Source organism: Thalia democratica, chromosome 4, assembly GCF_965202585.1.
Source record: "Thalia democratica chromosome 4, ktThaDemo2.hap1.1, whole genome shotgun sequence".
Lineage (NCBI taxonomy): Eukaryota > Metazoa > Chordata > Thaliacea > Salpida > Salpidae > Thalia > Thalia democratica.
The window spans coordinates 54,211,450-54,283,538 of NC_139168.1; positions in this window are offsets into that span (position 1 = coordinate 54,211,450).

Consider the following 72,089-nt stretch of genomic DNA (forward strand, 5'->3'; position numbering starts at 1 on the left):
AATGTTTATTGCAAGTATTTCTTCTTAAACAGCCGATTTTGACGTCAAAAGGAGTTTTAACACTTTAAATCATTTAATACTTTAAACTTAAGACGTTTATTAATTTACCTTTACGAAATATAACAAGAATATTTTAATTAAAAAATGGATAAAACGCAAATAATGTACGATAAACATAGTTTATTGCAAGTATTTCGTTTTAAACAGCCGATTTTGACGTTAAAAGAAGTTTAAATATTTTAAAACTTGTATTCCTAACCAAAGAAGTTTATTAAATTACATTTACGAAATATTACAAGAATATTATAACCAATAATGAAAATAACTTAAGTAATGTGTGATAAACAATGTTTATTGCAAGTATTTCGTCTTAAGTAGCCGATTTAGACGTCAAAATGAGTTTTAATACTTTGAAACTAATATTCCTTACCGAAGATGGTGATTTAATTAGCTGTATTGTTGTTATTACAACAATATTAGAACGAATAATCAAAAAATTTAGATAGTGTACAGTAAAATTGGGTTTATTACAAGTACTTTGTTTAAAACAACCTATTATAACGTCTATAGTACTTTTAATTTGTTTAAAGTAAGATTACTAATCAAAGACCTTTATTAAATTACCTCTACAAAATTTTACAACATTATAATAACCAAAAATCGATAATAGCTTAAATAATGTAAGATAACCAATGTTTATTGCAAGTATTTTGTTTTAAACAGCAGATTTTGACGTTAAATCGAGTTTTAATACTATAAAACTAATATTTTTACCGAAGGCGTTTATTAATTTTCCTCTACGGCATATTACAAAATTAATATAACCAAAAATAACTAACATAATGTACAATAAACAATGTTTATTGCAATTATTTCGTCTTAAACAGCCCATTTTGACGTCAAAGAAGTTAAAATACTTTAAAACAAATATTTTTAACCGAAAACGTTTATCAAATCTCTTTCACGAAATATTACAGAAATTTTATAATGAAAAATTGGAATAACTCAAATAATGTACGATAAACAATGTTTATTGCAAGTATTCCGTCTTAAACAGCCAATTTTGACGTCAAAAGGAGTTTCAATACTTTAAAAGTAATATTTTTAACTGAATACTATTATTAAATTATCTTTATGAAATATTACAAGAATATTATAATTAATAATCGTAATTAATTAAATAATGTACGAAAAACAATTTTTATTGCAAGTATTTGTCTTAAACAGCCGATTTTTACGTCAAAAGCATTTTAATACCAAAAAACTAAAATTTCTAAACGAAAACTATAACTAAAATACCTTTACGAAATATTATAAGAATATTAATACAAAAAATCGAAACAACTTAAATAATGTAAGAAAAACCCTGTTTATTGCAAGTATTTCGTCTTAAACAGCCGATTTGGACGTCAAAGGGAGTTATAATACATTAAAAGTAATATTTTTAACCGAATAAGTTTATTAAATTACCTTAACGAAATATTACAAAGAATAATATAATAAAAAAATTTAAATAACTTAAATAATGTACGATAAACAATGTTAATTGCAAGTTCTTCGTCTTATACAGCCGATTTTGACGTTATAAGGAGTTTTTACACTTTAAAACAATGTTCCTAACCGAATACTGTTATTATATTACCTTTAAGAAATATTAAAAAGAATATTATTCGTAAAATCGAAATAAATCAAATAATGTACAATAAACAATAGTTATTGCAAGTATTTCGTCTTATACAGCCGATTTTAACGTCAAAAGGAGTTTTTATACTTTAAAACTATGTTTCTAACCGATGACTATTATAAACTTATCTTTACGTAATATTACAAAAAATATAATTATAAAAAATCGAAATAACTTAAATTATGAACGATAAACTATGTTTATTGCAAGCATTTCGTCTTAAACAGCCGAAATTGACGTCAAAAGGAGTTTTAAAATATTAAAAGTAGTATTTTTAACCGAATAAGTTTATTAAATTACCTTTACGAAATATTACAAAAATATTTTAACCGAAAATCGTAATAACTCAAATAATTACGATAAACAATGTTTATTGCATTTATTCTGTCATAAACAGCCGAAATTGACGTTAAAAGGAGTTTTAATATATTAAAAGTAATGTTTTTAACCGAATAAGTTTATTTATTTACTTTTACGAAATATTACAAGAATATTCTAACCAAAAATCGATATAAACTCAAATAATGTACGATAAACAATGTTTGTTGCAAGTATTTATTCATAAACAGCCGATTTTGACGTCAAAAGTAGTTGAAATAGTTTACAACGAATATTTTTAACCAAAAACGTTGATTAAACTACTTTTACGAAATATTATAGTAATATTATTACCAAAAATTAAAATAACTCAAATAATGTACGATAAACAATGTTTATTGCAAGTATTTCGTATTAACAGCCCATTTTAACGTAAAATGGAGTTTTAATACTTTAAAAGTAATATTTTTAACCAATTAAGTTTATTTAATTACCATTACGAAATATCTAAAGAATATTCTAAACAAAAATCGATAATAACTAAAATAATGTACGATAAACAATGTTTATTGCTAGTTTTTCTTCTTAAACAGCCGATTTTGACGTCATAAGAAATTTAAATAATTTAAAACTAATATTTTAAACCGAAGACTTTTTTTGAATTACTTTTGCAAAATATTATAATAATATTATTATCAAAAATCGAAATAACTCAAATAATTTACATTGTTTAAACAGCCGATTTTTACGTCAAAAGAAGTTTAAATAATTTAAAACTAATATTTTCAACTGAATAAGTTTATTAAATTACCTTACGAAATATTAAAAGAATATTATGATCAAAAATCGATATAACTAAAATAATGTACGATAAACAATGTTTATTGCAAGTATTTCGTCTTAAAAAGCCGATTTTAAGGTTAAAAGCAGTTTTAATAGTTTGAAACTAAGTTCCTACCCGAAAACTATTATTAAATTACCTTACGAAATATTACAAATAATATTTATACAAAAAATCGAAATTACTTAGATAATGTACGATTACCAATATTTAGTGCAAGTATTTCGTATTAAACAGCCGATTTTGACATCAAAATAAGTTTTAATACTTTAAAACTAATATTTTTAACCGAACACGTTTATTTAATTACTTTTACGAAATATAATAATAATATTATTACCAAAAATCGAAACAACTTAAATAATGTACGATAAACAACGTTTATTGCAAGTATTTCGTCTTAAACAGCCGATTTTAAAGTTAAAAGCAGTTTTAATACTTTAAAACTGTGTTCCTAACCGAAAACTATTATTAAATTACCTTTACTAAATATTACAAAGAATAATAATACAAAAAATCGAAATAACTTAAATAATGTACGATCACCAATATTTATTGCAAGTATTTCGTATTAAACAGTCGATTTTATCGTAAAAAGAAGTTTTTTTACTTTAAAATATATTTCTATCCGAAAACTTTTATTAAAATACCTTTACGAAATATTACAAAGAATATTATTACAAAAAATTGATAATAACTCCAATAATGTACGATAAACAATGTTTATTGCAAGTATTTATTCTTAAACAGCCGATTTTGCCTTCAAAAGTAGTTTAAATAATTTATAACTAATATTTTATCCGAAGACGCTTTTTAAATTACTTTTACAAAATATTATTATTATTAAAAATTGAAATATCAAATAATGTACGATAAACAATGTTTATTGCAAATATTTCGTCTTAAACAGCCGATTTTGACGTCAAAAGGAGTTTTAATACTTTAAAAGTAATATTCCTAACCGAAGAGGTTCGTTCAATTAGCTGTATGATATATTACAACAATATTAATGCCAATAATAAAAATAATTCAAATATTCTACAATAAAAAATGGTTTACTACAAGTAATTTGTTTAAAACAGCCTCTTGTAACGTCTAGAGTACTTTTAATTTGTTTGAAATTAGATTACTGACCAAAGACGTTTATTAAACAAGCTATACGAAATATTACAAGAATATTATAACTCAAAATCGATAATAACTCAAATTATGTACCATAAACCATGTTTATTGCAAGTATTTCGTGTTAAACCGCCCATTTTGACGTCAAATGCAGTTTTAATACTATAAAAGTAATAATTTTAACCTAATAAGTTTATTAAATTACCTTTACAAAATATTATAAAAATATTTTAACCAAAAATCTATAATAATAACTCAAATAATGTACGATAAACAATGTTTATTTCAAATATTTCTTCGTAAACAGCAGATTATGACGTCAAAAGGAGTTTTAATACTTTAAAACTAATATTTTTAACCGTAGACGTTTATAAAAATATTTTTAAGTTATATTACAAGATTATTATAATCAAAATCAAAATTACTCAAATAATATACAATAAACAATATTTATTGCAAGTATTTCGTAACAAACAGCTGATTTTGACGTCAAAAGGAGTTTTTAATACTTTAAAACTAATAATCCTAACCAAAAAAGTTTATTTAATTAGCTGTATGATATATTACAACAATATTAATACCAATAATTAAAAAAATTCAAATAGTGTACATTAAAATAAGGTATATTACAAGTACTTTGTTTAAAACTGCCTATTATAACGTCTATAGTACTTTTAATTTGTTTAAAGTAAGATTACTAACCAAAGACGTTTATTAATTAACCTTTACGAAATATCACAAGAATATTATAACCAAAATTCGATAATAACTCAAATAATGTACGATAACCAATGTTTATTGCGAGTATTTCGTTTTAAACAGCCGATTTCGACGTTAAAAGGAGTTTTAACTCTTTAAAACTAATATTTTTATCCGTAGACGTTTATTAATTTTGCTTTACAAATTATTACAAGAATATTTTAATTTAAGAAATCGATAAAACGCAAATATTGTATGATAAAGATAGTTTATTGCAATTATTTCGTCTTAAATAGCCGATTTTGACGTTAAAAAGAGTTTTAATACTTTAAATGTAATATTTTCAACCGAATACGTTTATTAAATTGCCTTTACAAAATATTAGTAGAATATTATAACTAAACGTCGAAATAACTCAAATAATGAACGATAAACAATGTTAATTGCAAGTACCTTGTCTTAACAACCGATTTAGACGTAAAAAAGAGTTTTAAAACTTAAAACTATTATTCCTATCCGATTACTATTATTAAAATACCTTTACGAAATATTACAAAGAATATAATTACAAAAAATCGAAATAATTCAAATAATGCACGATAAACAAAATTTATTGCAAGTATTTCGTGTTAAACAGCCGATTTCGACATCAAAGAGAGTTTTTATACTTTAAAAGTAATATTTTTAACCGAATCAGTTCATTAAATTACCTTTACCTAATATTATAAGAATATTCTAACCAAAAATCGATGATAACTTAAATAATGTACGATAAACAATGTTTATTGCAATTATTTCTTCTTAAACAACCGAATTTGACGTCAAAAGTAGTTTAAATAATTTAGAACTAATATTTTTAACCGAACACGTTTATTTAATTAATTTTACGAAATATAACGAGAATATTATTACAAAAAATCGAAACAACTTAAATAATGTACGATAAACAAAGTTTATTGCAAGTTTTCGTCTTAAACAGCCGATTTTTACGTCAAATAAAATTTTAATACTTTAAAACTAAAATTTCAACTGAATAATATTATTAAAATACCTTTACGAAATATTACAAGAATATTATTACAAAAATTCGAATTAACGAAAATAATGAACGATAAACAATGTTTATTGCAAGTATTTTGTATTAAACAGCCGATTTTGACGTCAAAGGGAGTTATAATTTATCAAAAGGAATATTTTTAACCGAATAAGTTTATTAAATTACCTTAACGAAATATTACAAAGAATAATATAATAAAAAAATCTAAATAACTTAAATAATGTACGATAAACAATGTTTATTGCAATTATATCTTCTTAAACAACCGATTTTGACGTCAAAAGTAGTTTAAATAATTTAAAACTAATATTTTTAACCGAAGACGTTTATTAAATTACTTTTACGAAATATTATAATATTAATATTACCAAAAATTGAAATAACTCAAATAATGTACGATAAACGATGTTTATTGCAAGTATTTCGTCTTAAACAGCCGATTTTTACGTTAAAAGGAGTTTTAATACTTTAATACCAATTTTCCTAACCGAACACTGTTATTAAAATACCTTTACGAAATATTTCGAGAATATTATTAAAAAAAATCGAAATTACTCAAAAAATGTACGATAAACCATGTTTATTGCAAGATTTCGTCTTAAACAGCCCATTTTGACGTCAAATGGAGTATTAATACTTTAAAAGTAATATTTTTAACCGAATAAGTTTATTTAATTACTTTAACGAAATATTACAAGAATATTCTAACCAAAAATCATTAATTACTCAAATAATGTACGATAAACAATATTTATTGCAAGTGATTCTTCTTAAACAGCCGATTTTAACGTCAAAAGGAGTTTTTAATACTTTAAAACTAATAATTCTAACCGAAAAGATTTATTTAATTAGCTGTATGATATATTACAACAATATTAATACCAATAATTAAAAAAATTCAAATAGTGTACATTAAAATAAGGTATATTACAAGTACTTTGTTTAAAACTGCCTATTATAACGTCTAGAGTACTTTTAATTTGTTTAAAGTAAGATTACTAACCAAAGACGTTTATTTATTAACATTTACGAAATATTACAAGAATATTATAACCAAAATTCGATAATAACTCAAATAATGTACGATAACCAATGTTTATTGCGAGTATTTCGTTTTAAACAGCCGATTTCGACGTTAAAAGGAGTTTTAACTCTTTAAAACTAATATTTTTAACCGTAGACGTTTATTAATTTAGCTTTACAAAATATTACAAGAATATTTTAATTTAAGAAATCGATAAAACGCAAATATTGTACGATAAACATAGTTTATTGCAATTATTTCGTCTTAAATAGCCGATTTTGACGTTAAAAATAGTTTTAATACTTTAAATGTAATATTTTTAACCGAATACGTTTATTAAATTGCCTTTACAAAATATTAGTAGAATATTATAACTAAACGTCGAAATAACTCAAATAATGAACGATAAACAATGTTTATTGCAAGTACTTCGTCTTAAACAACCGATTTAGACGTAAAAAAGAGTTTTAAAACTTAAAACTGTTATTCCTATCCGATTACTATTATTAAAATACCTTTACGAAATATTACAAAGAATATAATTACAAAAAATTGAAATAACTCAAATAATGCACAATAAACAAAATTTATTGCAAGTATTTCGTGTTAAACAGCCGATTTCGACATCAAAGAGAGTTTTTATACTTTAAACGTAATATTTTTAACCGAATTAGTTCATTAAATTACCTTTACGTAATATTAAAAGAATATTCTAACCAAAAATCGATAATAACTTAAATAATGTACGATAAACAATGTTTATTGCAAGTATTTCGTCTTATACAACCGAATTTGACGTCAAAAGTAGTTTAAATAATTTAGAACTAATATTTTTAACCGAACACGTTTGTTTATTTAATTTTACGAAATATAACGAGAATATTATTACAAAAAATCGAAACAACTTAAATAATGTACGATAAACAAAGTTTATTACAAGTTTACGTCTTAAACAGCCGATTTTTACGTCAAATAAAATTATAATACTTTAAAACTAAAATTTCAACCTAATTCTATTATTAAAATACCTTTACGAAATATTACAAGAATATTATTACAAAAATTCGAATAAACTAAAATAATGAACGATAAACAATGTTTATTGCAAGTATTTTGTCTTAAACAGCCGATTTTGACGACAAAGGGAGTTATAATTTATTAAAAGGAATATTTTTACCGAATAAGTTTATTAAATTACCTTACGAAATATTAAAAGAATATTATAACCAAAAATCGATAATAACTCAAATAATGTACGATAAACAATGTTTATTGCAATTATATCTTCTTAAACAGCCGATTTTGACGTCAAAAGTAGTTTAAATAATTTAAAACTAATATTTTTAACCGAAGACGTTTATTAAATTACTTTTACGAAATATTATAATATTAATATTACCAAAAATTGAAAAAACTCAAATAATGTACGATAAACGATGTTTATTGCAAGTATTTCTTCTTAAACAGCCGATTTTGACGTTAAAAGAAGTTTTAATATATTATTACTAATTTTCCTAACCGAACACTGTTATTAAAATACCTTTACGAAATATTTCGAGAATATTATTAAAAAAAATCGAAATTACTTAAAAAATGTACGATAAACCATGTTTATTGCAAGTATTTCGTCTTAAACAGCCCATTTTGACGTCAAATGGAGTATTAATACTTTAAAAGTAATATTTTTATCCGAATAAGTTTATTTAATTACTTTTACGAAATATTAGAAGAATATTCTAACCAAAAATCATTAATTACTCAAATAATGTACGATAAACAATGTTTATCGCAAGTATTTCTTCTTAAACAGCCGATTTTAACGTCAAAAGGAGTTTTAACACTTTAAATAGAATACTTTAAACTTTAGACAATTATTAATTTACCTTTACGAAATATTACAAGATTATTTTAATTAAAAAATGTATAAAACGCAAATAATGTACGATAAAGATAGTTTATTGCAAGTATTTCGTTTTAAACAGCCGATTTTGACGTTAAAAGAAGTTTAAATATTTTAAAACTTGTATTCCTAACCAAAAAAGTTTATTAAATTACATTTACGAAATATTACAAGATATTATAAACAATAATAAAAATAACTTAAGTAATGTGCGATAAACAATGTTTATTGCAAAAATTTCGTCTTTAGTAGCGTATTTTGAAGTCAAAAGGAGTTTTAATACTTTAAAACTAATATTCCTAACCGAAGATGGTGATTTAATTAGCTGTATGATATATTACAACAATATTGGAACGAATAATCAAAAAAATTTAGATAGTGTACAGTAAAATTGGGTTTATTACAAGTACTTTGTTTAAAACAACCTAATATAACGTCTATAGTACTTTTAATTTGTTTAAAGTAAGATTACTAATCAAAGACCTTTATTAAATTACCTCTACGAAATTTTTCAAGATTATTATAACCAAAAATCGATAATAGCTTAAATAATGTAAGATAACCAATGTTTATTGCAACTATTTCGTTTGAAACAGCAGATTTTGACGTTAAAATGAGTTTTCATATTATAAAACTAATATTTTTACCGAAGACGTTTATTAATTTACCTTTACGGCATATTACAAAATTAATATAATCAAAATTCGAAATAACTCACATAATGTATGATAAACATCGTTTATTGCAAGTATTTCGTCTTAAACAGCCAATTTTGACTTCAAAGAAGTTAAAATACTTTAAAACAAATATTTTTAACCGAAGACGTTTATCAAATTATTTTCACAAAATATTACAGAAACTTTATAATCAAAAATTGGAATAACTCAAATAATGTACGATAAACAATGTTTATTGCAAGTATTTCGTCTTAAACAGCCGATTTTAAGGTTAAAAAGAGTTTTAATTCTATGAAACTATGTTCCTAACCGAACACTACTATTAAATTACCTTTATGATATATTACAAAGAATAATAATACAAAAATCCAAAATAACTTAAATAATGTACGATAACAAATATTTATTGCAAGTATTATATTACCTTTAAGAAATATTAAAAAGAATATTATTCGTAAAATCGAAATAACTCAAATAATGTACAATAAACAATATTTATTGCAAGTATTTCGTCTTATACAGCTGATTTTGACGTCAAAGGCAGTTTTAATACTTTAAAAATAATATTTTTAACCAAATAAGTTTATTAAATTATTTTTACAAATCATTACAAAAATATATTAACCTAAAATTGAAATAACTCAAATAATGTACGATAAACAATGTTTATTGCAAGTATTTCGTATTAAATGGCCGATTTTTACATCAAAAGGAGTTTTAATACTTTAAAACTAAAACTCCTAACCGAATATTATTATTAAAACACCTTTATGAAATATTTCAAGAATATTATTACATAAAATCGAAATAACTTAATAATGTACGATAAACCATGTTTATTGCAAGTATTTCGTCTTAAACAGCTGATTTTGATGTCAAAGGCAGTTTTAGAACTTTAAAAGTAATATTTCTAACCGAATAAGTTTATTAAATTACCTTTACGAAATATTACAAGAATATTATAATTAAAAATCGAAAATAAATCAAATAATGTACGATAACCAATGTTTATTGCAAGTACTTTGTTTTAAACAGCCGTTTTTGACGTCAAAAGAAGTTTTAACTCATTAAAACTAATACTTTGAACTGAAGAGGTTTATTAATTTACCTTTACGAAATATTACAATAATCTTTTAATTAAAAAATTGATGTAACGCAAATAATGTACGATAAACATGGTTTATTGCAAGTATTTCGTCTTAAATAGCCGGATTTGACGTTAAAAGGAATTTAAATATTTTAAAACTAATATTGCTAACTAAACAGGTTTATTAAAATACATTTACAAAATATTACAAGAATATTATAACCAATAATCGAAATAATTTGATAATGTACGTAAAACAATGTTAATTGCAAGAATTTTGTCTAAAGTAGTCGATTTTGAAGTCAAAAGAAGTTTTAATACTTTAAAACTAATATTCCTGATCGAACATTATTATTAAATTACCTTTACGAAATATTACAAAGATTATTCATATCAAAAATCGAAATAACTTAAATAATGTACGATAACCAATATTTATTGCAAGTATTTCGTCTTAAACAGCCGATTTTACGTCAAATCATTTTTTATACTTTAAAACTATGTTCCTAACCTAACACTATTATTAAATTACCTTAACGAAATATTACAAATAATATCATTACAAAAAATCGATTTGACTTAAAAAATGTACGATAAACAATATTTATTGTAAATATTTGTCTTATACAGCCGATATTGACGTCAAAGGGAGTTTTAATACTTTAAAATGATATTTTTAACCGAATAAGTTTATTATATTACCCTTACGAAATATTACAAGAATATTATAACTTAACCTCGAAATAACTCAAATAATGAACGATAAACAATGTTTATTGCAAGTATTTTGTCTTAAAAAGCCAATTTTTACGTCAAAAGGAGTTTTAATACATTAGAAAAAATATTTCTGACCGAATACTATTATTATAATACCTTTACAAAATATTACAAGAATATCATAACCAAAAATCGAAATAATTCAAATAATGTACTATAAACTATGTTCATTGCAAGAATTTCGTCTTAAAAAGACGATTTTTACGTCTAAAGGAGTTTTAATACTTTAAAACTAATATTCCTAACCGAATACTATTATTAAAATACCTTTACCAAATATTACAAGAATATTATTACAATAAATCGAAATTACTTAAATAATATACGATAAACCATGTTAATTGCAAGTATTTCGTCTTAAACAGCCCATTTTGACGTTAAATGGAGTTTTATAATATTAAAAGTAATATTTTTAACCGAATAATTTTATTAAATTAACTTCACAAAATATCACAAGATTATTCTAACCAAAAAACGATAATAACTCAAATAATGTACGATAGACGATGTTTATTGCATGTATTTCGTCTTAAACCGCCCATTTTGACGTCAAATGGAGTTTTAATACTTTAAAAGTAATATTTTTAACCGAATAAATTTATTTAATTACTTTTACGAAATAATATAAGAATATTCTAACCAAAAATCTATAATAATAACTCAAATAATGTACGATAAACAATTTTTATTTTAAATATTTCTTCGTAAACAGCCGATTTTCACGTCAAAAGAAGTTTAAATAAATTAAAACTAATATTTTTAACCGAAGACGTTAATTTAATTACAATTATGAATTACTATAATAATATTATTACCAAAAATTAAATTTACTCAAATAATGTACGATAAACAATATTTATCGAAAGTATTTCATTTTAAACAGCCGATTTTGAGGCAAAAGGAGTTTTAATATTTTAAAAGTAATATTTTTAACCGAAGACGTTTCTAAAATTACTTTTAAGTTATATTACAACAGTATTATATTCAAAAATCAAAATAACTTAAATAATATACGATAAACAATATTTATTGTAATAATTTCGTAAAAAACAGCTGATTTTTTTGTCAAAAGGAGTTTTTAATACTTTAAAACTAATAATCCTAACCGAAAAGGTTCATTTAATTAGCTATATGATTTATTACAACAATATTAATACCAACAATCAAAAAATTCAATCAGTCTACCATAAAATAGAGTATATTACAAGTACTTTGTTTAAAACTGCCTATTATAACGTCTTTAGTACTTTTGATATGTTTAAAGTTAGTATACTAACAAATGACGTTTTTAAAATTAGCTCTAAAGGTATTACAAGAATGGTCGAGACAAAAATAGATAATAACTAAAATAATGCACGGTAACCATTGTTTATTGCAAGTATTTGTCTTAAACAGCTGATTTTGACGTCAAAAGGAGTTTTAATACTTTAAAACTAATTTTACTTAGCGATAATGTTTATTAATTTATCTTTATGAAATATTACTAGAATTTAATAACAAAAATCTAAATTGCATAAATAATGTACGATAAACAATATTTATTGCAAGTATTTCGTCTTAAACAGCCGATTTTGACGTCAAAAGGAATTTTAATACTTTAAAACTAGTATTTAAACCGAAGACGTGTATCACATTACCTTTATGAAATACTACAAGAATATTATAACCAAAAATCAAAATAACTAAAACAATGTACGTTAAACAATGTTTATTGCAAGTATTTCTTCTTAAACAGCCGATTTTAACGTCAAAAGGAGTTTTAATACTTTAAATGTAATATTTTTAACCAAGACATTAATTTAATTACCTTTACGAAATATTACAAGATTATTATAACTAAACGTCGAAATAACTCAAATAATGAACGATAAACAATGTTTATTGCAAGTACTTCGTCTTAAACAACCGATTTAGACGTAAAAAAGAGTTTTAAAACTTTAAAACTATTATTCCTATCCGATTATTATTATTAAAATACCTTTACGAAATATTTCAAAGAATATAATTACAAAAAATCCAAATAACTCAAATAATGCACGATAAACAAAATTTATTGCAAGTATTTCGTCTAAAACAGCTGATTTCGACATCAAAGAGAGTTTTTATACTTTAAAAGTAATATTTTTAACCAAATTAGTTCATTAAATTACCTTTACGTAATATTAAAAGAATATTCTAACCAAAAATCGATAATAACTCAAATAATGTACGATAAACAATGTTTATTGCAAGTATTTCTTCTTAAACAACCGAATTTGACGTCAAAAGTAGTTTAAATAATTTAAAACTAATATTTTTAACCGAACACGTTTATTTAATTAATTTTACGAAATATAACGAGAATATTATTACAAAAAATCGAAACAACTTAAATAATGTACGATAAACAAAGTTTATTGCAAATATTTGTCTTAAACAGCCGATTTTGACGTCAAATCGAGTTATAATTTATTAAAAGGAATATTTTTAACCGAATAAGTTTAGTAAATTACCTTACGAAATATTAAAAGAATATTATAACCAAAAATCGATAATACCTCAAATAATGTACGATAAACAATGTTTATTGCAATTATTTCTTCTTAAACAGCCGATTTTGACGTCAAAAGTAGTTTAAATAATTAAAAACCAATATTTTTAACCGAAGACGTTTATTAAATTACTTTTACGAAATATTATAATATTAATAATACCAAAAATTGAAATAACTCAAATAATGTACGATAAACGATGTTTTTTGCAAGTATTTCGTCTTAAACAGCCGATTTTGACGTTAAAAGGAGTTTTAATACTTTAATATTAATTTTAATAACTGAACACTGTTATTAAAATACCTTCACGAAATATTTCGAGAATACTATTAAAAAAAAATCGAAATTACTCAAAAAATGTACGTTTTACCATGTTTATTGCAATAATTTCGTCTTAAACAGCCCATTTTGACGACAAATGGAGTATAAATACTTTAAAAGTAATATTTTTAACCGAATATGTTTATTTAATTACTTTTACGAAATATTACAAGAATATTCTGACCAAAAATCAATAATTACTCAAATAATGTACGATAAACAATGTTTATTGCAAGTATTTCTTCTTAAACAGCCGATTTTGACGTCAAAAGGAGTTTTAACACTTTAAGTCTAATACTTTAAACTTAAGACGTTTATTAATTTACCTTTACGAAATATAACAAGAATATTTTAATTAAAAAATGGATAAAACGCAAATAATGTACGATAAACTTAGTTTATTGCAAGTATTTCGTTTTAAACAGCCGATTTTGACGTTAAAAGAAGTTTAAATATTTTAAAACTTGTATTCCTAACCAAAGAAGTTTATTAAATTACATTTACGAAATATTACAAGAATATTTAACCAATAATGAAAATAACTTAAATAATGTACGATAAACAATGTTTATTGCAATTATATCTTCTTAAACAACCGATTTTGACGTCAAAAGTAGTTTAAATAATTTAAAACTAATATTTTTAACCGAAGACGTTTATTAAATTACTTTTACGAAATATTATAATATTAATATTACTAAAAATTGAAATAACTCAAATAATGTACGATAAACGATGTTTATTGCAAGTATTTCGTCTTAAACAGCCGATTTTTACGTTAAAAGGAGTTTTAATACTTTAATACCAATTTTCCTAACCGAACACTGTTATTAAAATACCTTTACGAAATATTTCGAGAATATTATTAAAAAAAATCGAAATTACTCAAAAAATGTACGATAAACCATGTTTATTGCAAGATTTCGTCTTAAACAGCCCATTTTGACGTCAAATGGAGTATTAATACTTTAAAAGTAATATTTTTAACCGAATAAGTTTATTTAATTACTTTAACGAAATATTACAAGAATATTCTAACCAAAAATCATTAATTACTCAAATAATGTACGATAAACAATATTTATTGCAAGTGATTCTTCTTAAACAGCCGATTTTAACGTCAAAAGGAGTTTTTAATACTTTAAAACTAATAATCCTAACCGAAAAGATTTATTTAATTAGCTGTATGATATATTACAACAATATTAATACCAATAATTAAAAAAATTCAAATAGTGTACATTAAAATAAGGTATATTACAAGTACTTTGTTTAAAACTGCCTATTATAACGTCTAGAGTACTTTTAATTTGTTTAAAGTAAGATTACTAACCAAAGACGTTTATTTATTAACATTTACGAAATATTACAAGAATATTATAACCAAAATTCGATAATAACTCAAATAATGTACGATAACCAATGTTTATTGCGAGTATTTCGTTTTAAACAGCCGATTTCGACGTTAAAAGGAGTTTTAACTCTTTAAAACTAATATTTTTTAACGTAGACGTTTATTAATTTAGCTTTACAAAATATTACAAGAATATTTTAATTTAAGAAATCGATAAAACGCAAATATTGTACGATAAACATAGTTTATTGCAATTATTTCGTCTTAAATAGCCGATTTTGACGTTAAAAATAGTTTTAATACTTTAAATGTAATATTTTTAACCGAATACGTTTATTAAATTGCCTTTACAAAATATTAGTAGAATATTATAACTAAACGTCGAAATAACTCAAATAATGAACGATAAACAATGTTTATTGCAAGTACTTCGTCTTAAACAACCGATTTAGACGTAAAAAAGAGTTTTAAAACTTAAAACTGTTATTCCTATCCGATTACTATTATCAAAATACCTTTACGAAATATTACAAAGAATATAATTACAAAAAATTGAAATAACTCAAATAATGCACAATAAACAAAATTTATTGCAAGTATTTCGTGTTAAACAGCCGATTTCGACATCAAAGAGAGTTTTTATACTTTAAACGTAATATTTTTAACCGAATTAGTTCATTAAATTACCTTTACGTAATATTAAATGAATATTCTAACCAAAAATCGATAATAACTTAAATAATGTACGATAAACAATGTTTATTGCAAGTATTTCGTCTTATACAACCGAATTTGACGTCAAAAGTAGTTTAAATAATTTAGAACTAATATTTTTAACCGAACACGTTTGTTTATTTAATTTTACGAAATATAACGAGAATATTATTAAAAAAAATCGAAACAACTTAAATAATGTACGATAAACAAAGTTTATTACAAGTTTACGTCTTAAACAGCCGATTTTTACGTCAAATAAAATTTTAATACTTTAAAACTAAAATTTCAACCTAATTCTATTATTAAAATACCTTTACGAAATATTACAAGAATATTATTACAAAAATTCGAATAAACTAAAATAATGAACGATAAACAATGTTTATTGCAAGTATTTTGTCTTAAACAGCCGATTTTGACGACAAAGGGAGTTATAATTTATTAAAAGGAATATTTTTACCGAATAAGTTTATTAAATTACCTTACGAAATATTAAAAGAATAATATAACCAAAAATCGATAATAACTCAAATAATGTACGATAAACAATGTTTATTGCAATTATATCTTCTTAAACAGCCGATTTTGACGTCAAAAGTAGTTTAAATAATTTAAAACTAATATTTTTAACCGAAGACGTTTATTAAATTACTTTTACGAAATATTATAATATTAATATTACCAAAAATTGAAATAACTCAAATAATGTACGATAAACGATGTTTATTGCAAGTATTTCGTCTTAAACAGCCGATTTTGACGTTAAAAGAAGTTTTAATATATTATTACTAATTTTCCTAACCGAACACTGTTATTAAAATACCTTTACGAAATATTTCGAGAATATTATTAAAAAAAATCGAAATTACTTAAAAAATGTACGATAAACCATGTTTATTGCAAGTATTTCGTCTTAAACAGCCCATTTTGACGTCAAATGGAGTATTAATACTTTAAAAGTAATATTTTTAACCGAATAAGTTTATTTAATTACTTTTACGAAATATTAGAAGAATATTCTAACCAAAAATCATTAATTACTCAAATAATGTACGATAAACAATGTTTATCGCAAGTATTTCTTCTTAAACAGCCGATTTTAACGTCAAAAGGAGTTTTAACACTTTAAATAGAATACTTTAAACTTTAGACAATTATTAATTTACCTTTACGAAATATTACAAGATTATTTTAATTAAAAAATGTATAAAACGCAAATAATGTACGATAAAGATAGTTTATTGCAAGTATTTCGTTTTAAACAGCCGATTTTGACGTTAAAAGAAGTTTAAATATTTAAAAACTTGTATTCCTAACCAAAAAAGTTTATTAAATTACATTTACGAAATATTACAAGATATTATAAACAATAATAAAAATAACTTAAGTAATGTGCGATAAACAATGTTTATTGCAAAAATTTCGTCTTTAGTAGCGGATTTTGAAGTCAAAAGGAGTTTTAATACTTTAAAACTAATATTCCTAACCGAAGATGGTGATTTAATTAGCTGTATGATATATTACAACAATATTGGAACGAATAATCAAAAAAATTTAGATAGTGTACAGTAAAATTGGGTTTATTACAAGTACTTTGTTTAAAACAACCTAATATAACGTCTATAGTACTTTTAATTTGTTTAAAGTAAGATTACTAATCAAAGACCTTTATTAAATTACCTCTACGAAATTTTACAAGATTATTATAACCAAAAATCGATAATAGCTTAAATAATGTAAGATAACCAATGTTTATTGCAACTATTTCGTTTGAAACAGCAGATTTTGACGTTAAAATGAGTTTTCATATTATAAAACTAATATTTTTACCGAAGACGTTTATTAATTTACCTTTACGGCATATTACAAAATTAATATAATCAAAATTCGAAATAACTCACATAATGTATGATAAACATCGTTTATTGCAAGTATTTCGTCTTAAACAGCCAATTTTGACTTCAAAGAAGTTAAAATACTTTAAAACAAATATTTTTAACCGAAGACGTTTATCAAATTATTTTCACAAAATATTACAGAAACTTTATAATCAAAAATTGGAATAACTCAAATAATGTACGATAAACAATGTTTATTGCAAGTATTTCGTCTTAAACAGCCGATTTTAAGGTTAAAAAGAGTTTTAATTCTATGAAACTATGTTCCTAACCGAACACTACTATTAAATTACCTTTATGATATATTACAAAGAATAATAATACAAAAATCCAAAATAACTTAAATAATGTACGATAACAAATATTTATTGCAAGTATTATATTACCTTTAAGAAATATTAAAAAGAATATTATTCGTAAAATCGAAATAACTCAAATAATGTACAATAAACAATATTTATTGCAAGTATTTCGTCTTATACAGCCGATTTTGACGTCAAAGGCAGTTTTAATACTTTAAAAATAATATTTTTAACCAAATAAGTTTATTAAATTATTTTTACAAATCATTACAAAAATATATTAACCAAAAATTGAAATAACTCAAATAATGTACGATAAACAATGTTTATTGCAAGTATTTCGTATTAAATGGCCGATTTTTACATCAAAAGGAGTTTTAATACTTTAAAACTAAAACTCCTAACCGAATATTATTATTAAAACACCTTTATGAAATATTTCAAGAATATTATTACATAAAATCGAAATAACTTAATAATGTACGATAAACCATGTTTATTGCAAGTATTTCGTCTTAAACAGCTGATTTTGATGTCAAAGGCAGTTTTAGAACTTTAAAAGTAATATTTCTAACCGAATAAGTTTATTAAATTACCTTTACGAAATATTACAAGAATATTATAATTAAAAATCGAAAATAAATCAAATAATGTACGATAACCAATGTTTATTGCAAGTACTTTGTTTTAAACAGCCGTTTTTGACGTCAAAAGAAGTTTTAACTCATTAAAACTAATACTTTGAACTGAAGAGGTTTATTAATTTACCTTTACGAAATATTACAATAATCTTTTAATTAAAAAATTGATGTAACGCAAATAATGTACGATAAACATGGTTTATTGCAAGTATTTCGTCTTAAATAGCCGGATTTGACGTTAAAAGGAATTTAAATATTTTAAAACTAATATTGCTAACTAAACAGGTTTATTAAAATACATTTACAAAATATTACAAGAATATTATAACCAATAATCGAAATAATTTGATAATGTACGTAAAACAATGTTAATTGCAAGAATTTTGTCTAAAGTAGTCGATTTTGAAGTCAAAAGAAGTTTTAATACTTTAAAACTAATATTCCTGATCGAAAATTATTATTAAATTACCTTTACGAAATATTACAAAGATTATTCATACCAAAAATCGAAATAACTTAAATAATGTACGATAACCAATATTTATTGCAAGTATTTCGTCTTAAACAGCCGATTTTACGTCAAATCATTTTTTATACTTTAAAACTATGTTCCTAACCTAACACTATTATTAAATTACCTTAACGAAATATTACAAATAATATCATTACAAAAAATCGATTTGACTTAAAAAATGTACGATAAACAATATTTATTGTAAATATTTGTCTTATACAGCCGATATTGACGTCAAAGGGAGTTTTAATACTTTAAAATGATATTTTTAACCGAATAAGTTTATTATATTACCCTTACGAAATATTACAAGAATATTATAACTTAACCTCGAAATAACTCAAATAATGAACGATAAACAATGTTTATTGCAAGTATTTTGTCTTAAAAAGCCAATTTTTACGTCAAAAGGAGTTTTAATACATTAGAAAAAATATTTCTGACCGAATACTATTATTATAATACCTTTACAAAATATTACAAGAATATTATTACAAAAAATCGAAATTACTTAAATAATGTACGATAAACCATGTTTATTGCAAGTATTTCGTCTTAAACAGCCCGTTTTGACGTCAAATGGAGTTCTAATACTTTAAAACTATGTTCCTGACCGAACACTATTATTAAATTACCTTTACCTAATATTACAAGAATACTATAACCGAAAATCGAAATAACTTAAATAATGTACGATAAACAATGTTTATTGCAAGTATTTCGCTTTAGCAGCTGATTTTGACGTCAAAATTAGTTTTAATACTTTAAAAGTATTATTTTTAACCGAATAAGTAAATTAAATTACCTTTACGAAATATTACAAGAATATTCTAACCAAAAATCGATAATAACTCAAAAAATGTTCGATAACCAATATTTATTGCAAGTATTTCATCTTATTTGCGATTTTGACGTCAAAGGGAGTTTTAATACTTTAAAAGTAATATTATTAACTGATAAAGTTTATTAAATTATCATTACAAAATATTACAAGAATATCATAACCAAAAATCGAAATAATTCAAATAATGTACTATAAACTATGTTCATTGCAAGAATTTCGTCTTAAAAAGACGATTTTTACGTCTAAAGGAGTTTTAATACTTTAAAACTAATATTCCTAACCGAATACTATTATTAAAATACCTTTACCAAATATTACAAGAATATTATTACAATAAATCGAAATTACTTATATAATATACGATAAACCATGTTAATTGCAAGTATTTCGTCTTAAACAGCCCATTTTGACGTTAAATGGAGTTTTATAATATTAAAAGTAATATTTTTAACCGAATAAATTTATTAAATTAACTTCACAAAATATCACAAGATTATTCTAACCAAAAAACGATAATAACTCAAATAATGTACGATAGACGATGTTTATTGCATGTATTTCGTCTTAAACCGCCCATTTTGACGTCAAATGGAGTTTTAATACTTTAAAAGTAATATTTTTAACCGAATAAATTTATTTAATTACTTTTACGAAATAATATAAGAATATTCTAACCAAAAATCTATAATAATAACTCAAATAATGTACGATAAACAATTTTTATTTTAAATATTTCTTCGTAAACAGCCGATTTTCACGTCAAAAGAAGTTTAAATAAATTAAAACTAATATTTTTAACCGAAGACGTTAATTTAATTACAATTATGAATTACTATAATAATATTATTACCAAAAATTAAATTTACTCAAATAATGTACGATAAACAATATTTATCGAAAGTATTTCATTTTAAACAGCCGATTTTGAGGCAAAAGGAGTTTTAATATTTTAAAAGTAATATTTTTAACCGAAGACGTTTCTAAAATTACTTTTAAGTTATATTACAACAGTATTATATTCAAAAATCAAAATAACTTAAATAATATACGATAAACAATATTTATTGTAATAATTTCGTAAAAAACAGCTGATTTTTTTGTCAAAAGGAGTTTTTAATACTTTAAAACTAATAATCCTAACCGAAAAGGTTCATTTAATTAGCTATATGATTTATTACAACAATATTAATACCAACAATCAAAAAATTCAATCAGTCTACCATAAAATAGAGTATATTACAAGTACTTTGTTTAAAACTGCCTATTATAACGTCTTTAGTACTTTTGATATGTTTAAAGTTAGTATACTAACAAATGACGTTTTTAAAATTAGCTCTAAAGGTATTACAAGAATGGTCGAGACAAAAATAGATAATAACTAAAATAATGCACGGTAACCATTGTTTATTGCAAGTATTTGTCTTAAACAGCTGATTTTGACGTCAAAAGGAGTTTTAATACTTTAAAACTAATTTTACTTAGCGATAATGTTTATTAATTTATCTTTATGAAATATTACTAGAATTTAATAACAAAAATCTAAATTGCATAAATAATGTACGATAAACAATATTTTGCAAGTATTTCGTCTTAAACAGCCGATTTTGACGTCAAAAGGAATTTTAATACTTTAAAACTAGTATTTAAACCGAAGACGTGTATCACATTACCTTTATGAAATACTACAAGAATATTATAACCAAAAATCAAAATAACTAAAACAATGTACGTTAAACAATGTTTATTGCAAGTATTTCTTCTTAAACAGCCCATTTTGACGTCAAATGGAGTATTAATACTTTAAAAGTAATATTTTTAACCGAATAAGTTTATTTAATTACTTTTACGAAATATTAGAAGAATATTCTAACCAAAAATCATTAATTACTCAAATAATGTACGATAAACAATGTTTATCGCAAGTATTTCTTCTTAAACAGCCGATTTTAACGTCAAAAGGAGTTTTAACACTTTAAATAGAATACTTTAAACTTTAGACAATTATTAATTTACCTTTACGAAATATTACAAGATTATTTTAATTAAAAAATGTATAAAACGCAAATAATGTACGATAAAGATAGTTTATTGCAAGTATTTCGTTTTAAACAGCCGATTTTGACGTTAAAAGAAGTTTAAATATTTAAAAACTTGTATTCCTAACCAAAAAAGTTTATTAAATTACATTTACGAAATATTACAAGATATTATAAACAATAATAAAAATAACTTAAGTAATGTGCGATAAACAATGTTTATTGCAAAAATTTCGTCTTTAGTAGCGGATTTTGAAGTCAAAAGGAGTTTTAATACTTTAAAACTAATATTCCTAACCGAAGATGGTGATTTAATTAGCTGTATGATATATTACAACAATATTGGAACGAATAATCAAAAAAATTTAGATAGTGTACAGTAAAATTGGGTTTATTACAAGTACTTTGTTTAAAACAACCTAATATAACGTCTATAGTACTTTTAATTTGTTTAAAGTAAGATTACTAATCAAAGACCTTTATTAAATTACCTCTACGAAATTTTACAAGATTATTATAACCAAAAATCGATAATAGCTTAAATAATGTAAGATAACCAATGTTTATTGCAACTATTTCGTTTGAAACAGCAGATTTTGACGTTAAAATGAGTTTTCATATTATAAAACTAATATTTTTACCGAAGACGTTTATTAATTTACCTTTACGGCATATTACAAAATTAATATAATCAAAATTCGAAATAACTCACATAATGTATGATAAACATCGTTTATTGCAAGTATTTTGTCTTAAACAGCCAATTTTGACTTCAAAGAAGTTAAAATACTTTAAAACAAATATTTTTAACCGAAGACGTTTATCAAATTATTTTCACAAAATATTACAGAAACTTTATAATCAAAAATTGGAATAACTCAAATAATGTACGATAAACAATGTTTATTGCAAGTATTTCGTCTTAAACAGCCGATTTTAAGGTTAAAAAGAGTTTTAATTCTATGAAACTATGTTCCTAACCGAACACTACTATTAAATTACCTTTATGATATATTACAAAGAATAATAATACAAAAATCCAAAATAACTTAAATAATGTACGATAACAAATATTTATTGCAAGTATTATATTACCTTTAAGAAATATTAAAAAGAATATTATTCGTAAAATCGAAATAACTCAAATAATGTACAATAAACAATATTTATTGCAAGTATTTCGTCTTATACAGCCGATTTTGACGTCAAAGGCAGTTTTAATACTTTAAAAATAATATTTTTAACCAAATAAGTTTATTAAATTATTTTTACAAATCATTACAAAAATATATTAACCAAAAATTGAAATAACTCAAATAATGTACGATAAACAATGTTTATTGCAAGTATTTCGTATTAAATGGCCGATTTTTACATCAAAAGAAGTTTTAATACTTTAAAACTAAAACTCCTAACCGAATATTATTATTAAAACACCTTTATGAAATATTTCAAGAATATTATTACATAAAATCGAAATAACTTAATAATGTACGATAAACCATGTTTATTGCAAGTATTTCGTCTTAAACAGCTGATTTTGATGTCAAAGGCAGTTTTAGAACTTTAAAAGTAATATTTCTAACCGAATAAGTTTATTAAATTACCTTTACGAAATATTACAAGAATATTATAATTAAAAATCGAAAATAAATCAAATAATGTACGATAACCAATGTTTATTGCAAGTACTTTGTTTTAAACAGCCGTTTTTGACGTCAAAAGAAGTTTTAACTCATTAAAACTAATACTTTGAACTGAAGAGGTTTATTAATTTACCTTTACGAAATATTACAATAATCTTTTAATTAAAAAATTGATGTAACGCAAATAATGTACGATAAACATGGTTTATTGCAAGTATTTCGTCTTAAATAGCCGGATTTGACGTTAAAAGGAATTTAAATATTTTAAAACTAATATTGCTAACTAAACAGGTTTATTAAAATACATTTACAAAATATTACAAGAATATTATAACCAATAATCGAAATAATTTGATAATGTACGTAAAACAATGTTAATTGCAAGAATTTTGTCTAAAGTAGTCGATTTTGAAGTCAAAAGAAGTTTTAATACTTTAAAACTAATATTCCTGATCGAACATTATTATTAAATTACCTTTACGAAATATTACAAAGATTATTCATACCAAAAATCGAAATAACTTAAAAAATGTACGATAACCAATATTTATTGCAAGTATTTCGTCTTAAACAGCCGATTTTACGTCAAATCATTTTTTATACTTTAAAACTATGTTCCTAACCTAACACTATTATTAAATTACCTTAACGAAATATTACAAATAATATCATTACAAAAAATCGATTTGACTTAAAAAATGTACGATAAACAATATTTATTGTAAATATTTGTCTTATACAGCCGATATTGACGTCAAAGGGAGTTTTAATACTTTAAAATGATATTTTTAACCGAATAAGTTTATTATATTACCCTTACGAAATATTACAAGAATATTATAACTTAACCTCGAAATAACTCAAATAATGAACGATAAACAATGTTTATTGCAAGTATTTTGTCTTAAAAAGCCAATTTTTACGTCAAAAGGAGTTTTAATACATTAGAAAAAATATTTCTGACCGAATACTATTATTATAATACCTTTACAAAATATTACAAGAATATTATTACAAAAATCGAAATTACTTAAATAATGTACGATAAACCATGTTTATTGCAAGTATTTCGTCTTAAACAGCCCGTTTTGACGTCAAATGGAGTTCTAATACTTTAAAACTATGTTCCTGACCGAACACTATTATTAAATTACCTTTACCTAATATTACAAGAATACTATAACCGAAAATCGAAATAACTTAAATAATGTACGATAAACAATGTTTATTGCAAGTATTTCGCTTTAGCAGCTGATTTTGACGTCAAAATTAGTTTTAATACTTTAAAAGTATTATTTTTAACCGAATAAGTAAATTAAATTACCTTTACGAAATATTACAAGAATATTCTAACCAAAAATCGATAATAACTCAAAAAATGTTCGATAACCAATATTTATTGCAAGTATTTCATCTTATTTGCGATTTTGACGTCAAAGGGAGTTTTAATACTTTAAAAGTAATATTATTAACTGATAAAGTTTATTAAATTATCATTACAAAATATTACAAGAATATCATAACCAAAAATCGAAATAATTCAAATAATGTACTATAAACTATGTTCATTGCAAGAATTTCGTCTTAAAAAGACGATTTTTACGTCTAAAGGAGTTTTAATACTTTAAAACTAATATTCCTAACCGAATACTATTATTAAAATACCTTTACCAAATATTACAAGAATATTATTACAATAAATCGAAATTACTTATATAATATACGATAAACCATGTTAATTGCAAGTATTTCGTCTTAAACAGCCCATTTTGACGTTAAATGGAGTTTTATAATATTAAAAGTAATATTTTTAACCGAATAAGTTTATTAAATTAACTTCACAAAATATCACAAGATTATTCTAACCAAAAAACGATAATAACTCAAATAATGTACGATAGACGATGTTTATTGCATGTATTTCGTCTTAAACCGCCCATTTTGACGTCAAATGGAGTTTTAATACTTTAAAAGTAATATTTTTAACCGAATAAATTTATTTAATTACTTTTACGAAATAATATAAGAATATTCTAACCAAAAATCTATAATAATAACTCAAATAATGTACGATAAACAATTTTTATTTTAAATATTTCTTCGTAAACAGCCGATTTTCACGTCAAAAGAAGTTTAAATAAATTAAAACTAATATTTTTAACCGAAGACGTTAATTTAATTACAATTATGAATTACTATAATAATATTATTACCAAAAATTAAATTTACTCAAATAATGTACGATAAACAATATTTATCGAAAGTATTTCATTTTAAACAGCCGATTTTGAGGCAAAAGGAGTTTTAATATTTTAAAAGTAATATTTTTAACCGAAGACGTTTCTAAAATTACTTTTAAGTTATATTACAACAGTATTATATTCAAAAATCAAAATAACTTAAATAATATACGATAAACAATATTTATTGTAATAATTTCGTAAAAAACAGCTGATTTTTTTGTCAAAAGGAGTTTTTAATACTTTAAAACTAATAATCCTAACCGAAAAGGTTCATTTAATTAGCTATATGATTTATTACAACAATATTAATACCAACAATCAAAAAATTCAATCAGTCTACCATAAAATAGAGTATATTACAAGTACTTTGTTTAAAACTGCCTATTATAACGTCTTTAGTACTTTTGATATGTTTAAAGTTAGTATACTAACAAATGACGTTTTTAAAATTAGCTCTAAAGGTATTACAAGAATGGTCGAGACAAAAATAGATAATAACTAAAATAATGCACGGTAAATATTGTTTATTGCAAGTATTTGTCTTAAACAGCTGATTTTGACGTCAAAAGGAGTTTTAATACTTTAAAACTAATTTTACTTAGCGATAATGTTTATTAATTTATCTTTATGAAATATTACTAGAATTTAATAACAAAAATCTAAATTGCATAAATAATGTACGATAAACAATATTTTGCAAGTATTTCGTCTTAAACAGCCGATTTTGACGTCAAAAGGAATTTTAATACTTTAAAACTAGTATTTAAACCGAAGACGTGTATCACATTACCTTTATGAAATACTACAAGAATATTATAACCAAAAATCAAAATAACTAAAACAATGTACGTTAAACAATGTTTATTGCAAGTATTTCTTCTTAAACAGCCGATTTTAACGTCAAAAGGAGTTTTAATACTTTAAATGTAATATTTTTAACCAAGACATTAATTTAATTACCTTTACAAAATATTACAAGATTATTATAACTCAACGTCGAAATAACTCAAATAATGAACGATAAACAATGTTTATTGCAAGTACTTCGTCTTAAACAACCGATTTAGACGTAAAAAAGAGTTTTAAAACTTTAAAACTATTATTCCTATCCGATTATTATTATTAAAATACCTTTACGAAATATTACAAAGAATATAATTACAAAAAATCCAAATAACTCAAATAATGCACGATAAACAAAATTTATTGCAAGTATTTCGTCTAAAACAGCTGATTTCGACATCAAAGAGAGTTTTTATACTTTAAAAGTAATATTTTTAACCAAATTAGTTCATTAAATTACCTTTACGTAATATTAAAAGAATATTCTAACCAAAAATCGATAATAACTCAAATAATGTACGATAAACAATGTTTATTGCAAGTATTTCTTCTTAAACAACCGAATTTGACGTCAAAAGTAGTTTAAATAATTTAAAACTAATATTTTTAACCGAACACGTTTATTTAATTAATTTTACGAAATATAACGAGAATATTATTACAAAAAATCGAAACAACTTAAATAATGTACGATAAACAAAGTTTATTGCAAATATTTGTCTTAAACAGCCGATTTTGACGTCAAATCGAGTTATAATTTATTAAAAGGAATATTTTTAACCGAATAAGTTTAGTAAATTACCTTACGAAATATTAAAAGAATATTATAACCAAAAATCGATAATACCTCAAATAATGTACGATAAACAATGTTTATTGCAATTATTTCTTCTTAAACAGCCGATTTTGACGTCAAAAGTAGTTTAAATAATTAAAAACCAATATTTTTAACCGAAGACGTTTATTAAATTACTTTTACGAAATATTATAATATTAATATTACCAAAAATTGAAATAACTCAAATAATGTACGATAAACGATGTTTTTTGCAAGTATTTCGTCTTAAACAGCCGATTTTGACGTTAAAAGGAGTTTTAATACTTTAATATTAATTTTAATAACTGAACACTGTTATTAAAATACCTTCACGAAATATTTCGAGAATACTATTAAAAAAAAATCGAAATTACTCAAAAAATGTACGTTTTACCATGTTTATTGCAAGTATTTCGTCTTAAACAGCCCATTTTGACGACAAATGGAGTATAAATACTTTAAAAGTAATATTTTTAACCGAATATGTTTATTTAATTACTTTTACGAAATATTACAAGAATATTCTGACCAAAAATCAATAATTACTCAAATAATGTACGATAAACAATGTTTATTGCAAGTATTTCTTCTTAAACAGCCGATTTTGACGTCAAAAGGAGTTTTAACACTTTAAGTCTAATACTTTAAACTTAAGACGTTTATTAATTTACCTTTACGAAATATAACAAGAATATTTTAATTAAAAAATGGATAAAACGCAAATAATGTACGATAAACTTAGTTTATTGCAAGTATTTCGTTTTAAACAGCCGATTTTGACGTTAAAAGAAGTTTAAATATTTTAAAACTTGTATTCCTAACCAAAGAAGTTTATTAAATTACATTTACGAAATATTACAAGAATATTTAACCAATAATGAAAATAACTTAAGTAATGTGCGATAAACAATGTTTATTGCAAGTATTTCGTCTTAAGTAGCCGATTTTGACGTCAAAATGAGTTTTAATACTTTAAAACTAATATTCCTAACCGAAGATGGTGATTTAATTAGCTGTATGATATATTACAACAATATCATAACGAATAATCAAAAAAATTTAGATAGTGTACAGTAAAATTGGGTTTATTACAAGTACTTTGTTTAAAACAACCTATTATAACGTCTATAGTACTTTTAATTTGTTTAAAGTAAGATTACTAATCAAAGACCTTTATTAAATTACCTCTACGAAATTTTACAACATTATAATAACCAAAAATCGATAATAGCTTGAATAATGTAAGATAACCAATGTTTATTGCAAGTATTTTGTTTTAAACAGCAGATTTTGACGTTAAAATGAGTTTTAATACTATAAAACTAATATTTTTACAGAAGGCGTTTATTAATTTACCTTTACGGCATATTACAAAATTAATATAACCAAAAATCGAAATAACTAACATAATGTACGATAAACAACGTTTATTGCAATTATTTCGTCTTAAACAGCCAATTTTGACGTCAAAGAAGTTAAAATACTTTAAAACAAATATTTTTAACCGAAGCAGTTATCAAATCTCTTTCACGAAATATTACAGAAATTTTATAATCAAAAATTGGAATAACTCAAATAATGTACGATAAACAATGTTTATTGCAAGTATTTCGTCTTAAACAGCCGATTTTGACGTCAAAAGGAGTTTTAATACTTTAAAAGTAATATTTTTAACCGAATACTATTATTAAATTACCTTTATGAAATATTACGAGAATATTATAATTAATAATCGTAATTAATTAAATAATGTACGAAAAACAATTTTTATTGCAAGTATTTGTCTTAAACAGCCGATTTTTACGTCAAAAGCAGTTTTAATACCTAAAAACTAAAATTTCTAACCGAAAACTATAACTAAAATACCTCTACGAAATATTATAAGAATATTAGTACAAAAAATCAAAACAACTTAAATAATGTTAGAAAAACCCTGTTTATTGCAAGTATTTCGTCTTAAACAGCCGATTTGGACGTCAAAGGGAGTTATAATACATTAAAAGTAATATTTTTAACCGAATAAGTTTATTAAATTACCTTAACGAAATATTACAAAGAATAATATAATAAAAAAATCTAAATAACTTAAATAATGTACTATAAACAATGTTAATTGCATGTTCTTCGTCTTATACAGCCGATTTTGACGTTAAAAAGAGTTTTTACACTTTAAAACAATGTTCCTAACCGAATACTGTTATTATATTACCTTTAAGAAATATTAAAGGAATATTATTCGTAAAATCGAAATAAATCAAATAATGTACAATAAACAATATTTATTGCAAGTATTTCGTCTTATACAGCCGATTTTAACGTCAAAAGGAGTTTTTATACTTTAAAACTATGTTTCTAACCGATGACTATTATAAACTTATCTTTACGTAATATTACAAAAATATAATTATAAAAAATCGAAATAACTTAAATTATGAACGATAAACTATGTTTATTGCAAGCATTTCGTCTTAAACAGCCAAAATTGACGTCAAAAGGAGTTTTAATATATTAAAAGTAGTATTTTTAACCGAATAAGTTTATTAAATTACCTTTACGAAATATTACAAAAATATTTTAACCGAAAATCGTAATTACTCAAATAATTACGCTAAACAATGTTTATTGCATTTATTCTGTCATAAACAGCCGAAATTGACGTTAAAAGGAGTTTTAATATATTAAAAGTAATGTTTTTAACCGAATAAGTTTATTTATTTACTTTTACGAAATATTACAAGAATATTCTAACCAAAAATCGATATAAACTCAAATAATGTACGATAAACAATGTTTGTTGCAAGTATTTATTCATAAACAGCCGATTTTGACGTCAAAAGTAGTTCAAATAGTTTAGAACGAATATTTTTAACCAAAAACGTTGATTAAACTACTTTTACGAAATATTATAGTAATATTATTACCAAAAATTAAAATAACTCAAATAATGTACGATAAACAATGTTTATTGCAAGTATTTCGTATTAACAGCCCATTTTAACGTAAAATGGAGTTTTAATACTTTAAAAGTAATATTTTTAACCGAATAAGTTTATTTAATTACCATTACGAAATATCTAAAGAATATTCTAAACAAAAATCGATAATAACTAAAATAATGTACGATAAACAATGTTTATTGCTAGTTTTTCTTCTTAAACAGCCGATTTTGACGTCAAAAGAAATTTAAATAATTTAAAACTAATATTTTAAACCGAAGACTTTTTTTGAATTACTTTTGCAAAATATTATAATAATATTATTATCAAAAATCGAAATAACTCAAATAATTTACGATAAACAATGTTTATTGCAAGTATTTCGTCTTAAAAAGCCGATTTTAAGGTTAAAAGCAGTTTTAATAGTTTGAAACTAAGTTCCTACCCGAAAACTATTATTAAATTACCTTACAAAATATTACAAATAATATTTATACAAAAAATCGAAATTACTTAGATAATGTACGATTACCAATATTTAGTGCAAGTATTTCGTATTAAACAGCCAATTTTGACATCAAAATAAGTTTTAATACTTTAAAACTAATATTTTTAACCGAACACGTTTATTTAATTACTTTTACGAAATATTATAATAATATTATTACCAAAAATCGAAACAACTTAAATAATGTACGATAAACAACGTTTATTGCAAGTATTTCGTCTTAAACAGCCGATTTTAAAGTTAAAAGCAGTTTTAATACTTTAAAACTGTGTTCCTAACCGAAAACTATTATTAAATTACCTTTACTAAATATTACAAAGAATAATAATACAAAAAATCGAAATAACTTAAATAATGTACGATCACCAATATTTAATGCAAGTATTTCGTATTAAACAGTCGATTTTATCGTAAAAAGAAGTTTTTTTACTTTAAAATATATTTCTATCCGAAAACTTTTATTAAAATACCTTTACGAAATATTACAAAGAATATTATTACAAAAAATTGATAATAACTCCAATAATGTACGATAAACAATGTTTATTGCAAGTATTTATTCTTAAACAGCCGATTTTGCCTTCAAAAGTAGTTGAAATAATTTATAACTAATATTTTATCCGAAGACGTTTTTTAAATTACTTTTACAAAATATTATTATTATTAAAAATTGAAATATCAAATAATGTTAGATAAACAATGTTTATTGCAAATATTTCGTCTTAAACAGCCGATTTTGACGTCAAAATGAGTTTTAATACTTTAAAAGTAATATTCCTAACCGAAGAGGTTCGTTCAATTAGCTGTATGATATATTACAACAATATTAATGCCAATAATATAAATAATTCAAATATTCTACAATAAAAAATGGTTTACTACAAGTACTTTGTTTAAAACAGCCTCTTGTAACGTCTAGAGTACTTTTAATTTGTTTGAAATTAGATTACTGACCAAAGACGTTTATTAAACAAGCTATACGAAATATTACAAGAATATTATAACTCAAAATCGATAATAACTCAAATAATGTACCATAAACCATGTTTATTGCAAGTATTTCGTGTTAAACCGCCCATTTTGACGTCAAATGCAGTTTTAATACTATAAAAGTAATAATTTTAACCTAATAAGTTAATTAAATTACCTTTACAAAATATTATAAAAATATTTTAACCAAAAATCTATAATAATAACTCAAATAATGTACGATAAACAATGTTTATTTTAAATATTTCTTTGTAAACAGCAGATTATGACGTCAAAAGGAGTTTTAATACTTTAAAACTAATATTTTTAACCGTAGACGTTTATAAAAATATTTTTAAGTTATATTACAAGATTATTATAATCAAAATCAAAATTACTCAAATAATATACAATAAACAATATTTATTGCAAGTATTTCGTAACAAACAGCTGATTTTGACGTCAAAAGGAGTTTTTAATACTTTAAAACTAATAATCCTAACCGAAAAAGTTTATTTAATTAGCTGTATGATATATTACAACAATATTAATACCAATAATTAAAAAAATTCAAATAGTGTACATTAAAATAAGGTATATTACAAGTACTTTGTTTAAAACTGCCTATTATAACGTCTATAGTACTTTTAATTTGTTTAAAGTAAGATTACTAACCAAAGACGTTTATTTATTAACATTTACGAAATATCACAAGAATATTATAACCAAAATTCGATAATAACTCAAATAATGTACGATAACCAATGTTTATTGCGAGTATTTCGTTTTAAACAGCCGATTTCGACGTTAAAAGGAGTTTTAACTCTTTAAAACTAATATTTTTAACCGTAGACGTTTATTAATTTTGCTTTACAAATTATTACAAGAATATTTTAATTTAAGAAATCGATAAAACGCAAATATTGTATGATAAACATAGTTTATTGCAATTATTTCGTCTTAAATAGCCGATTTTGACGTTAAAAAGAGTTTTAATACTTTAAATGTAATATTTTCAACCGAATACATTTATTAAATTGCCTTTACAAAATATTAGTAGAATATTATAACTAAACGTCGAAATAACTCAAATAATGAACGATAAACAATGTTTATTGCAAGTACTTCGTCTTAACAACCGATTTAGACGTAAAAAAGAGTTTTAAAACTTAAAACTATTATTCCTATCCGATTACTATTATTAAAATACCTTTACGAAATATTACAAAGAATTTAATTACAAAAAATCGAAATAACTCAAATAATGCACGATAAACAAAATTTATTGCAAGTATTTCGTGTTAAACAGCCGATTTAGACATCAAAGAGAGTTTTTATACTTTAAAAGTAATATTTTTAACCGAATCAGTTCATTAAATTACCTTTACGTAATATTATAAGAATATTCTAACCAAAAATCGATAATAACTTAAATAATGTACGATAAACAATGTTTATTGCAATTATTTCTTCTTAAACAACCGAATTTGACGTCAAAAGTAGTTTAAATAATTTAGAACTAATATTTTTAACCGAACACGTTTATTTAATTAATTTTACGAAATATAACGAGAATATTATTACAAAAAATCGAAACAACTTAAATACTGTACGATAAACAAAGTTTATTGCAAGTTTTCGTCTTAAACAGCCGATTTTTACGTCAAATAAAATTTTAATACTTTAAAACAATACTTTAAAATTTCAACTGAATAATATTATTAAAATACCTTTACGAAATATTACAAGAATATTATTACAAAAATTCGAATTAACGAAAATAATGAACGATAAACAATGTTTATTGCAAGTATTTTGTATTAAACAGCCGATTTTGACGTCAAAGGGAGTTATAATTTATCAAAAGGAATATTTTTAACCGAATAAGTTTATTAAATTACCTTACGAAATATTAAAAGAATATTATAACCAAAAATCGATAATAACTCAAATAATGTACGATAAACAATGTTTATTGCAATTATATCTTCTTAAACAGCCGATTTTGACGTAAAAAGTAGTTTAAATAATTTAAAACTAATATTTTTAACCGAAGATGTTTATTAAATTTCTTTTACGAAATATTATTATATTAATATCACCAAAAATTGAAATAACTCAAATAATGTACGATAAACGATGTTTATTGCAAGTATTTCGTCTTAAACAGCCGATTTTGACGTTAAAAGGAGTTTTAATACTTTAATACCAATTTTCCTAACCGAACACTGTTAATAAAATACCTTTACGAAATATTTCGAGAATATTATTAAAAAAAATCGAAATTACTCAAAAAATGTACGATAAACCATGTTTATTGCAAGTATTTCGTCTTAAACAGCCCATTTTGACGTCAAGTGGAGTATTAATACTTTAAAACTAATATTTTTAACCGAATAAGTTTATTTAATTACTTTTACGAAATATTACAAGAATATTCTAACCAAAAATCATTAATTACTCAAATAATGTACGATAAACAATATTTATTGCAAGTGATTCTTCTTAAACAGCCGATTTTAACGTCAAAAGGAGTTTTTAATACTTTAAAACTAATAATCCTAACCGAAAAGGTTTATTTAATTAGCTAGATGATATATTACAACAATATTAATACCAATAATTAAAAAAATTCAAATAGTGTACATTAAAATAAGGTATATTACAAGTACTTTGTTTAAAACTGCCTATTATAACGTCTAGAGTACTTTTAATTTGTTTAAAGTAAGATTACTAACCAAAGACGTTTATTTATTAACATTTACGAAATATCACAAGAATATTATAACCAAAATTCGATAATAACTCAAATAATGTACGATAACCAATGTTTATTGCGAGTATTTCGTTTTAAACAGCCGATTTCGACGTTGAAAGGAGTTTTAACTCTTTAAAACTAATATTTTTAACCGTAGACGTTTATTAATTTAGCTTTACAAAATATTACAAGAATATTTTAATTTAAGAAATCGATAAAACGCAAATATTGTACGATAATCATAGTTTATTGCAATTATTTCGTCTTAAATAGCCGATTTTGACGTTAAAAAGAGTTTTAATACTTTAAATGTAATATTTTCAACCGAATACGTTTATTAAATTGCCTTTACAAAATATTAGTAGAATATTATAACTAAACGTCGAAATAACTCAAATAATGAACGATAAACAATGTTTATTGCAAGTACTTCGTCTTAAACAACCGATTTAGACGTAAAAAAGAGTTTTAAAACTTAAAACTGTTATTCCTATCCGATTACTATTATTAAAATACCTTTACGAAATATTACAAAGAATATAATTACAAAAAATCGAAATAACTCAAATAATGCACGATAAACAAAATTTATTGCAAGTATTTCGTGTTAAACAGCCGATTTAGACATCAAAGAGAGTTTTTATACTTTAAAAGTAATATTTTTAACCGAATCAGTTTATTAAATTACCTTTACGTAATATTATAAGAATATTCTAACCAAAAATCGATAATAACTTAAATAATGTACGATAAACAATGTTTATTGCAATTATTTCTTCTTAAACAACCGAATTTGACGTCAAAAGTAGTTTAAATAATTTAGAACTAATATTTTTAACCGAACACGTTTGTTTATTTAATTTTACGAAATATAACGAGAATATTATTAAAAAAAATCGAAACAACTTAAATAATGTACGATAAACAAAGTTTATTACAAGTTTACGTCTTAAACAGCCGATTTTTACGTCAAATAAAATTTTAATACTTTAAAACTAAAATTTCAACCTAATTCTATTATTAAAATACCTTTACGAAATATTACAAGAATATTATTACAAAAATTCGAATAAACTAAAATAATGAACGATAAACAATGTTTATTGCAAGTATTTTGTCTTAAACAGCCGATTTTGACGACAAAGGGAGTTATAATTTATTAAAAGGAATATTTTTACCGAATAAGTTTATTAAATTACCTTACGAAATATTACAAGAATATTATAACCAAAAATCGATAATAACTCTAATAATGTACGATAAACAATGTTTATTGCAATTATATCTTCTTAAACAGCCGATTTTGACGTCAAAAGTAGTTTAAATAATTTAAAACTAATATTTTTAACCGAAGACGTTTATTAAATTACTTTTACGAAATATTATAATATTAATATTACCAAAAATTGAAATAACTCAAATAATGTACGATAAACGATGTTTATTGCAAGTATTTCGTCTTAAACAGCCGATTTTGACGTTAAAAGAAGTTTTAATATATTATTACTAATTTTCCTAACCGAACACTGTTATTAAAATACCTTTACGAAATATTTCGAGAATATTATTAAAAAAAATCGAAATTACTTAAAAAATGTACGATAAACCATGTTTATTGCAAGTATTTCGTCTTAAACAGCCCATTTTGACGTCAAATGGAGTATTAATACTTTAAAAGTAATATTTTTAACCGAATAAGTTTATTTAATTACTTTTACGAAATATTACAAGAATATTCTAACAAAAAATCATTAATTACTCAAATAATGTACGATAAACAATGTTTATCGCAAGTATTTCTTCTTAAACAGCCGATTTTAACGTCAAAAGGAGTTTTAACACTTTAAATCTAATACTTTAAACTTTAGACAATTATTAATTTACCTTTACGAAATATTACAAGATTATTTTAATTAAAAAATGTATAAAACGCAAATAATGTACGATAAAGATAGTTTATTGCAAGTATTTCGTTTTGAACAGCCGATTTTGACGTTAAAAGAAGTTTAAATATTTTAAAACTTGTATTCCTAACCAAAGAAGTTTATTAAATTACATTTACGAAATATTACAAGATATTATAAACAATAATAAAAATAACTTAAGTAATGTGCGATAAACAATGTTTATTGCAAAAATTTCGTCTTAAGTAGCTGATTTTGAAGTCAAAAGGAGTTTTAATACTTTAAAACTAATATTCCTAACCGAAGATGGTGATTTAATTAGCTGTATGATATATTACAACAATATTAGAACGAATAATCAAAAAAATTTAGATAGTGTACAGTAAAATTGGGTTTATTACAAGTACTTTGTTTAAAACAACCTAATATAACGTATATAGTACTTTTAATTTGTTTAAAGTAAGATTACTAATCAAAGACCTTTATTAAATTACCTCTACGAAATTTTACAAGATTATTATAACCAAAAATCGATATTAGCTTAAATAATGTAAGATAACCAATGTTTATTGCAAGTATTTCGTTTGAAACAGCAGATTTTGACGTTAAAATGAGTCTTCATATTATAAAACTAATATTTTTACCGAAGACGTTTATTAATTTACCTTTACGGCATATTACAAAATTAATATAATCAAAATTCGAAATAACTCACAAAATGTATGATAAACATCGTTTATTGCAAGTATTTCGTCTTAAACAGCCAATTTTGACTTCAAAGAAGTTAAAATACTTTAAAACAAATATTTTTAACCGAAGACGTTTATCAAATTATTTTCACAAAATATTACAGAAACTTTATAATCAAAAATTGGAATAACTCAAATAATGTACGATAAACAATGTTTATTGCAAGTATTTCGTCTTAAACAGCCGATTTTAAGGTTAAAAAGAGTTTTAATTCTATAAAACTATGTTCCTAACCGAACACTACTATTAAATTACCTTTATGATATATTACAAAGAATAATAATACAAAAATCCAAAATAACTTAAATAATGTACGATAACAAATATTTATTGCAAGTATTATATTACCTTTAAGAAATATTAAAAAGAATATTATTCGTAAAATCGAAATAACTCAAATAATGTACAATAAACAATATTTATTGCAAGTATTTCGTCTTATACAGCCGATTTTGACGTCAAAGGCAGTTTTAATACTTTAAAAGTAATATTTTTAACCGAATAAGTTTATTAAATTATTTTTACAAATCATTACAAAAATATATTAACCAAAAATTGAAATAACTCAAATAATGTACGATAAACAATGTTTATTGCAAGTATTTCGTATTAAACGGCCGATTTTTACATCAAAAGGAGTTTTAATACTTTAAAAATAAAATTCCTAACCGAATAATATTATTAAAACACCTTTATGAAATATTTCAAGAATATTATTACATAAAATCGAAATAACTTAATAATGTACGATAAACCATGTTTATTGCAAATATTTCGTCTTAAACAGCTGATTTTGATGTCAAAGGCAGTTTTAGAACTTTAAAAGTAATATTTCTAACCGAATAAGTTTATTAAATTACCTTTACGAAATATTACAAGAATATTATAATTAAAAATCGAAAATAAATCAAATAATGTACGATAACCAATGTTTATTGCAAGTACTTTGTTTTAAACAGCCGTTTTTGACGTCAAAAGAAGTTTTAACTCATTAAAACTAATACTTTGAACTGAAGAGGTTTATTAATTTACCTTTACGAAATATTACAAGAATCTTTTAATTAAAAAATTGATGTAACGCAAATTATGTACGATAAACATGGTTTATTGCAAGTATTTCGTCTTAAATAGCCGGATTTGACGTTAAAAGGAATTTAAATATTTTAAAACTAATATTGCTAACTAAACAGGTTTATTAAAATACATTTACAAAATATTACAAGAATATTATAACCAATAATCGAAATAATTTGATAATGTACGTAAAACAATGTTAATTGCAAGAATTTTGTCTAAAGTAGTCGATTTTGAAGTCATAAGAAGTTTTAATACTTTAAAACTAATATTCCTGACCGAAGATTATTATTAAATTACCTTTACGAAATATTACAAAGATTATTCATACCAAAAATCGAAATAACTTAAATAATGTACGATAACCACTATTTATTGCAAGTATTTCGTCTTAAACAGCCGATTTTACGTCAAATCATTTTTTATACTTTAAAACTATGTTCCTAACCTAACACTATTATTAAAATACCTTAACGAAATATTACAAATAATATCATTACAAAAAATCGATTTGACTTAAAAAATGTACGATAAACAATATTTATTGTAAATATTTGTCTTATACAGCCGATATTGACGTCAAAGGGAGTTTTAATACTTTGAAATGATATTTTTAACCGAATAAGTTTATTATATTACCCTTACGAAATATTACAAGAATATTATAACTTAACCTCGAAATAACTCAAATAATGAACGATAAACAATGTTTATTGCAAGTATTTTGTCTTAAAAAGCCAATTTTTACGTCAAAAGGAGTTTTAATACATTAGAAAAAAATTTTCTGACCGAATACTATTATTATAATACCTTTACAAAATATTACAAGAATATTATTACAAAAAATCGAAATTACTTAAATAATGTACGATAAACCATGTTTATTGCAAGTATTTCGTCTTAAACAGCCCGTTTTGACGTCAAATGGAGTTCTAATACTTTAAAACTATGTTCCTGACCGAACACTATTATTAAATTACCTTTACCTAATATTACGGGAATACTATAACCAAAAATCGAAATAACTTAAATAATGTACGATAAACAATGTTTATTGCAAGTATTTCGCTTTAGCAGCTGATTTTGACGTCAAAATTAGTTTTAATACTTTAAAAGTATTATTTTTAACCGAATAAGTAAATTAAATTACCTTTACGAAATATTACAAGAATATTCTAACCAAAAATCGATAATAACTCAAAAAATGTTCGATAACCAATATTTATTGCAATTATTTCATCTTATTTGCGATTTTGACGTCAAAGGGAGTTTTAATACTTTAAAAGTAATATTATTAACTGATAAAGTTTATTAAAATACCATTACAAAATATTACAAGAATATCATAACCAAAAATCGAAATAATTCAAATAATGAACTATAAACTATGTTCATTGCAAGAATTTCGTCTTAAAAAAACGATTTTTACGTCTAAAGGAGTTTTAATACTTTAAAACTAATATTCCTAACCGAATACTATTATTAAAATACCTTTACGAAATATTACAAGAATATTATTACAATAAATCGAAATTACTTAAATAATATACGATAAACCATGTTAATTGCAAGTATTTCGTCTTAAACATCCCATTTTGACGTTAAATGGAGTTTTATAATATTAAAAGTAATATTTTTAACCGAATAAGTTTATTAAATTAACTTCACAAAATATCACAAGATTATTCTAACCAAAAAACGATAATAACTCAAATAATGTACGATAAACGATGTTTATTGCATGTATTTCGTCTTAAACCGCCCATTTTGACGTCAAATGGAGTTTTAATACTTTAAAAGTAATATTTTTAACCGAATAAATTTATTAAATTACCTTTACGAAATAATATAAGAATATTCTAACCAAAAATCTATAATAATAACTCAAATAATGTACGATAAACAATTTTTATTTTAAATATTTCTTCGTAAACAGCCGATTTTCACGTCAAAAGAAGTTTAAATAAATTAAAACTAATATTTTTAACCGAAGACGTTAATTTAATTACATTTATGAATTACTATAATAATATTATTACCAAAAATTAAATTTACTCAAATAATGTACGATAAACAATATTTATCGAAAGTATTTCATTTTAAACAGCCGATTTTGAGGCAAAAGGAGTTTTAATATTTTAAAAGTAATATTTTTAACCGAAGACGTTTATAAAATTACTTTTAAGTTATATTACAAGAATATTATAATCAAAAATCAAAATAACTTAAATAATATACGATAAACAATATTTATTGTAATAATTTCGTAAAAAACAGCTGATTTTTTTGTCAAAAGGAGTTTTTAATACTTTAAAACTAATAATCCTAACCGAAAAGGTTCATTTAATTAGCTATATGATTTATTACAACAATATTAATACCAACAATCAAAAAATTCAATCAGTCTACCATAAAATAGAGTATATTACAAGTACTTTGTTTAAAACTGCCTATTATAACGTCTTTAGTACTTTTGATATGTTTAAAGTTAGTATACTAACAAATGACGTTTTTAAAATTAGCTCTAAAATTGAAATAACTCAAATAATGTACGATAAACAATGTTTATTGCAAGTATTTCGTATTAAACAGCCGATTTGGACGTCAAAGGGAGTTATAATACATTAAAAGTAATATTTTTAATTGAATAAGTTTATTAAATTACCTAACGAAATATTACAAGAATATTATAACCAAAAATCGAAGTAACTCAAATAATGTACGATAAACAATGTTTATTGCAAGTATTTCGTCTTAAACAGCCGATTTTAAGGTTAAAAGGAGTTTTTATACTTTAAAACTTTGTTTCTAACCGATGACTATTATAAACTTATGTTTACGTAATATTACAAAAAATATAATTATAAAAAATCGAAATAACTTAAATTATGCACGATAAACTATGTTTATTGCAAGCATTTCGTCTTAAACAGCCGAAATTGACGTCAAAAGGAGTTTTAATATATTAAAAGTAGTATTTTTAACCGAATAAGTTTATTAAATTACCTTTACGAAATATTACAAAAATATTTTAACCGAAAATCGTAATAACTCAAATAATTACGATAAACAATGTTTATTGCAATTATTCTGTCATAAACAGCCGAAATTGACGTTAAAAGGAGTTTTAATACATTAAAAGTAATGTTTTTAACCGAATAAGTTTATTTATTTTCTTTTACGAAATATTACAAGAATATTCTAACCAAAAATCGATAATAACTCAAATAATGTACGATAAACAATGTTTGTTGCAAGTATTCATAAACAGCCGATTTTAACGTCAAAAGTAGTTCAAATAGTTTAGAACGAATATTTTTAACCAAAAACGTTGATTAAACTACTTTTACGAAATATTATAGTAATATTATTACCAAAAATTAAAATAACTCAAATAATGTACGATAAACAATGTTTATTGCAAGTATTTCGTATTAACAGCCCATTTTAACGTCAAATGGAGTTTTAATACTTTAAAAGTAATATTTTTAACCTAATAAGTTTATTTAATTACCATTACGAAATATCTAAACAATATTCTAAACAAAAATCGATAATAACTAAAATAATGTACGATAAACAATGTTTATTGCTAGTTTTTCTTCTTAAACAGCCGATTTTGACGTCAAAAGAAATTTAAATAATTTAAAACTAATATTTTAAACCGAAGACTTTTTTTAAATTACTTTTGCAAAATATTTTAATAATATTATTATCAAAAATCGAAATAACTCAAATAATTTTAATTGTTTAAACAGCTGATTTTTACGTCAAAAGAAGTTTAAATAATTTAAAACTAATATTTTTAACTGAATAAGTTTATTAAATTACCTTACGAAATATTAAAAGAATATTATGATCAAAAATCGAAATAACTAAAATAATGTACGATAAACAATGTTTATTGCAAGTATTTCGTCTTAAAAAGCCGATTTTAAGGTTAAAAGCAGTTTTAATACTTTGAAACTAAGTTCCTACCCGAAAACTATTATCAAATTACCTTACGAAATATTACAAATAATATTTATACAAAAAATCGAAATTACTTAAAAAATGTACGATTACCAATATTTAGTGCAAGTATTTCGTATTAAACAGCCGATTTTGACATCAAAGGGAGTTTTAATACTTTAAAACTAATATTTTTAACCGAATACGATTATTTAATTACTTTTACGAAATATTATAATAATATTATTACCAAAAATCGAAACAACTTAAATAATGTACGATAAACAACGTTTATTGCAAGTATTTCGTCTTAAACAGACGATTTTAAAGTTAAAAGCAGTTTTAATACTTTAAAACTGTGTTCCTAACAGAAAACTATTATTAAATTACCTTAACTAAATATTACAAAGAATAATAATACAAAAAATCGAAATAACTTAAATAATGTACGATCACCAATATTTATTGCAAGTATTTCGTATTAAACAGCCGATTTTAACGTAAAAAGAAGTTTTTATACTTTAAAATATATTTCTATCCGAAAACTTTTATTACATTACCTTTACGAAATATTACAAAGAATATTATTACAAAAAATCGATAATAACTCCAATAATGTACGATAAACAATGTTTATTGCAAGTATTTATTCTTAAACAGCCGATTTTGACGTCAAAAGTAGTTTAAATAATTTAAAACTAATATTTTTAACCGAAGACGCTTTTTAAATTACTTTTACAAAATATTATAATATCATTATTATTAGAAATTGAAATAACTTAAATAATGTACGATAAACAATGTTTATTGCAAATATTTCGTCTTAAACAGCCGATTTTGACGTCAAAAGGAGTTTTAATACTTTAAAAGTAATATTCCTAACCGAAGCGGTTCGTTCAATTAGCTGATATATTACAACAATATTAATACCAATAATAAAAATAATTCAAATATTCTACAATAAAAAATGGTTTACTACAAGTACTTTGTTTAAAACAGCCTATTGTAACGTCTAGAGTACTTTTAATTTGTTTAAAATTAGATTACTGACCAAAGACGTTTATTAAACATGCTATACGAAATATTACAAGAATATTATAACCCAAAATCGATAATAACTCAAATAATGTACCATAAACCATGTTTATTGCAAGTATTTCGTGTTAAACCGCCCATTTTGACGTCAAATGCAGTTTTAATACTTTAAAAGTAATAATTTTAACCGAATAAGTTTATTAAATTACCTTTACAAAATATTATAAAAATATTTTAACCAAAAATCTATAATAATAACTCAAATAATGTACGATAAACATAGTTTATTTCAAATATTTCTTCGTAAACAGCCGATTTTGACGTCAAAAGGAGTTTTAATACTTTAAAACTAATATTTTTAACCGTAGACGTTTATAAAAATATTTTTAAGTTATATTACAAGATTATTATAATCAAAATCAAAATTACTCAAATAATATACAATAAACAATATTTATTGCAAGTATTTCGTAACAAACAGCTGATTTTGACGTCAAAAGGAGTTTTTAATACTTTAAAACTAATAATCCTAACCGAAAAGGTTTATTTAATTAGCTGTATGATATATTACAACAATATTAATACCAATAAATAAAAAAATTCAAATAGTGTACATTAAAATAAGGTATATAACAAGTACTTTGTTTAAAACTGCCTATTATAACGTCTATAGTACTTTTAATTTGTTTAAAGTAAGATTACTAACCAAAGACGTTTATTAATTAACCTTTACGAAATATCACAAGAATATTATAACCAAAATTAGATAATAACTCAAATAATGTACGATAACCAATGTTTATTGCGAGTATTTTGTTTTAAACAGCCGATTTCGACGTTAAAAGGAGTTTTAACTTTTTAAAACTAATATTTTTAACCGTAGACGTTTATTAATTTAGCTTTACAAAATATTACAAGAATATTTTAATTTAAAAAATCGATAAAACGCAAATATTGTACGATAAACGATGTTTATTGCATTTATTTCGTCTTAAATAGCCGATTTTGACGTTGAAAAGAGTTTTAATACTTTAAATGTAAAATTTTCAACCGAATACGTTTATTAAATTGCCTTTACAAAATATTACTAGAATATTATAACTAAACGTCGAAATAACTCAAATAATGAACGATAAACAATGTTTATTGCAAGTACTTCGTCTTAAACAACCGATTTAGACGTAAAAAAGAGTTTTAAAACTTAAAACTATTATTCCTATCCGATTACTATTATTTGGATACCTTTACGAAATATTACAAAGAATATAATTACAAAAAATCGAAATAACTCAAATAATGCACGATAAACAAAATTTATTGCAAGTATTTCGTGTTAAACAGCCGATTTCGACATCAAAAAGAGTTTTATACTTTAAAAGTAATATTTTTAACCGAATCAGTTCATTAAATTACCTTTACGTAATATTAAAAGAATATTCTAACCAAAAATTGATAATAACTTAAATAATGTACTATAAACAATGTTTATTGCAAGTATTTCTTCTTAAACAACCGAATTTGACGTCAAAAGTAGTTTAAATAATTTAGAACTAATATTTTTAACCGAACACGTTTATTTAATTAATTTTACGAAATATAACGAGAATATTATTACAAAAAATCGAAACAACTTAAATAATGTACGATAAACAAAGTTTATTGCAAATATTTGTTTTAAACAGCCAATTTTGACGTCAAAGGGAGTTATAATTTATTAAAAGGAATATTTTTAACCGAATAAGTTTATTAAATTACCTTACGAAATATTAAAAGAATATTATAACCAAAAATTGAAATAACTCAAATAATGTACGATAAACGATGTTTATTGCAAGTATTTCGTCTTAAACAGCCGACTTTAAAGTTAAAAGCAGTTTTAATAGTTTAAAACTAATTTTCCTAACTGAACACTGTTATTAAAATACCTTTACGAAATATTTCGAGAATACTATTTAAAAAAATCGAAATTACTCAAAAAATGTACGTTAAACCATGTTTATTGCAAGTATTTCGTCTTAAACAGCCCATTTCGACGTCAAATGGAGTATAAATACTTTAAAAGTAATATTTTTAACCGAATAAAATTAAGCAATTACTTTTACGAAATATTACAAGAATATTCTAACCAAAAATCGATAATTACTCAAATAATGTACGATAAACAATGTTTATTGCAAGTATTTCTTCTTAAACAACCGAATTTGACGTCAAAAGTAGTTTAAATAATTTAGAACTAATATTTTTAACCGAACACGTTTATTTAATTAATTTTACGAAATATAACGAGAATATTATTACAAAAAATCGAAACAACTTAAATAATGTACGATAAACAAAGTTTATTGCAAATATTTGTTTTAAACAGCCAATTTTGACGTCAAAGGGAGTTATAATTTATTAAAAGGAATATTTTTAACCGAATAAGTTTATTAAATTACCTTACGAAATATTAAAAGAATATTATAACCAAAAATTGAAATAACTCAAATAATGTACGATAAACGATGTTTATTGCAAGTATTTCGTCTTAAACAGCCGACTTTAAAGTTAAAAGCAGTTTTAATAGTTTAAAACTAATTTTCCTAACTGAACACTGTTATTAAAATACCTTTACGAAATATTTCGAGAATACTATTTAAAAAAATCGAAATTACTCAAAAAATGTACGTTAAACCATGTTTATTGCAAGTATTTCGTCTTAAACAGCCCATTTCGACGTCAAATGGAGTATAAATACTTTAAAAGTAATATTTTTAACCGAATAAAATTAAGCAATTACTTTTACGAAATATTACAAGAATATTCTAACCAAAAATCGATAATTACTCAAATAATGTACGATAAACAATATTTATTGCAAGTATTTCTTCTTAAACAGCCGATTTTGACGTCAAAAGGAGTTTTAACACTTTAAATCTAATACTTTAAACTTAAGACGTTTATTAATTTACCTTTACGAAATATAACAAGAATATTTTAATTAAAAAATGGATAAAACGCAAATAATGTACGATATACATAGTTTATTGCAAGTATTTCGTTTTAAACAGCCGATTTTGACGTTAAAAGAAGTTTAAATATTTTAAAACTTGTATACCTAACCAAAGAAGTTTATTAAATTACATTTACGAAATATTACAAGAATATTATAACCAATAATGAAAATAACTTAAGTAATGTGCGATAAACAATGTTTATTGCAAGTATTTCGTCTTAAGTAGCCGATTTTGACGTCAAAATGAGTTTTAATACTTTGAAACAGATATTCCTAACCGAAGATGGTGATTTAATTAGCTGTATGATATATTACAACAATATTATAACGAATAATCAAAAAATTTAGATAGTGTACTGTAAAATTGGGTTTATTACAAGTACTTTGTTTAAAACAACCGATTATAACGTCTATAGTACTTTTAATTTGTTTAAAGTAAGATTACTAATCAAAGACCTTTATTAAATTACCTCTACGAAATTTTACAACATTATAATAACCAAAAATCGATAATAGCTTAAATAATGTAAGATAACCAATGTTTATTGCAAGTATTTTGTTTTAAACAGCAGATTTTGACGTTAAAATGAGTTTTAATACTATAAAACTAATATTTTTACCGAAGGCGTTTATTAATTTACCTCTACGGCATATTACAAAATTAATATAACCAAAAATCGAAACAACTCACATAATGTACGATAAACAATGTTTATTGCAATTATTTCGTCTTAAACAACCCATTTTGACGTCAAAGAAGTTAAAATACTTTAAAACAAATATTTTTAACCGAAGACGTTTATCAAATCTCTTTCACGAAATATTACAGAAATTTTATAATCAAAAATTGGAATAACTCAAATAATGTACGATAAACAATGTTTATTGCAAGTATTCCGTCTTAAACAGCCGATTTTGACGTCAAAAGGAGTTTTAATACTTTAAAAGTAATATTTTTAACCGAGTACTATTATTAAATTACCTTTATGAAATATTACAAGAATATTATAATTAATAATCGTAATTAATTAAATAATGTACGAAAAACAATTTATATTGCAAGTATTTGTCTTAAACAGCCGATTTTTACGTCAAAAGCAGTTTTAATACCTAAAAACTAAAATTTCTAACCGAAAACTATAACTAAAATACCTTTACAAAATATTATAAGAATATTAGTACAAAAAATCGAAACAACTTAAATAATGTAAGAAAAACCCTGTTTATTGCAAGTATACCGTCTTAAACAGCCGATTTGGACGTCAAAGGGAGTTATAATACATTAAAAGTAATATTTTTAACCGAATAAGTTTATTGAATTACCTAACGAAATATTACAAGAATATTATAACCAAAAATCGAAGTAACTCAAATAATGTACGATAAACAATGTTTATTGCAAGTATTTCGTCTTAAACAGCCGATTTTAAGGTTAAAAGGAGTTTTAATTCTATGTAACTATGTTCCTAACCGAACACTACTATTAAATTACCTTTATGATATATTACAATGAATAATAATACAAAAATCCAAAATAACTTAAATAATGTACGATAACCAATATTTATTGCAAGTATTTCGTCTTAAACAGCCCATTTTGACGTCAAATGGAGTATAAATACTTTAAAAGTAATATATTTAACCGAATAAGTTTATTTAATTACTTTTACGAAATATTACAAGAATATTCTAACCAAAAATCGATAATTACTCAAATAATGTACGATAAACAATATTTATTGCAAGTATTTCGTAACAAACAGCTGATTTTGACGTCAAAAGGAGTTTTTAATACTTTAAAACTAATAATCCTAACCGAAAAGGTTTATTTAATTAGCTGTATGATATATTACAACACTATTAATACCAATAATTAAAAAAATTCAAATAGTGTACATTAAAATAAGGTATATTACAAGTACTTTGTTTAAAACTGTCTATTATAACGTCTATAGTACTTTTAATTTGTTTAAAGTAAAATTACTAACCAAAGACGTTTATTAATTAACCTTTACGAAATATTACAAAGAACATAATTACAAAAAATCGAAATAACTCAAATAATGCACGATAAACAGAATTTATTGCAAGTATTTCGTGTTAAACAGCCGATTTCGACATTAAAGAGAGTTTTTATACTTTAAAAGTAATATTTTTAACCGAATAAGTTTATTAAATTACCTTACGAAATATTAAAAGAATATTATAACCAAAAATCGATAATAACTCAAATAATGTACGATAAACAATGTTTATTGCAATTATTTCTCCTTAAACAGCCGATTTTGACGTCAAAAGTAGTTTAAATAATTAAAAACCAATATTTTAAACCGAAGACGTTTATTAAATTACTTTTACGAAATATTTTAATATTAATATTACCAAAAATTGAAATAACTCAAATAATGTACGATAAACGATATTTTCTGCAAGTATTTCGTCTTAAACAGCCGATTTTGACGTTAAAAGGAGTTTTAATACTTTAATACTAATTTTCCTAACTGAACACTGTTATTAAAATACCTTTACGAAATATTTCGAGAATACTATTAAAAAAAATCGAAATTACTCAAAAAATGTACGTTAAATCATGTTTATTGCAAGTATTTCGTCTTAAACAGCCCATTTCGACGTCAAATGGAGTATAAATACTTTAAAAGTAATATTTTTAACCGAATAAGTTTATTTAATTACTTTTACGAAATATTACAAGAATATTCTAACCAAAAATCGATAATTACTAAAATAATGTACGATAAACAATGTTTATTGCAAGTATTTCTTCTTAAACAGCCGATTTTGACGTCAAAAGGAGTTTTAACACTTTAAAACTAATACTTTAAACTTAAGACGTTTATTAATTTTACGAAATATAACAAGAATATTTTAATTAAAAAATGGATAAAACGCAAATAATGTACGATAAACATAGTTTATTGCAAGTATTTCGTTTTAAACAGCCGATTTTGACGTTAAAAGAAGTTAAAATATTTTAAAACTTGTATTCCTAACCAAAGAAGTTTATTAAATTACATTTACGAAATATTACAAGAATATTATAAACAATAATGAAAATAACTTAAGTAATGTGCGATAAACAATGTTTATTGCAAGTATTTCGTCTTAAGTAGCCGATTTTGACGTCAAAATGAGTTTTAATACTTTGAAACTAATATTCCTAACCGAAGATGGTGATTTAATTAGCTGTATGATATATTACAACAATATTATAACGAATAATCAAAAAATTTAGATAGTGTACAGTAAAATTGGGTTTATTACAAGTACTTTGTTTAAAACAACCGATTATAACGTCTATAGTACTTTTAATTTGTTTAAAGTAAGATTACTAATCAAAGACCTTTATTAAATTACCTCTACGAAATTTTACAACATTATAATAACCAAAAATCGATAATAGCTTAAATAATGTAAGATAACCAATGTTTATTGCAAGTGTTTTGTTTTAAACAGCAGATTTTGACGTTAAAATGAGTTTTAATACTATAAAACTAATATTTTTACCGAAGGCGTTTATTAATTTACCTCTACGGCATATTTCAAAATTAATATAACCAAAAATCGAAATAACTCACATAATGTACGATAAACAATGTTTATTGCAATTATTTCGTCTTAAACAGCCCATTTTGACGTCAAAGAAGTTAAAATACTTTACAACAAATATTTTTAACCGAAGACGTTTATCAAATCTCTTTCACGAAATATTACAGAAATTTTATAATCAAAAATTGGAATAACTCAAATAATGTACGATAAACAATGTTTATTGCAAGTATTCCGTCTTAAACAGCCGATTTTGACGTCAAAAGGAGTTTTAATACTTTAAAAGTAATATTTTTAACCGAGTACTATTATTAAATTACCTTTATGAAATATTACAAGAATATTATAATTAATAATCGTAATTAATTAAATAATGTACGAAAAACAATTTATATTGCAAGTATTTGTCTTAAACAGCCGATTTTTACGTCAAAAGCAGTTTTAATACCTAAAAACTAAAATTTCTAACCGAAAACTATAACTAAAATACCTTTACGAAATATTATAAGAATATTAGTACAAAAAATCGAAACAACTAAATAATGTAAGAAAAACCCTGTTTATTGCAAGTATTTCGTCTTAAACAGCCGATTTGGACGTCAAAGGGAGTTATAATACATTAAAAGTAATATTTTTAACCGAATAAGTTTATTAAATTACCTAACGAAATATTACAAGAATATTATAACCAAAAATCGAAGTAACTCAAATAATGTACGATAAACAATGACTATTGCAAGTATTTCGTCTTAAACAGCCGATTTTAAGGTTAAAAGGAGTTTTAATTCTATGAAACTATGTTCCTAACCGAACACTACTATTAAATTACCTTTATGATATATTACAAAGAATAATAATACAAAAATCCAAAATAAATTAAATAATGTACGATAACCAATATTTATTGCAAGTATTTCGTATTAAACAGCCGATTTTAACGTCAAAAGGAGTTTTTATACTTTAAAACTATGTTTCTAGCCGATGACTATTATAAACTTATCTTTACGTAATATTACAAAAAATATAATTATAAAAAATCGAAATAACTTAAATTATGCACGATAAACTATGTTTATTGCAAGCATTTCGTCTTAAACAGCCGAAATTGACGTCAAAAGGAGTTTTAATATATTAAAAGTAGTATTTTTAACCGAATAAGTTTATTAAATTACCTTTACGAAATATTACAAAAATATTTTAACCGAAAATCGTAATAACTCAAATAATTACGATAAACAATGTTTATTGCAATTATTCTGTCATAAACAGCCGAAATTGACGTTAAAAGGAGTTTTAATATATTAAAAGTAATGTATTTAACCGAATAAGTTTATTTATTTACTTTTACGAAATATTACAAGAATATTCTAACCAAAAATCAATATAAACTCAAATAATGTACGATAAACAATGTTTGTTGCAAGTATTTATTCATAAACAGCCGATTTTAACGTCAAAAGTAGTTCAAATAGTTTAGAACGAATATTTTTAACCAAAAACGTTGATTAAACTACTTTTACGAAATATTATTGTAATATTATTACCAAAAATTAAAATAACTCAAATAATGTACGATAAACAATGTTTATTGCAAGTATTTCGTATTAACAGCCTATTTTAACGTAAAATGAAGTTTTAATACTTTAAAAGTAATATTTTTAACCGAATAAGTTTATTTAATTACCATTACGAAATATCTAAAGAATATTCTAAACAAAAATCGATAATAACTAAAATAATGTACGATAAACAATGTTTATTGCTAGTTTTTCTTCTTAAACAGCCGATTTTGACGTCAAAAGAAATTTAAATAATTTAAAGCTAATATTTTAAACCGAAGACTTTTTTTGAATTACTTTTGCAAAATATTATAATAATATTATTATCAAAAATCGAAATAACTCAAATAATTTACATTGTTTAAACAGCCGATTTTTACGTCAAAAGAAGTTTAAATAATTTAAAACTAATATTTTTAACTGAATAAGTTTATTAAATTACCTTACGAAATATTAAAAGAATATTAAGATCAAAAATCGAAATAACTAAAATAATGTACGATAAACAATGTTTATTGCAAGTATTTCGTCTTAAAAAGCCGATTTTAAGGTTAAAAGCAGTTTTAATAGTTTGAAACTAAGTTCCTACCCGAAAACTATTATTAAATTACCTTACGAAATATTACAAATAATATTTATACAAAAAATTGAAATTACTTAGATAATGTACGATTACCAATATTTAGTGCAAGTATTTCGTATTAAACAGCCGATTTTGACATCAAAATAAGTTTTAATACTTTAAAACTAATATTTTTAACCGAACACGTTTATTTAATTACTTTTACGAAATATTATAATAATATTATTACCAAAAATCGAAACATCTTAAACAATGTACGATAAACAACGTTTATTGCAAGTATTTCGTCTTAAATAGCCGATTTTAAAGTTAAAAGCAGTTTTAATACTTTAAAACTGTGTTCCTAACCGAAAACTATTATTAAATTACCTTTACTTTATTGAATATTACAAAGAATAATAATACAAAAAATCGAAATAACTTAAATAATGTACGATCACCAATATTTATTGCAAGTATTTCGTATTAAACAGCCGATTTTATCGTTAAAAGAAGTTTTTATACTTTACAATATATTTCTATCCGAAAACTTTTATTAAATTACCTTTACGAAATATTACAAAGAATATTATTACAAAAAATTGATAATAACTCCAATAATGTACGATAAACAATGTTTATTGCAAGTATTTATTCTTAAACAGCCGATTTTGACTTCAAAAGTAGTTTAAATAATTTATAACTAATATTTTATCCGAAGACGCTTTTTAAATTACTTTTACAAAATATTATTATAATTAAAAATTGAAATATCAAATAATGTACGATAAACAATGTTTATTGCGAGTATTTCGTTTTAAACAGCCGATTTCGACGTTAAAAGGAGTTTTAACTCTTTAAAACTAATATTTTTAACCGTAGACGTTTATTAATTTTGCTTTACAAATTATTACGAGAATATTTTAATTTATAAAATCGATAAAACGCAAATATTGTACGATAAACATAGTTTATCGCAATTATTTCGTCTTAAATAGCCGATTTTGACGTTAAAAATAGTTTTAATACTTTAAATGTAATATTTTCAACCGAATACGTTTATCAAATTGCCTTTACAAAATATTACTAGAATATTATAACTAAACGTCGAAATAACTCAAATAATGAACGATAAACAATGTTTATTGCAAGTACTTCGTCTTAAACAACCGATTTAGACGTAAAAAAGAGTTTTAAAACTTAGAACTATTATTCTTATCCGATTACTATTATTAAAATACCTTTACGAAATATTACAAAGAATATAATTACAAAAAATCGAAATAACTCAAATAATGCACGATAAACAAAATTTATTGCAAGTATTTAGTGTTAAACAGCCGATTTCGACATCAAAGAGAGTTTTTATACTTTAAAAGTAATATTTTTAACCGAATCAGTTCATTAAATTACCTTTACGTAATATTATAAGAATATTCTAACCAAAAATCGATAATAACTTAAATAATGTACGATAAACAATGTTTATTGCAATTATTTCTTCTTAAACAACCGAATTTGACGTCAAAAGTAGTTTAAATAATTTAGAACTAATATTTTTAACCGAACACGTTTATTTAATTAATTTTACGAAATATAACGAGAATATTATTACAAAAAATCGAAACAACTTAAATGATGTACGATAAACAAAGTTTATTGCAAGTTTACGTCTTTAACAGCCGATTTTTACGTCAAATAAAATTTTAATACTTTAAAACTAAAATTTCAACCTAATAATATTATTAAAATACCTTTACGAAATATTACAAGAATATTATTACAAAAATTCGAATTAACTAAAATAATGAACGATAAACAATGTTTATTGCAAGTATTTTGTATTAAAAAGCCGATTTTGACGTCAAAGGGAGTTATAATTTATCAAAAGGAATATTTTTAACCGAATAAGTTTATTAAATTACCTTACGAAATATTAAAAGAATATTATAACCAAAAATCGATAATAACTCAAAAAATGTACGATAAACAATGTTTATTGCAACTATATCTTCTTAAACAGCCGAATTTGACGTCAAAAGTAGTTTAAATAATTTAAAACTAATATTTTTAACCGAAGACGTTTATTAAATTACTTTTACGAAATATTATAATATTAATATTACCAAAAATTGAAATAACTCAAATAATGTACGATAAACGATGTTTATTGCAAGTATTTCGTCTTAAACAGCCGATTTTGACGTTAAAAGGAGTTTTAATACTTTAATACCAATTTTTCTAACCGAACACTGTTATTAAAATACCTTTACAAAATATTTCGAGAATATTATTAAAAAAAATCGAAATTACTCAAAAAATGTACGATAAACCATGTTTATTGCAAGTATTTCGTCTTAAACAGCCCATTTTGACGTCAAATGGAGTATAAATACTTTAAAAGTAATATTTTTAACAGAATAAGTTTATTTAATTACTTTTACGAAATATTACAAGAATATTCTAACCAAAAATCGATAATTACTCAAATAATGTACGATAAACAATATTTATTGCAAGTATTTCGTAACAAACAGCTGATTTTGACGTCAAAAGGAGTTTTTAATACTTTAAAACTAATAATCCTAACCGAAAAGGTTTATTTAATTAGCTGTATGATATATTACAACAATATTAATACCAATAATTAAAAAAATTCAAATAGTGTACATTAAAATAAGGTATATTACAAGTACTTTGTTTAAAACTGCCTATTATAACGTCTATAGTAGTTTTAATTTGTTTAAAGTAAGATTACTAACCAAAGACGTTTATTAATTAACCTTTACGAAATATCACAAGAATTTTATAACCAAAATTCGATAATAACTCAAATAATGTACGATAACCAATGTTTATTGCGAGTATTTCGTTTTAAACAGCCGATTTCGACGTTAAAAGGAGTTTTAACTCTTTAAAACTAATATTTTTAACCGTAGACGTTTATTAATTTTGCTTTACAAATTATTACAAGAATATTTTGATTTATAAAATCGATAAAACGCAAATATTGTACGATAAACATAGTTTATTGCAATTATTTCGTCTTAAATAGCCGATTTTGACGTTAAAAAGAGTTTTAATACTTTAAATGTAATATTTTCAACCGAATACGTTTATCAAATTGCGTTTACAAAATATTACTAGAATATTATAACTAAACGTCGAAATAACTCAAATAATGAACGATAAACATTGTTTATTGCAAGTACTTCGTCTTAAACAACCGATTTAGACGTAAAAAAGAGTTTTAAAACTTAAAACTGTTATTCCTATTCGATTACTATTATTAAAATACCTTTACGAAATATTACAAAGAATATAATTACAAGAAATCGAAATAACTCAAATAATGCACAATAAACAAAATTTATTGCAAGTATTTCGTGTTAAACAGCCGATTTCGACATCAAAGAGACTTTTTATACTTTAAACGTAATATTTTTAACCGAATTAGTTCATTAAATTACCTTTACGTAATATTAAAAGAATATTCTAACAAAAAATCGATAATAACTTAAATAATGTACGATAAATAATGTTTATTGCAAGTATTTCGTCTTAAACAACCGAATTTGACGTCAAAAGTAGTTTAAATAATTTAGAACTAATATTTTTAACCGAACACGTTTATTTAATTAATTTTACGAAATATAACGAGAATATTATTACAAAAAATCGAAACAACTTAAATAATGTACGATATATAAAGTTTATTGCAAGTTTACGTCTTAAACAGCCGATTTTTACGTCAAATAAAATTTTAATACTTTAAAACTAAAATTTCAACCTAATTGTATTATTAAAATACCTTTACGAAATATTACAAGAATATTATTACAAAAATTCGAATTAACTAAAATAATGAACGATAAACAATGTTTATTGCAAGTATTTTGTCTTAAACAGCCGATTTTGACGACAAAGGGAGTTATAATTTATTAAAAGGAATATTTTTACCGAATAAGTTTATTAAATTACCTTACGAAATATTAAAAGAATATTATAACCAAGAATCGATAATAACTCAAATAATGTACGATAAACGATCTTTATTGCAAGTATTCCGTCTTAAACAGCCGATTTTGACGTCAAAAGGAGTTTTAATACTTTTAAAGTAATATTTTTAACCGAGTACTATTATTAAATTACCTTTATGAAATATTACAAGAATATTATAATTAATAATCGTAATTAATTAAATAATGTACGAAAAACAATTTATATTGCAAGTATTTGTCTTAAACAGCCGATTTTTACGTCAAAAGCAGTTTTAATACCTAAAAACTAAAATTTCTAACCGAAAACTATAACTAAAATACCTTTACAAAATATTATAAGAATATTAGTACAAAAAATCGAAACAACTTAAATAATGTAAGAAAAACCCTGTTTATTGCAAGTATTTCGTCTTAAACAGCCGATTTGGACGTCAAAGGGAGTTATAATACATTAAAAGTAATATTTTTAACCGAATAAGTTTATTGAATTACCTAACGAAATATTACAAGAATATTATAACCAAAAATCGAAGTAACTCAAATAATGTACGATAAACAATGTTTATTGCAAGTATTTCGTCTTAAACAGCCGATTTTAAGGTTAAAAGGAGTTTTAATTCTATGAAACTATGTTCCTAACCGAACACTACTATTAAATTACCTTTATGATATATTACAATGAATAATAATACAAAAATCCAAAATAACTTAAATAATGTACGATAACCAATATTTATTGCAAGTATTTCGTCTTAAACAGCCCATTTTGACGTCAAATGGAGTATAAATACTTTAAAAGTAATATATTTAACCGAATAAGTTTATTTAATTACTTTTACGAAATATTACAAGAATATTCTAACCAAAAATCGATAATTACTCAAATAATGTACGATAAACAATATTTATTGCAAGTATTTCGTAACAAACAGCTGATTTTGACGTCAAAAGGAGTTTTTAATACTTTAAAACTAATAATCCTAACCGAAAAGGTTTATTTAATTAGCTGTATGATATATTACAACACTATTAATACCAATAATTAAAAAAATTTAAATAGTGTACATTAAAATAAGGTATATTACAAGTACTTTGTTTAAAACTGTCTATTATAACGTCTATAGTACTTTTAATTTGTTTAAAGTAAAATTACTAACCAAAGACGTTTATTAATTAACCTTTACGAAATATTACAAAGAACATAATTACAAAAAATCGAAATAACTCAAATAATGCACGATAAACAGAATTTATTGCAAGTATTTCGTGTTAAACAGCCGATTTCGACATTAAAGAGAGTTTTTATACTTTAAAAGTAATATTTTTACCGAATAAGTTTCTTAAATTACCTTACGAAATATTAAAAGAATATTATAACCAAAAATCGATAATAACTCAAATAATGTACGATAAACAATGTTTATTGCAATTATATCTTCTTAAACAGCCGATTTTGACGTCAAAAGTAGTTTAAATAATTTAAAACTAATATTTTTAACCGAAGACGTTTATTAAATTACTTTTACGAAATATTATAATATTAATATTACCAAAAATTGAAATAACTCAAATAATGTACGATAAACGATGTTTATTGCAAGTATTTCGTCTTAAACAGCCGATTTTGACGTTAAAAGGAGTTTTAATACTTTAATACTAATTTTCCTAACCGAACACTGTTATTAAAATACCTTTACGAAATATTTCGAGAATATTATTAAAAAAAATCGAAATTACTCAAAAAATGTACGATAAACCATGTTTATTGCAAGTATTTCGTCTTAAACAGCCCATTTTGACGTCAAATGGAGTATTAATACTTTAAAAGTAATATTTTTAACCGAATAAGTTTATTTAATTACTTTTACGAAATATTACAAGAATATTCTAATAAAAATCATTAATTACTCAAATAATGTACGATAAACAATGTTTATCGCAAGTATTTCTTCTTAAACAGCCGATTTTAACGTCAAAAGGAGTTTTAACACTTTAAATCTAATACTTTAAACTTTAGACAATTATTAATTTACCTTTTCGAAATATTACAAGAATATTTTAATTAAAAAATGTATAAAACGCAAATAATGTACGATAAACATAGTTTATTGCAAGTATTTCGTTTTAAACAGCCGATTTTGACGTTAAAAGAAGTTTAAATATTTTAAAACTTGTATTCCTAACTAAAGAAGTTTATTAAATTACATTTACGAAATATTACAAGATATTATAAACAATAATAAAAATAACTTGAGTAATGTGCGATAAACAATGTTTATTGCAAAAATTTCGTCTATAGTAGCTGATTTTGAAGTCAAAAAGAGTTTTAATACTTTAAAACTAATATTCCTAACCGAAGATGGTGATCTAATTAGCTGTATGATATATTACAACAAAATTAGAACGAATAATCAAAAAAATTTAGATAGTGTACAGTAAAATTTGGTTTATAACAAGTACTTTGTTTAAAACAACCTAATATAACGTCTATAGTACTTTAATTTGTTTAAAGTAAGATTACTAATCAAAGACCTTTATTAAATTACCTCTACGAAATTTTACAAGATTATTATAACTAAAAATCGATAATAGCTTAAATAATGTAAGATAACCAATGTTTATTGCAAGTATTTCGTTTTAAACAGCAGATTTTGACGTTAAAATGAGTTTTCATATTATAAAACTAATATTTTTACCGAAGACGTTTATTAATTTACCTTTACGGCATATTACAAAATTAATATAATCAAAATTCGAAAAAACTCACATTATGTATGATAAACATCGTTTATTGCAAGTATTTCGTCTTAAACAGCCAATTTTGACTTCAAAGAAGTTAAAATACTTTAAAACAAATATTTTTTAACCGAAGACGTTTATCAAATTATTTTCACAAAATATTACAGAAACTTTATAATCAAAAATTGGAATAACTCAAATAATGTACGATAAACAATGTTTATTGCAAGTATTTCGTCTTAAACAGCCAATTTTGACGTCAAAAAGAGTTTTAATACTTTAAAAGTAATTTTTTTAACTGAATACTATTATTAAATTACCTTTATTAAATATTACAAGAATATTAAAATTAATAATCGTAATAAATTAAATAATGTACGAAAAACAATTTTTATTGCAAGTATTTGTCTTAAACAGCCGATTTTTACGTCAAAAGGAGTTTTTATACTTTAAAACTAAGTTTTTAACCGATGACTATTATTAAATTATCTTTAGGAAATATTACAAAGAATATAATTACAATAGAACGAAATTACTTAGATAATGTACGATAAACCATGTTTATTGCAAGTATTTCGTCTTAAACAGCCGATTTTGACATCAATTAAAGTTTAAATAGTTTAGAACGAATATTTTTAACCAAAATTGTTGATTAAACTACTTTTACGAAATATTATAGTAATATTATTACCAAAAATTGAAATAACTCAAATAATGTACGATAAACAACGTTTATTGCAAGTATTTCGTCTTAAACAGCCGATTTTAAAGTTAAAAGCAGTTTTAATACTTTAAAACTGTGTTCCTAACCGAAAACAATTATTAAATTACCTTTACTAAATATTACAAAGAATAATAATACAAAAAATCGAAATAACTTAAATAATGTACGATCACCAATATTTATTGCAAGTATTTCGTATTAAACAGTCGATTTTATCGTAAAAAGAAGTTTTTTTACTTTAAAATATATTTCTATCCGAAAACTTTTATTAAAATACCTTTACGAAATATTACAAAGAATATTATTACTAAAATTGATAATAACTCCAATAATGTACGATAAACAATGTTTATTGCAAGTATTTATTCTTAAACAGCCGATTTTGCCTTCAAAAGTAGTTGAAATAATTTATAACTAATATTTTATCCGAAGACGTTTTTTAAATTACTTTTACAAAATATTATTATTATTAAAAATTGAAATATCAAATAATGTACGATAAACAATGTTTATTGCAAATATTTCGTCTTAAACAGCCGATTTTGACGTCAAAAGGAGTTTTAATACTTTAAAAGTAATATTCCTAACCGAAGAGGTTCGTTCAATTAGCTGTATGATATATTACAACAATATTAATGCCAATAATAAAAATAATTCAAGTATTCTACAATAAAAAATGGTTTACTACAAGTACTTTGTTTAAAACAGCCTCTTGTAACGTCTAGAGTACTTTTAATTTGTTTGAAATTAGATTACTGACCAAAGACGTTTATTAAACAAGCTATACGAAATATTACAAGAATATTATAACTCAAAATTGATAATAACTCAAATAATGTACCATAAACAATGTTTATTGCAAGTATTTCGTGTTAAACCGCCCATTTTGACGTCAAATGCAGTTTTAATACTATAAAAGTAATAATTTTAACCTAATAAGTTAATTAAATTACCTTTACAAAATATTATAAAAATATTTTAACCAAAAATCTATAATAATAACTCAAATAATGTACGATAAACAATGTTTATTTTAAATATTTCTTCGTAAACAGCAGATTATGACGTCAAAAGCAGTTTTAATACTTTAAAACTAATATTTTTAACCGTAGACGTTTATAAAAATATTTTTAAGTTATATTACAAGATTATTATAATCAAAATCAAAATTACTCAAATAATATACAATAAACAATATTTATTGCAAGTATTTCGTAACAAACAGCTGATTTTGACGTCAAAAGGAGTTTTTAATACTTTAAAACTAATAATCCTAACCGAAAAAGTTTATTTAATTAGCTGTATGATATATTACAACAATATTAATACCAATAATTAAAAAAATTCAAATAGTGTACATTAAAATAAGGTATATTACAAGTACTTTGTTTAAAACTGCCTATTATAACGTCTATAGTACTTTTAATTTGTTTAAAGTAAGATTACTAACCAAAGACGTATATTTATTAACATTTACAAAATATCACAAGAATATTATAACCAAAATTCGATAATAACTCAAATAATGTACGATAACCAATGTTTATTGCGAGTATTTCGTTTTAAACAGCCGATTTCGACGTTAAAAGGATTTTTAACTCTTTAAAACTAATATTTTTAACCGTAGACGTTTATTAATTTTGCTTTACAAATTATTACAAGAATATTTTAATTTGAGAAATCGATAAAACGCAAATATTGTATGATAAACATAGTTTATTGCAATTATTTCGTCTTAAATAGCCGATTTTGACGTTAAAAAGAGTTTTAATACTTTAAATGTAATATTTTCAACCGAATACGTTTATTAAATTGCCTTTACAAAATATTAGTAGAATATTATAACTAAACGTCGAAATAACTCAAATAATGAACGATAAACAATGTTTATTGCAAGTACTTCGTCTTAACAACCGATTTAGACGTAAAAAAGAGTTTTAAAACTTAAAACTATTATTCCTATCCGATTACTATTGTTAAAATACCTTTACGAAATATTACAAAGAATATAATTACAAAAAATCGAAATAACTCAAATAATGCACGATAAACAAAATTTATTGCAAGTATTTCGTGTTAAACAGCCGATTTAGACATCAAAGAGAGTTTTTATACTTTAAAAGTAATATTTTTAACCGAATCAGTTCATTAAATTACCTTTACGTAATATTATAAGAATATTCTAACCAAAAATCGATAATAATTTAAATAATGTACGATAAACAATGTTTATTGCAATTATTTCTTTTTAAACAACCGAATTTGACGTCAAAAGTAGTTTAAATAATTTAGAACTAATATTTTTAACCGAACACGTTTATTTAATTAATTTTACGAAATATAACGAGAATATTATTACAAAAAATCGAAACAACTTAAATAATGTACGATAAACAAAGTTTATTGCAAGTTTTCGTCTTAAACAGCCGATTTTTACGTCAAATAAAATTTTAATACTTTAAAACTAAAATTTCAACTGAATAATATTATTAAAATACCTTTACGAAATATTACAAGAATATTATTACAAAAATTCGAATTAACGAAAATAATGAACGATAAACAATGTTTATTGCAAGTATTTTGTATTAAACAGCCGATTTTGACGTCAAAGGGGGTTATAATTTATCAAAAGGAATATTTTTAACCGAATAAGTTTATTAAATTACCTTACGAAATATTAAAAGAATATTATAACCAAAAATCGATAATAACTCAAATAATGTACGATAAACAATGTTTATTGCAATTATATCTTCTTAAACAGCCGATTTTGACGTAAAAAGTAGTTTAAATAATTTAAAACTAATATTTTTAACCGAAGATGTTTATTAAATTTATTTTACGAAATATTATTATATTAATATTACCAAAAATTGAAATAACTCAAATAATGTACGATAAACGATGTTTATTGCAAGTATTTCGTCTTAAACAGCCGATTTTGACGTTAAAAGGAGTTTTAATACTTTAATACCAATTTTCCTAACCGAACACTGTTATTAAAATACCTTTACGAAATATTTCGAGAATATTATTAAAAAAAATCGAAATTACTCAAAAAATGTACGATAAACCATGTTTATTGCAAGTATTTCGTCTTAAACAGCCCATTTTGACGTCAAGTGGAGTATTAATACTTTAAAAGTAATATTTTTAACCGAATAAGTTTATTTAATTACTTTTACGAAATATTACAAGAATATTCTAACCAAAAATCATTAATTACTCAAATAATGTACGATAAACAATATTTATTGCAAGTGATTCTTCTTAAACAGCCGATTTTAACGTCAAAAGGAGTTTTTAATACTTTAAAACTAATAATCCTAACCGAAAAGGTTTATTTAATTAGCTAGATGATATATTACAACAATATTAATACCAATAATTAAAAAAATTCAAATAGTGTACATTAAAATAAGGTATATTACAAGTACTTTGTTTAAAACTGCCTATTATAACGTCTAGAGTACTTTTAATTTGTTTAAAGTAAGATTACTAACCAAAGACGTTTATTTATTAACATTTACGAAATATCACAAGAATATTATAACCAAAATTCGATAATAACTCAAATAATGTACGATAACCAATGTTTATTGCGAGTATTTCGTTTTAAACAGCCGATTTCGACGTTGAAAGGAGTTTTAACTCTTTAAAACTAATATTTTTAACCGTAGACGTTTATTCATTTAGCTTTACAAAATATTACAAGAATATTTTAATTTAAGAAATCGATAAAACGCAAATATTGTACGATAATCATAGTTTATTGCAATTATTTCGTCTTAAATAGCCGATTTTGACGTTAAAAAGAGTTTTAATACTTTAAATGTAATATTTTCAACCGAATACGTTTATTAAATTGCCTTTACAAAATATTAGTAGAATATTATAACTAAACGTCGAAATAACTCAAATAATGAACGATAAACAATGTTTATTGCAAGTACTTCGTCTTAAACAACCGATTTAGACGTAAAAAAGAGTTTTAAAACTTAAAACTGTTATTCCTATCCGATTACTATTATTAAAATACCTTTACGAAATATTACAAAGAATATAATTACAAAAAATCGAAATAACTCAAATAATGCACGATAAACAAAATTTATTGCAAGTATTTCGTGTTAAACAGCCGATTTAGACATCAAAGAGAGTTTTTATACTTTAAAAGTAATATTTTTAACCGAATCAGTTCATTAAATTACCTTTACGTAATATTATAAGAATATTCTAACCAAAAATCGATAATAACTTAAATAATGTACGATAAACAATGTTTATTGCAATTATTTCTTCTTAAACAACCGAATTTGACGTCAAAAGTAGTTTAAATAATTTAGAACTAATATTTTTAACCGAACACGTTTGTTTATTTAAGTTTACGAAATATTAAAAGAATATTATAACCAAAAATCGATAATAACTCTAATAATGTACGATAAACAATGTTTATTGCAATTATATCTTCTTAAACAGCCGATTTTGACGTCAAAAGTAGTTTAAATAATTTAAAACTAATATTTTTAACCGAAGACGTTTATTAAATTACTTTTACGAAATATTATAATATTAATATTACCAAAAATTGAAATAACTCAAATAATGTACGATAAACGATGTTTATTGCAAGTATTTCGTCTTAAACAGCCGATTTTGACGTTAAAAGAAGTTTTAATATATTATTACTAATTTTCCTAACCGAACACTGTTATTAAAATACCTTTACGAAATATTTCGAGAATATTATTAAAAAAAATCGAAATTACTTAAAAAATGTACGATAAACCATGTTTATTGCAAGTATTTCGTCTTAAACAGCCCATTTTGACGTCAAATGGAGTATTAATACTTTAAAAGTAATATTTTTAACCGAATAAGTTTATTTAATTACTTTTACGAAATATTACAAGAATATTCTAACCAAAAATCATTAATTACTCAAATAATGTACGATGAACAATGTTTATCGCAAGTATTTCTTCTTAAACAGCCGATTTTAACGTCAAAAGGAGTTTTAACACTTTAAATCTAATACTTTAAACTTTAGACAATTATTAATTTATCTTTACGAAATATTACAAGATTATTTTAATTAAAAAATGTATAAAACGCAAATAATGTACGATAAAGATAGTTTATTGCAAGTATTTCGTTTTAAACAGCCGATTTTGACGTTAAAAGAAGTTTAAATATTTTAAAACTTGTATTCCTAACCAAAGAAGTTTATTAAATTACATTTACGAAATATTACAAGATATTATAAACAATAATAAAAATAACTTAAGTAATGTGCGATAAACAATGTTTATTGCAAAAATTTTGTCTTAAGTAGCTGATTTTGAAGTCAAAAGGAGTTTTAATACTTTAAAACTAATACTCCTAACCGAAGATGGTGATTTAATTAGCTGTATGATATATTACAACAATATTAGAACGAATAATCAAAAAAATTTAGATAGTGTACAGTAAAATTTGGTTTATTACAAGTACTTTGTTTAAAACAACCTAATATAACGTATATAGTACTTTTAATTTGTTTAAAGTAAGATTACTAATCAAAGACATTTATTAAATTACCTCTACGAAATTTTACAAGATTATTATAACCAAAAATCGATAATAGCTTAAATAATGTAAGATAACCAATGTTTATTGCAAGTATTTCGTTTGAAACAGCAGATTTTGACGTTAAAATGAGTTTTTATATTATAAAACTAATATTTTTACCGAAGACGTTTATTAATTTACCTTTACGGCATATTACAAAATTAATATAATCAAAATTCGAAATAACTCACATAATGTATGATAAACATCGTTTATTGCAAGTATTTCGTCTTAAACAGCCAATTTTGACTTCAAAGAAGTTAAAATACTTTAAAACAAATATTTTTAACCGAAGACGTTTATCAAATTATTTTCACAAAATATTACAGAAACTTTATAATCAAAAATTGGAATAACTCAAATAATGTACGATAAACAATGTTTATTGCAAGTATTTCGTCTTAAACAGCCGATTTTAAGGTTAAAAAGAGTTTTAATTCTATAAAACTATGTTCCTAACCGAACACTACTATTAAATTACCTATATGATATATTACAAAGAATAATAATACAAAAATCCAAAATACCTTAAATAATGTACGATAACAAATATTTATTGCAAGTATTATATTACCTTTAAGAAATATTAAAAAGAATATTATTCGTAAAATCGAAATAACTCAAATAATGTACAATAAACAATATTTATTGCAAGTATTTCGTCTTATACAGCCGATTTTGACGTCAAAGGCAGTTTTAATACTTTAAAAGTAATATTTTTAACCGAATAAGTTTATTAAATTATTTTTACAAATCATTACGAAAATATATTAACAAAAAATTGAAATAACTCAAATAATGTACGATAAACAATGTTTATTGCAAGTATTTCGTATTAAACGGCCGATTTTTACATCAAAAGGAGTTTTAATACTTTAAAACTAAAACTCCTAACAGAATAATATTATTAAAACACCTTTATGAAATATTTCAAGAATATTATTACATAAAATCGAAATAACTTAATAATGTACGATAAACCATGTTTATTGCAAGTATTTCGTCTTAAACAGCTGATTTTGATGTCAAAGGCAGTTTTAGAACTTTAAAAGTAATATTTCTAACCGAATAAGTTTATTAAATTACCTTTACGAAATATTACAAGAATATTATAATTAAAAATCGAAAATAAATCAAATAATGTACGATAACCAATGTTTATTGCAAGTACTTTGTTTTAAACAGCCGTTTTTGACGTCAAAAGAAGTTTTAACTCATTAAAACTAATACTTTGAACTGAAGAGGTTTATTAATTTACCTTTACGAAATATTACAAGAATCTTTTAATTAAAAAATTGATGTAACGCAAATTATGTACGATAAACATGGTTTATTGCAAGTATTTCGTCTTAAATAGCCGGATTTGACGTTAAAAGGAATTTAAATATTTTAAAACTAATATTGCTAACTAAACAGGTTTATTAAAATACATTTATAAAATATTACAAGAATATTATAACTAATAATCGAAATAATTTGATAATGTACGTAAAACAATGTTAATTGCAAGAATTTTGTCTAAAGTAGTCGATTTTGAAGTCAAAAGAAGTTTTAATACTTTAAAACTAATATTCTTGACCGAAGATTATTATTAAATTACCTTAACGAAATATTACAAATAATATCATTACAAAAAATCGATTTGACTTAAAAAATGTACGATAAACAATATTTATTGTAAATATTTGTCTTATACAGCCGATATTGACGTCAAAGGGAGTTTTAATACTTTAAAATGATATTTTTAACCGAATAAGTTTATTATATTACCCTTACGAAATATTACAAGAATATTATAACTTAACCTCGAAATAACTCAAATAATGAACGATAAACAATGTTTATTGCAAGTATTTTGTATTAAAAAGCCAATTTTTACGTCAAAAGGAGTTTTAATACATTAGAAAAAATATTTCTGACCGAATACTATTATTATAATACCTTTACAAAATATTACAAGAATATTATTACAAAAAATCGAAATTACTTAAATAATGTACGATAAACCATGTTTATTGCAAGTATTTCGTCTTAAACAGCCCGTTTTGACGTCAAATGAAGTTCTAATACTTTAAAACTATGTTCCTGACCGAACACTATTATTAAATTACCTTTACCTAATATTACGGGAATACTATAACCAAAAATCGAAATAACTTAAATAATGTACGATAAACAATGTTTATTGCAAGTATTTCGCTTTAGCAGCTGATTTTGACGTCAAAATTAGTTTTAATACTTTAAAAGTATTATTTTTAACCGAATAAGTAAATTAAATTACCTTTACGAAATATTACAAGAATATTCTAACCAAAAATCGATAATAACTCAAAAAATGTTCGATAACCAATATTTATTGCAAGTATTTCATCTTATTTGCGATTTTGACGTCAAAGGGAGTTTTAATACTTTAAAAGTAATATTATTAACTGATAAAGTTTATTAAATTACCATTACAAAATATTACAAGAATATCATAACCAAAAATCGAAATAATTCAAATAATGAACTATAAACTATGTTCATTGCAAGAATTTCGTCTTAAAAAAACGATTTTTACGTCTAAAGGAGTTTTAATACTTTAAAACTAATATTCCTAACCGAATACTATTATTAAAATACCTTTACGAAATATTACAAGAATATTATTACAATAAATCGAAATTACTTAAATAATATACGATAAACCATGTTAATTGCAAGTATTTCGTCTTAAACAGCCCATTTTGACGTTAAATGGAGTTTTATAATATTAAAAGTAATATTTTTAACCGAATAAGTTTATTAAATTAACTTCACAAAATATCACAAGATTATTCTAACCAAAAAACGATAATAACTCAAATAATGTACGATAAACGATGTTTATTGCATGTATTTCGTCTTAAACCGCCCATTTTGACGTCAAATGGAGTTTTAATACTTTAAAAGTAATATTTTTAACCGAATAAATTTATTAAATTACCTTTACGAAATAATATAAGAATATTCTAACCAAAAATCTATAATAATAACTCAAATAATGTACGATAAACAATTTTTATTTTAAATATTTCTTCGTAAACAGCCGATTTTCACGTCAAAAGAAGTTTAAATAAATTAAAACTAATATTTTTAACCGAAGACGTTAATTTAATTACGTTTATGAATTACTATAATAATATTATTACCAAAAATTAAATTTACTCAAATAATGTACGATAAACAATATTTATCGAAAGTATTTCATTTTAAACAGCCGATTTTGAGGCAAAAGGAGTTTTAATATTTAAAAAGTAATATTTTTTACCGAAGACGTTTATAAAATTACTTTTAAGTTATATTACAACAGTATTATAATAAAAAATCAAAATAACTTAAATAATATACGATAAACAATATTTATTGTAATAATTTCGTAAAAAACAGCTGATTTTTTTGTCAAAAGGAGTTTTTAATACTTTAAAACTAATAATCCTAACCGAAAAGTTTCATTTAATTAGCTATATGATTTATTACAACAATATTAATACCAACAATCAAAAAATTCAATCAGTCTACAATAAAATAGAGTATATTACAAGTACTTTGTTTAAAACTGCCTATTATAACGTCTTTAGTACTTTTGATATGTTTAAAGTTAGTATACTAACAAATGACGTTTTTAAAATTAGCTCTAAAGGTATTACAAGAATGGTCGAGACAAAAATAGATAATAACTAAAATAATGCACGGTAACCATTGTTTATTGCAAGTATTTGTCTTAAACAGCTGATTTTGACGTCAAAAGGAGTTTTAATACTTTAAAACTAATTTTACTTAGCGATAATGTTTATTAATTTATCTTTATGAAATATTACTAGAATTTAATAACAAAAATCTAAATGGCATAAATAATGTACAATAAACAATATTTATTGCAAGTATTTCGTCTTAAACAGCCGATTTTGACGTCAAAAGGAATTTTAATACTTTAAAACTAGTATTTAAACCGAAGACGTGTATCACATTACCTTTATGAAATACTACAAGAATATTATAACCAAAAATCAAAATAACTAAAACAATGTACGTTAAACAATGTTTATTGCAAGTATTTCTTCTTAAACAGCCGATTTTAACGTCAAAAGGAGTTTTAATACTTTAAATGTAATATTTTTAACCAAGACATTAATTTAATTACCTTTACGAAATATTACAAGAATATTCTAACCAAAAATTGATAATAACTTAAATAATGTACGATAAACAATGTTTATTGCAAGTATTTCTTCTTAAACAACCGAATTTGACGTCAAAAGTAGTTTAAATAATTTAGAACTAATATTTTTAACCGAACACGTTTATTTAATTAATTTTACGAAATATAACGAGAATATTATTACAAAAAATCGAAACAACTTAAATAATGTACGATAAACAAAGTTTATTGCAAGTTTACGTCTTAAACAGACGATTTTTACGTAAAAAAAAAATTTTAATACTTTAAAACTAAAATTTCAACCTAATACTATTATTAAAATACCTTTACGAAATATTACAAGAATATTATTACAAAAATTCGAATTAACTAAAATAATGAACGATAAACAATATTTATTGCAAGTTATTTGTCTTAAACAGCCGATTTTGACGTCGAAGGGAGTTATAATTTATTAAAAGGAACATTTTTAACCGAATAAGTTTAATAAATTACCTTACGAAATATTAAAAGAATATTATAACCAAAAATCGATAATAACTCAAATAATGTACAATAAACAATGTTTATTGCAATTATATCTTCTTAAACAGCCGATTTTGACGTCAAAAGTAGTTTAAATAATTTAAAACTAATATTTTTAACCGAAGACGTTTATTAAATTACTTTTACGAAATATTATAATATTAATATTACCAAAAATTGAAATAACTCAAGCAATGTACAATAAACGATGTTTATTGCAGTATTTCGTCTTAAACAGCCCATTTTGACGTTAAAAGGAGTATTAATACTTTAATACCAATTTTCCTAACCGAACACTGTTATTAAAATACCTTTACGAAATATTTCGAGAATATTATTAAAAAAAATCGAAATTACTCAAAAAATGTACGATAAACCATGTTTATTGCAAGTATTTTGTCTTAAACAGCCCATTTTGACGTCAAATGGAGTATAAATACTTTAAAAGTAATATTTTTAACCGAATAAGTTTATTTAATTACTTTTACGAAATATTACAAGAATATTCTAACCAAAAATCGATAATAACTCAAATAATGTACGATAACCAATGTTTATTGCGAGTATTTCGTTTTAAACAGCCGATTTCGACGTTAAAAGGAGTTTTAACTCTTTAAAACTAATATTTTTAACCGTAGACGTTTATTAATTTAGCTTTACAAAATATTACAAGAATATTTTAATTTAAGAAATCGATAAAACGCAAATATTGTACGATAAACATAGTTTATTGCAATTATTTCGTCTTAAATAGCCGATTTTGACGTTAAAAAGAGTTTTAATACTTTAAATGTAATATTTTCAACCGAATACGTTTATTAAATTGCCTTTACAAAATATTACTAGAATATTATAACTAAACGTCGAAATAACTCAAATAATGAACGATAAACAATGTTTATTGCAAGTACTTCGTCTTAAACAACCGATTTAGACGTAAAAAAGAGTTTTAAAACTTAAAACTATTATTCCTATCCGATTACTATTATTAAAATACCTTTACGAAATATTACAAAGAACATAATTACAAAAAATCGAAATAACTCAAATAATGCATGATAAACAAAATTTATTGCAAGTATTTCGTGTTAAACAGCCGATTTCGACATCAAAGAGAGTTTTTATACTTTAAAAGTAATATTTTTAACCGAATTAGTTCATTAAATTACCTTTACGTAATATTAAAAGAATATTCTAACCAAAAATCGATAATAACTTAAATAATGTATGATAAACAATGTTTATTACAAGTATTTCTTCTTAAACAACCAAATTTGACGTAAAATGTAGTTTAAATAATTTAGAACTAATATTTTTAACCGAACACGTTTATTTAATTAATTTTACGAAATATAACGAGAATATTATTACAAAAAATCGAAACAACTTAAATAATGTACGATAAACAAAGTTTATTGCAAATATTTGTCTTAAACAGCCGATTTTGACGTCAAAGGGAGTTATAATTTATTAAAAGGAATATTTTTAACCGAATAAGTTTATTAAATTACCTTACGAAATATTAAAAGAATATTATAACCAAAAATCGATAATAACTAAAATAATGTACGATAAACAATGTTTATTGCAATTATTTCTTCTTGAACAGCCGATTTTGACGTCAAAAGTAGTTTAAACAATTAAAAACCAATATTTTTAACCGAAGACGTTTATTAAATTACTTTTACGAAATATTATAATATTAATATTACCAAAAATTGAAATAACTCAAATAATGTACGATAAACGATGTTTATTGCAAGTATTTCGTCTTAAACAGCCGATTTTGACGTTAAAAGGAGTTTTAATACTTTAATACTAATTTTCCTAACTGAACAATGTT